Here is a 72,089-nt window from a genome sequence, read left to right as displayed (position 1 = left end):
CATCTTGTTGGTCGGAAAGTACACCCAATAGTTGTGAGGTGTATCAGTGTACCCCACAAATATCCCCAACTCTGTTGTCGGCTCAAGCTTCTTTCATGCATCTTTGGTCACATGGCAATATACCAATGACCCAAAAATCCTGAAGTGACCAACATTTGGCCTCTTACTGGAATAAGCCTCCTCTGGTGTCTTCATCTCAAGTATCTAATGTGGGCTACGATTCTGAACACAACCGTTTTGTTGCATGCCTCAGCCCACAAGTGTAGTGGTAGCCCCTGATCATGCAACATCGCCCTCGCTGCCCCCATTATGCTTTTGTTCTTCCTCTCGGCCACCCCATTCTACTTAGGGTTATGGGGTGTTGTCAACTCCGGTTTAATCCCTTCTGTTAAATAGAATTTCTTAAACTCGTTTGAGACATGCTCACCACCATTATCACTCCATAGAGCTTTAACCTTCTTTCCCGACTCTTCCTGCACCAATGCTTTAAACTCACGAAACTTTGTGAAGGTTTGATCATTTTTCTACATGAAAACTATCCAAGATTTTTGAGAAAAATCATCAACAAATATAACATAATACTTGTGTTTGGTCGTGGATGTTGTCGAAAATGGTCCACACACATCTAAATGAACTCGCTCTAGAATAGACTCTGCTCGGTTGTCTTTGTTGTGAAAGGAAGACTTGGTGTATTTTCCCAAAGTACATACCTTGCATGTATCAACTTGCTCAAGCGTACCTTTGGGAAGACTGGTAGAGATCTACTACAATATCTTCAAAGCCCCATGATGCAAGTGGCCCAATCGCATGTGCCACAACTCACCAATGTCTCATCTTTGCACCCTTTCTGCTTTTGTGCTCAAAGTAGCACACTCCTCTACCTCCAGCTTATAGAGATTCTTCACTTGAATCCCTATCTTCTTTACTTAACCCATGACTATGTTGAAGGAACACCTTTCCTTTTGAGAAGATTACATAATAGTCTCTATCCTCAAGCATGGCAACAGATACCAAGTTCTTCTTCAACCTGGGCACATACATAACATTCTTCAAGGTGAGTGGAGCCCCATGCTCCCTCTAAAAAGTAATCGTGCCCAATCCAGTAACACTATACTTTCCGTCATCACCCATCTCGATATGCATCTAGAGATCTTTCTCCTTCAGGTCACTGAATAACTCTTTGTCGACAGTCATGCGGAAAGAAGCTCCATTGTCTAAGTACCATACACTTCCCGTCATTGATGGCACCATGCATGCAATGAGGGAAAATTCCAATTAGAATTGAGAGGCCAAAGCCTCACCCACCGCTCCTCTTGAGGACTTCTTCTTGGACTTCTTGAGTGGACAATTTGTAGCAAAATGTCCCAACTCATGACAATGAAAACACTTAACTTTCATCATGTCTTTCTTCTTACCTCCATGATAAGAATCTGATTTGGAATGGGAAGCTTTCCCTTTCCCTTCTTCGTCGTAATCGCTAAGACACAGTTCTCTTCATCATCAGTCTTTGATGAAGAGCCATCCCTGGTGTTCCTCCTGATCTCCTCTTGCATCAAATCCGACCACAGTCATTCCCAATCTAGCAGCTTCTCCCGACCATTGACAGAGACTTGATAATTATGCCAACTCTTTGGAATTCCTAGAAAAGAAAGACTCACCATATTATCCTCAGCAACCGTGATTCCAACACTTCCAAGTTCATCACGACATTGAGTGAACTTGGTAAAGTATTTTGGAATCATCTCGCCTTTCTCCATTTTGACTTTTTGAAGTTTGTCTTTCAGTGCCAATTTCCTTTGGTCATTGTTGTTCTGATACAAATCCATCAATTTTTTCCACATAGCATATAGAGTTTCCTTGCCATGGAGACTCGAGATGATGTGGTCTCGAACTCCCTCAAGGATTATCTACCTCGCCTTTGCCACACACTTCTTCCATTTGGCCAAATTTTGCGCATACGATGTTATTGGCTTAGGAATTTCTTGATAAACAAATTCCTTCAAGCCATTATCCTCTAGCATAGCATCCATTCTGTCCCTCCAGGCTATAAAATTTGAATTGCCTTCCAAGGCATACTCGAGCCGCAAACCGTAAAACGCCATCTGCTAATCCTGAAGTATGTATTGCAAATTCAAATTTCACCTATAACCCAAAACTCAAAACATTGAAATCTCCTCTAATACATTGTTCTTAGCTTTGATAGCATGTAGAAAATTTCTACAAATCTAGGTATGATACCATGTAGAATTTCCTGTAGATTCACAAGCTCATACAATTTACTAAAACAAAAGGCAAAAATCTACTTCTACTTTCAACTAGCGGAAGCCAATAGATCAATGAAAACAATATGAACAAGAAGAAGATAAATCAATGGCACATAACACAAGATGTATCTGCGGAAAGCCACTACTCAAAACCCTGCTATCTATATTGCATATATCAAAAATATGAGTGAAGATACAAAGCTTGTTTTCACTAGAACAATTCCGCACAAGTATGCTCAACTATCTCAACTCATAAGCAAGCTCTTGGCAAACACTTAACCAATTTTGCAGCTCTCCAAGCCCCTATTTCCTTGCGCAATTCCTAGGATGAATAGCGCACGTATTTAAAGTGAATTCATGCTTCCAAAACTGCGCAATCCAAACATAGGTCCTCTAATTGCATGCATGATATTTACAACTCAGTAAATCATACAACTAATAGTACATTGTCCCTGCGCTTTAGTCTCAACTAGGTCTTTCTCATAATCGACATGCATGAGTTTCTGATGAGGGAATCTTCAGTTAACTAGAGTGACACTTGTGGATGCACTAGTGCACCAACTAACTGTTAACTCTCTATTAGTTCCACAGCCATTTAGAACTAATTTAACTGAGTTATTTAATTACAGCTCATAAATAAACTCATCCTAGACCCCTAAAACTTAGGGATCACACTTACATGACTTCATATAGACTTCCAACTCGAAATTCCTAAGTTAACTAAGTCAACTTAACTTAGTTAACTATTACAAGTTTCTATGAGAAAAGAATTTGATTTTAATTCACAGTTTAAATTCAAGGACAAATTTAAACTCAAATTTCTTGTTGCCATTCCTCAAAATTTATATTGATGGCTTCCCTTTCCTTTCAACTTTGAAAATGAATTATATTATAATGTTTATCCATAACAAGTACAAAAATTATCATTAAATTAAAGAAAGTAAAGTGCACTGGTGAATTGTATAATAATTTTTGAAGTTGAAATATGGAATCACATTGTGCCCATTCACTGTCCCATTTTCATGATGGCAAAAGTTTGATATGACAGAAACTGAAGAAAAATATGGAAAGGGCCAATTAGGTACGATTTTTATTATTTTTTAAACCTGGACTACTAAGGCTTCCCTTTTTTGATCCTCTTTTGCTTTCAATGGAGGCCTAAAGAGGCAAGCTTAGCAGGAATTATTTTCCAGCAGGGACAGAGCTCCACTGAAGGTAGATTCAATCCTTTATTCAAGGGACCCATGTCAAGGAAACAACACCGAAAGCATGGCAGAGGCTTCCCCCTTGTGGAGCATTGTTGCATATTCTGTGGAGGAACGTTGTGGTGCATTGAACAAAGCTCATTAAAGGATAAGTGTTATCATTTATGTTAGCGCCTGGAGCCTGTTATTGTTGGAAGAGGCATTTGGGTGTCGTTAATTGTGTCTTTTATTTTAAGTTTTTTTTGGATGGATGTAGATTATGGAAAAAGATAGTTATTTGGGCTTTGAAGATTGGGGGAAAAGATAGTTTTTGGATGGATGTAGATTACGGAAAAAGATAGTTATTCAAGGGACCCATGTCAAGGAAACAACACCGAAAGTGTGGCAGAGGCTTCCCCCTTGTGGAGCATTGTTGCATATTTTGTGGAGGAACGTTATGGTGCATTGAACATACCTCGTTAAAGGATAATACATATACATTACACCCGACAATCAGAGAGAAGACTCTAAAAAACGCATGTAATGTGGATCACAACATAACTCAAATATTGACACAACTTGCCTCTTTCTTTGCAATTCCTCCAAAATGAAAGGACAAACTTTACACTAATTCCTTGGACATTTTTTAAATACAGATTTGCCTAATAAATCATGTGGAAGCCAACAAATCCCCGTTTGAGAAATATCTCTCAACTTGTAGAAATTCACAATGGCTTCCTAATGAATCAAAACTAAAAGGTATAGGTATTTCAAAATTTGTCCTTTATTCTTTGAACAAATAACACCGTGGCCAATCAAGTGGTAATCATATTTTACAACCAGTGTCTTAACCAGAGATAATTTCTCTCCTTTGATAATATATTTTGTAACATTACTTTAGCCCCAGACTATTGCTATATTCACATTGCATTGTATCAATTTTCCATGGTGCTCAACACAACTGCGGCTCATAATGATAGTTTCCATATAGATTATGGGCATATATCTTATAGGATATGGCCCCTTTGATCACCTTAGTATGCTTACATGCCAATCAGAGAAGCGGTTGCCCAAGAAAAGTTCTCGTTCACAAGTAGAGAATCCCTATTTGACCACATTACCACATAAATATGAACCAACTTTGTACATAGGTATTAAAATCCCAGTAACACAACACTTCAACCATTTCCCATAAGACTTTACAAACTTTTCTCCATAGAATAATTGCATGTAGCACATTGTTGGAACCACACATGCAAGAAACAAATGTGCTATGGTTTCTAATATGGTTTTAACTATGTTGTCATGAATAATTGTATCAGCATATGGTATGGGACTGCAAAATGGAAGATCCTACTAGTAATGATACATCAGACTGAATCTTCCCAAACAAAACATTGCCAACACATATTTGTTTTCTTCGGCAGCTGTAAAAATACTTGAAAAACTTCAAAACACTCAAATACCCAAATTCATCTTTACTGTAGAATTCACTAGAGCATAGATAATCTGAATTAACAACTACAATTCCTTTGTAGTCTTCTGATTTATCTAAAGCTTCATACTCTGATACACCTCCAGGTAATTCAACGCTATCAAATAGAGTTGCACTTGCTTCGAAAGTGGATAAATGGTTATCCAAAGTAGTTGTAACTTCAAACTTGACTCCTTAGTGCTTGAATAACATTCTAGAGGATTGAAATTAAACCATAATTAGCTTTTTCATAGCCTTTTCACTACAAACAACAACAAATTCGAGGGCCAAAAACTCCAACCTCATATTCAATGTGCATCCACCATTCGAGGAACAATAGACCACTGGATCCACGACATGAGATTTGACATCCTATACATAGAGATTTGATAGTTCAAGAAGGATTATGCCTGGCCCAACATATAAAGTTTTTGGATGGGTAGATGTGATATACCTTAATAGACCCCTTTAAGTACCAAACAACTTCTTCACTACAAAGAGATATCTAGATAAGTGATCAATATTTGAACCTATGATAGAATATCGTCCAAGTAATCCACTAGCTAGTGGTCATACTCCATAGTTTTTAGATTTGAATATTAAACCATAATAACAAAAGTTAGAATCTCATCTTCCCTTCTACAAAAAAAAATTACTAATTGTTCTTTTCTCTTTTTTTATCCACATTATATTTATATTCTCCACTTTTCTTATCTTACATTCATATGACCACACTCATATGACTTTAATTAGATACTTTGTACATACATAATTATATTCCATGTTAAAAATAAAGCATTATAAATACTATAAACTTTCTTTTGAACCCAACCCATTTACAATCTATCCAACTTTCTTATTAAAAAATTTCAAAATTTAAATAACAAAGATTTAGATAACAATCATAAGAATAATTAAAACTTAACAATTAAAATAAAATTTAGAGAAAAAAACACTAATAACTAAAATATATATATTGTTATAATACCTTTTTCTTATTTTATTTATTTAATTAAATTAAATATTTTTATTTTTGAATTAATAATAAATATCTGACTAAAAAACATTTAACATAGATTTAATATTTTATATATTGAGTTGTGCATTATTAAATATGAATAATTTTAAATCCCATCACATACACTTCAATAGCAATACATCATGGTGCTCATTGCCAACTTCTTTGTATTTTCTCCACTTTCTATGTTTCACCTTTACATTGTCATGTCATTGAACCTTACATTGATATTTCCCCACTTACAGCTATGTCATGGATTTAATTGGACTCTAGATGGAGTTCCTTTTTCCCACAGAATCATGTTCCAAGTAGATAAATAAAGCATTGTAAACACTAACTAGAAAAATAAAGCATGGTAACCACAGCGTTATCCTGAATCCCAGGCCAATTATACAATCCATCCGGCTTTATTATAGAAGAACAGGGTGCGATATGAATCAAGTGAAAGAAAAATTGAGCACAGGAGCACAAGTTTTTGCTTCTCACAGGTTGGGAGACTGATTTGTGCAACTTTGCAATTGAAATTTGTGAGTAGAGGGGGAAAGGTTTGTGTTTCTACAACTTTGCAATTGAAGTTTGTAATTATAATATCTATTGAGAGAAGGATCCACTAGTGGATATTGGGAATTTTGTGTTTATCATACGTTGGGAGATTTGTTTGTGCAGCTTTGCAATTGTAATCACAATTTTGGAGGAGGGGCAGAGTGTCTGTTTATCAGAGGTAAGGTATTGTATTTTGAAATGGGTATCTTCACATATTGGCAAGGAAGTATATACATGATGATGCAGTTGTTAATGATGAATCTGGTTGTTTGGATGGGATGGCTATCTGCAATTGCTTTAGCACAAGTGGAATTAAGTGAAAGAGTCACAGGAACTGTTAATTTGACTAATGTGGGAATTGCTTGCTTAGGCAATCTAGATCTTTTTTTCACAAGTTTGGTGAAGTGAAGGCTTTATTTGGAGATTGCCGCGAGGGATGCTCTGGCGATCATAACAGGCCCCAAACTAGAGGACATTGATGAATTTGGACTAACAACCCTACATGGTGGGAAAAGAAAATATCGAGATGCTTCTGTTGTAATGCTCTCAAACCATACGTCCAACTCTTCTATTAGGGAATTCATGAAATATATCTGCAATGCCCATGATGTGTACTCCATCTTACTCAATTGTCCTTTAAAGTCTGCACCATTTGCAACAGTCACTGGAGAGATCTGCAAATGCAACTGTGAATCTTTGTCAGGCAATGCAGAGATTATTGCTGAATGTAGCCGCATTGTATTCCAGACAGTGGAAGATATCACAAGCATGCTCGATGGTAGGATGCCCGAAACCCCTGATTCCCTTTGCCTACTTCCTTCTCTGCAGTGCCAGAAAACTGGCTGCCATGGCTGCAACCAAAACGTGTTGGGTGAGAGAACTGAGAATGAGCCGAGAATGCCATTGCCAGAGGGTGATTCCATGGTGAAATCCCCTGTGAAATTTATGGGGCTCTTGATTTTAAATTTGCATCACCCATCCAAGAAAAGTTGTTGTATACCTCCCCTCCATGCGGCCGCCTCTCTGCTCTGCACATCTTCCATGGATTCCAGGATTCAATGACTATACTTAGAAAATCCATGAAGCCATAATAATTAACTGTATGCATAAGGTGTAATATTATAGAGCAGTGCATAGGTAGCAGTAAGAGATGTCCAGAGCAGCTATTGGAATCTGGTGGCGTTGAGCAATCTCTACTGCGCGTGCGTCTGCTACCAAGCAGACACTTGCATCATTATCTTCCTCTTTGATTTGGTGAATGAGGTTGTCGAGAAATGGGACAATCACGTTTTCTGTAACATCACAGAGCTTGGCAATGTCAGTGCGAGTATCAGTGGGAGGAAGGCCATCCGGGACGACCTCAGAGCAGATCATCCTTTGGTTACTCAAACTGTTCTTGTCAGCCTCTGCTATCCGAGAGTGGTTGTATTCTGTACTGTTTACAAAACTGATAAGGAATCCCTCCTCTGCAAGCTTCAAGGCCACTTGCGTCATGGGATTTATGTGGCCTTGAGAAAGAAAAGGAACGAAAACTTCACGGTCTCTGCAACTCATATTCATCGTCGATTTGGTATATTCTTTTTAGAACGACAAATCTGCCACAGTGTTTGTGGAAGAACCTCATAATATAACGTTTTTTTGGCGTAACCAAATAACACACGAGAAGAGAAAGATATGGTTTATCCAGCTTAAAGAGATAGAGAGATTTGTGCGTCATTGTCTTAGGTTCAGGAGTATAGTAACAGTCCCACCAATTCAATTTCAGGTCTCCAAAGTGGCAAACAGCAGATCTTACAAACTCTAATTTAAATATTAAAAAAATAAAAATAGATATATCAAACCCATGATAACCCAATGCAAAAGAGAGACTACGCAGGTATGTGAGATGGCGACAGAGTCCAAGCCACAAAAAAACTACAAATGTATGTCAAACCAGCTGTGAGATTGTGCCCCAGATTGATATTTTTTTTACAATACATAGATTGGGGTTACCTGATGGAGATGAAACCCTACCTAAACGAATAAGTTTATAACTCATAGGTCTATAGATTGATATCTAACAAAGCATTTGACATTACACTAAAACTTGGAATTAGATTAATATATTAAAGTCCATCTTCTTGGCAACAGAGGAAAAGACTATAATGTAGATTAAACTCTTTTGATAAGAGGCAAAGACTCAATTAAACACTTTTGATAACTGCTATAAAATCAAACTGGAGTAGTGATCAATTCTCAATATTCTTTAAAGAACGGAGCATTGAAATTAAAGAACGGAGCTTTGAAATTATTCTGGGTAGTTTCTCTATTAAAGAATGTGTTTTTGCAAAGATCACAATTATCCAATATCTTTAGCAATTTGCCTCAAACTCGAACAAACAGTAACCCATATTCAATGCCTCTTAATTACAGAATCTTTAAATTGTTTTTGGTAGTTAGTCAGACCAATTGCATTATAAATTGATCATTAACCAATACATGAAGCTTTAAAATTGATCTTGGTAATTAATCAGCTCAATTGCAGTGATCATTAAACAATACACCAATGCATTAATTTATCAAATCACCCCATTTTTCAGACAGCTTGTTTACTCCACAAAGGATCATTTTCAGTGCTCGCAAATAAGCAAATTGTGGAGCAGCAGGTAATCACTGGGAGAGATTTCCAGGACATGGAAATGTAACTTTCCGTCTAATTCCATATGTTCGAGATTAAAAGGCATATGCAGATAATGCAATTTACAAGTGAAAATCATAATCAAATTATTAAACCTAATAAAACATTGCCCTATATGGATTCAAATTTATCAAGAAAATGTAGAAGAAGAAAAAGGGACTACATATGTGAAGCAAACTTGCCTCTTTAAGTAGATTTCAGTCCTGGGTTTGTGTTGATGCCCCGAAATTCGTTGCAACAACATCGGGGAAACCACCTGGTCCGGACCTTAGTGCAGCTCCTTTTCCGTTTGGGATAGTGGCTCCGACTGGGGATAATGGGACCAGTTTCCCAAGAATTATAAGTAAACGGGATGGATGAATGATTTACGATATAAGGTGGTAATAAGTGAACAACTAAACTATAAGAGAAATATAATAACTATAGTCTAATCCCGGGACTTATCGATTTGTAGAGTGCAGCGTTTGATAATCTGTGCTTAATGGCATGACTCTAACACTAAAGCATAGATGTTTAAATCATTTAAGATTGCTCTGCATAATTAGTTATGCAGAGCGATGATAGCGAATTACTACACTTAGTCATTTATATCATTGCTACACGCATGAGTAAAAGAGATAACAAATCACAAAACATTCAATAGTGATATGAAATGAAGATTTGCTGTTATATTGCATACATGTATTCAACAATAGCAAAGATAATAACACAGCAATTCATATAATAGAAAAGAGCACAGATACAGATAATAGTACCATGTAAGCTGTTTGATCAATCCAGTATATTAATCACTATGTCGCGGTCCTTCCTTCAAACCAGAAAGCATTCCAAACAAGTGACAGTAGTGCACAATTGCATAAAACAACCTTCTAAGCAAAATTAAGAACCATCGGTCGAGTTTCACAAAAGGATATAGACTGAAGCACAATAGTGCAAACTTCAGCCTTTAAGTCTTTTACAAAATTTTACGACCCTTTCCAAAACAATGAAAGGATCTATAAATACTATGCTAATCTAAATATCTAAATATCTAAAAACTGAAAAGCTACTAAATTGGCATTAACAAATATCATCTTCTTTTCTGGCGATCTGGCAGTCGGCGGCGATGCTTCATTCAGAGGTCTCTTTGCCTTTACTCCTTCGCTGACATATCGCCAGCATTGGCTCTACTTCTGGTGGAGTGTTGAGACGCGAAGTTAGCTGGGCATCATATGTGGCATCCTGAATGTCGGAAATCAGGTATCGGAGGGCATCTGTTAAACAGTTAAGAGCCGACCTTTGAGAATGTGGTTTAATCAGAAAGAGCCAGTATGCGTCGGCGGTTAAAGTATTTACTCCGGCGATTAACCGTCCTTGTTTCTCCAGATCAGGGTAATTTCTCTGCTCCAGCATGTTTGCTGTTGTTATGCTTCCAGGTGTGCACTGGGAAATCATGTTTGCCAGATAGAGTGTGTCGTTGACTAGATTGATCATGTTGCTGGCAATCATTTTACATCTTGAGGCCGCCCTTTCCGCTTTCATTACCTGAGTGTTCCATTCCATGAAGAGTATGTCCTTGTACGTTACATGGATTCGGGACAAATTTGCCGCTTTCCCTTCTGGAGTGTCTTGCCACTCAATATATTCAGATATGTCATCTTCGGCCTGATCTAGCTTATTCTTGGCCTTTTCTATTTGTTCACACACTACTGTAGATGTTTCACATAATGACTCAGCGTCAGCAAGTTGTCGGCACAAGAGTCTGATCTCAGATATTAATGCGCCATTTATTCGAGTTGCCTCTGCTCTGAAATCGTCAATACTTTGGGCGTCCTTGATACCTTCGAGCTGTGTCGATAGCTGAGCTATTTTCTCGTCTTTAGATTTTATCATCAGCTCATTTGATGCTTTTAACTGGGACAATGCCTCTGATAATTCTTTTGCCTTTTGAACCTCACTTTGGTTTATCCTCTGTTTTTCAATTTGCAGCTGCTGGGTTAACAAATTGTTTTCTTGCTGTTGAGCCAGCAACTGCTCTTCTACCTGTGCTGCCTTATTTTTCGCCTCAATTACTTCTGCCTGCAATGCATATATTTCATGATCTTTAGTCTTCAACAGAAGACTTACCTCTGATGCTTTGTCAATAGTCGCTGCCGAATAAGCTCCCGCAAATTGCGACAGCTTAGTCAGATCTTCGGAGGGGTCCAATTCCCCCTTCCAGACCACATTGCCCGTGACTGTTTGCTCAGGAGAAATAGAAGGTTGATCAAGCCTTCGTCTTTTCCTAGAGCGCCTAACAACGGCTCTATGCTTTGGGCTGTAGAAAATATATAGGGGAGGAATTTCTTCCACCTAGAGATCAATTTGATCGGACGGGTCTTGAGTGATTACCTCGACATTCTGTAAAATGGGTGGGCCGCTGGTTCCTTCTAGAACCTGAGAAGAAGTAGTATCGGGAGCATTACTTGTTTTAGAGGTGTCTGAGTCTTTGGAGGCTTCCTTACCACTGATAATGGAATCGAATTGGTTCCATTCCTTAATCAATTCAGGATCGGTGGAGGTTTGCTCATGTTGCTCTGTGTGGGCTTTGCTCTGTTCTTTTTCTTGTTCAATCCTCTGCTGTTCCTCAAATGCCTTCCGCTGCTGCTCCTCCAATTCCCTTTTCTGCCTATCTTCCAGTTCTTTCTTTGCTTTCTCTTCTTCTTCCTTCTTCCTCTGTTCCTCTATCTCTTTCTGTTTTCTTTGCTCTTGATCCTTTTGTGCCTTTTGCTGCCTTTCTATCTGCTCCCTTTTATGCTTCTCTGCCTGCAGCTTGTTTTGCCTTTCCTCCTGTTGTTTATCATACTCTTTAATTGTAACAGGAGGTGGATGTATCTGCTGCTGACCAGGCTCGCTTGAGGAAGATGCTGGGGTTGTGGATAATAAATCTAGAGGCAAAGTTTGCAACCTTTGCTTTCTAAGTTTATTAAATTCAGTTAACTCCACATCTTCGTATCTCATTGCAGCAAGCTGTTTGGTTTGGCTTATTGAATCGACACCTGCGAACAGGTCATCAAACTGATCTTCTTGATGGAAAATCTTTGACAGTTTTGCCTGTTCCAGGGCAATGAAAGCAGTCTTGTTTGGATCATAGAGTCTGTTTGGGATAATGGCCAGGGATATCATTTGGAGTTTTGTTGCTTCTTTTTCTGCATGCTTGTAATTCTGTAGCGTATAAACTCCAATTCTTAAAGGAAAAGAGGGCCATCCTCTCTTTTTCTCATCTTTGAGAGTTTGTGTGACACCCTCGGACATAATCTGGTAGGAGATTTCCCGGGCTAACAATTTGTCTGGGATGTATAGAGGGAGAACGTGTGGCCTAGCTTTGCTTCCAAAAACTCTAATATAGGTAAAATGCTCTTCCCCCAACCAATGCGCTACGGCTGGTAGGTCAAAAGAAGCTTCATAGGAAATTCTTGGGATGGGTCTGTCGAAAATAGAATAGTGAATGGGCACCATGAAACCATTGCAAATTTGATACAAATGGTCCTTGTAAGAGGGCTTCCACAATTTCCGATGGTACAAATGAATGGGTGTTGGATCATGGGTGGTCCATCTCCAACCAAGGACAGGAAACTCAGAATTAAAACACAGGGTATCCATAATGTAAGCAGAGTAATAAAATGGTGGGATTTTCCTTTCGGTGACTCTGGTTTTGGCTCTAAATTCACGAACAGCTATGACCAACTTATCAGACAGAATAGTGGCCCAATCCATAATTGTACTATTGACAGCTGCTTCCATTAAGGGAACCATGTCAATATGGATATTAGCAGAGTCATGTAATCCCCACAATCTACACATCATAATCCCAGCATAGCAATAGGGAGAAGCCAAAGAAGCATTGGAGTACTTACCCGAACTTTCATGCTTGTGTTTGGCTGGGTTCTGCCTCCAATCTCGGAGGGGTTCGGATGGTGATTCATTCTCGTTCGCGAACTTCTCCACGAAGGTTCTGTTATAGACTAGCTCAGGTTCAGGCAAATGATACATCCGCCTCAGGTCATCAGGCTTGAAGGACCCGAAAATCCTTCCATCCCTTGTATGAAAAGTTCTATCAGTGAGGGTAATTTCCTCAATTGCCCAGCGTACCACATCAGTGTAAGGTAGGACCTGCTCTCTGGCTGCTATTCTGTGCAAAAAGGAGTCGGCCAAGTCTTTGAGAGTTGCCTCGGACTTCCTTTGTTCATCCACACTAGCCTCAGTCACTGTCTTTTCCGGTTGCTCGGCCTCTAACAGATTATATGTACCCTGCCATGTAGTGCTAGGAAGACCAGTGCATGTAGTATCTGAGATTAGGCCTTTCTTCGAAACTATAGCAGCTTGACCTGCGACAGGTGTTACAGTAGAACCTGCAGCCTTCTTGAATTTCTTTCCCATCATGTTCAGGCTTCTCTCGACAACTGAATTCTACACAAATGCAAGAGAAATCGTAACAAGGAAATAACAACGACAATCCATAAGGGGATAGATATATTACTTGAAGCGTGGCGATTAATTCTAAAAGTGGCTGCGGATCTAATGATTTGAGAAGGCACCGTAGATGCAATGATGGTGATTTTACAACCTGCAGCTCCATAAATGACCATTACTTCGTTATTAAACCGAATGACCCCTTAAAGTGTGCAACAGATTTTTTCAAAGGTCTAATCGTAAGTGTTCGTTAAATCGAAGGGGCAAAGTTTTAAATACGCATGCATTACCTTATCCCTGCATTTAACGGCATTTTGAAATCTGTGCTTTTGTCAATCGGATTCAAATATAACTTTAAAGCTTTGAAACAATCACCTTTTAGGAATTCTAGTCATCGTTAAGCGTCATCACATCGCATCGGGGGTGTGAGTGATACTATCGTTTGGGAGAGATCTTGGCGAATGCCGATTGCGACATCGCATCGTATTAGCACGCGAACACATTCCTAGATGTATATCAAATGATTTGCCGACTACCGATAGCGATATCACATCGCATCGGGGAAAAGATCTGAGCGTCTTATGAAAATGTATGGGATTCCGCCGACTACCGATAGCGATATCGCATCGGGTCGGGGCTTAAAGCGTTTTTTACAAGAGGCAGCGCCGATAGCCGATCGCCGATATTACGTCGCATCGGGGTGTAAGATATGTGCTCTTTTTGTGTGTGCATTGAATACCGCCGATCGCCGATAGCGATATCGCATCGGAAAGGACCAAGGTGACATGCGATCTTGCGATTGCTTTTTCGGACTTAACCAAAAATTGCTTGTTATTTATTCAAAAAGGCTTTTATTCACAAATTCATTTGATTATCATACCTTTTTCGAACAAATTCATTAATGCCAATTAAAATTTTAAAAGGGACCCATTTCATATGTTAATTGTTTGTGATTAAAAATGTTATGAAATGGGGGGTTGTTGTAGGGCACAACAATTGGCGATTCGTTGGTAGAACCAGTTATCTCTGGACTGATAAACATACTTAAACTTTTTCAAATAGAATCTTTATAAGGGAAAGGAAATTTCTAATATAACTAGATGTCTATTGATTCTGAATAAAGCAGAATTCTTCTGTTGACTTCCTCTTTTTATAAAGAAAATAAATGCATTTTAAGTTTTAAAACAGGTCTTTAATGGTTCATAAAGGTAAAACAGAAAACTTTTCCAAATCAGCTTTTAAAGTAAACTCCTCTGTCATAGGTAGAGCCTCTGCTGCCAGCAAACGTTTATAGTCTCGGCAGGGTTACCTTTTAACCATGCTGTTGTCCATTGTTCCATTCACTTAAGAGTGTGACTAAACAGAATGAATTCAAAACATATTTTCACATTTTTGAATTTCATTTTCTTTTCTTCTTTGCTTAAGATAAAAGCCATTGTCCTGGTTTGGTGGCCAGATAATGACAATGCCACTCACGGGTAGTAATCAAACTGAACAAGTTGGCTCGTGATGAGACCCCTTGTCTTGAAATTTCAAGCCATTACCCTGTTTGATATGCAGTTTTGGTAATGTCAGTTAAATTATTTTCCTATGAACATGGTAAGCAGGCTTGTAATAAGACCTCTTATCTTTAATCTTTTATATTTTAGAATTACACTCTGAGTAATCATAAAATTTTGGTGAATGGGATGAACAACTGTCTCCTTAAGAGTAAATGGATGACAGGTTGAGAGTTAAAGATGCTGAAGATGGATTAGCTCCTATTTTAATATAGATAACCTTTGGAGACCAGTTTTGAAAATCGAACATGACTCATAGAACTACGTTTAGAGAGAAGTTTACAAAAGTTAGACTGCGATCTCAGAATAGAAAGATATCTAATTTCCTAGAAATGATCTCTCTTGGTTTAAGACTCTATTATCCAAAAGCAAATATTGATAGTGCCCCAGCGAGACAACTTTTAACTACAACAAAAGGTCAATGGAAGATATCCCACATCCTTATTTTCTACAAATCCTACAAACTATAAAAACTATCAAACTATAAAGAGAAGGGGTTACCTCCTCAATTAAAGAATTTCTTCAAGATTAGACCATTGACAGGGAGAGAATCTCTCACCCCTGATAGATTTTGCAGTATAAAAGTGGAATGGCCTATTTTTTCACAGATCTGAAATGGTCTAAGCCACAGTTTCTGAAACTTGGAGTGTTTACCTTTGTCTTCATGCGCTTTGTCCCATTTCAGAACTAAATCTCCGACTTGGAATTGTTTAGGACTAGACGAGGCTAGATCAAAAGCTGCTTTAATGACTTGCTGATGTTTGGCGTGTGTAACCTTGGCCTTTTCCCTTTCCTCCTCAAGTTTGAGAATTTGATCATATCTGAACTGGATAGAGGAAGAAGGAGTTTCCTCAATAAATTGCACTAGGGCTAGAGATGGAAGAAGAAGATTGGTTGGTACAATCGCTTCTTTTCCATAGACAAGATTAAACGGAGAGGTTCCTATGGAGGCTTTCTGTGTTATCCTATCGGCCCATAATGCAAATACTAAGGATTTGTGCCAGTTCTTATGATTCTCTTCGATTGTTCGCTTAATAATTTTGATTAGATTTTGATTAGTTGATTCTGCTAGGCCATTACCATGAGGATAGTAATTAGCAGAATACTTTAATTTAAATCCTCTTTTGATAGCGAAATCAATCATTGCATTACCTGAGAAATAAGAAGCATTATCAAAGACAAGAGCGTTTGGAACACCAAACCTGGTAATGATGAGCTGATCTATAAATTCAATGATCGCCTCAGAGTTTGCTGTCTTTAACGGAACTGCTTCTACCCACTTTGTAAAGTAATCGGTGGCTGTAAGGATATATTTGTGCTGCCTGGAAGAAGGTGGATTAATTTCTCCAATGATGTCCAATCCCCATTGTTCGAAAGGCTGTTCAATGTTGACTGGTTGCAAAGGGAAAGCTGGTTTTTGTTGTCTTCCACTGGAAGTTTGGCATTTGAGACATTTCCTTACATACTCGTGAGCATCCTTAAACAAAGTAGGCCAATAGTATCCAGCATGAATAACTTTATGAGCTGTTGTATAAGCTCCAAAATGTCCTCCTGCTGGTCCGTCATGTAGCTCCTGCAAAACCTTTTGAGCCTCAGGTTTCTCAAGGCATCTTAATAGAACAGAATCATAATTTCTTTTGAAAAGCACATCATTGATAATCGAAAAACTCTTAGCTTTTAATCTAATGGCCCTTTTGTTCTTGTAGGACAAATTCGTAGGTGCATAACCATTCTTTAAATAAAAGATCAAATCTGCATATTGAGATTCGGAATCGGGAACACTTAGCTGATTAACTTCTTGAGTTTGCTTGTATCGCTTGATTCCGGGATGTTAGATGCTCCTGCCAATATCCTGCAAAAACCTTGACCTTTAACAATCTTTGCTGGCTTTATTTCTAGGTCATATTCTTGGAGAGCCGCGACCCAATTTGCCCTTTTTTCGCCCAATTCTTTTTGAATTAATAGTTGCCTAACTGCCGAGAAAGGAACTATCACTTTAGTATGGGTTTTTAAAAGAAAGGGTCGATAATGTTTGACTGCTTTAAACACAGCAAAATCTTGTTTCTCAACATCGGAATAGTTCAATTCGGCTCCTTGAAAGTTTGAACTAAAGAACGAGATGGGCGCTTCCAAATTGTCATCATTCAACTGGGTGAGCACTGCTGCGTAAGATAAGTCGGATGCAATGGTATATAATGTAAAATGATTAGAAAGATTTGGAGTATTCAGAGCTGGGGCATTGATTATTGATTTCTTAATGTCATTAAAAGCTTGCTTTTCTTCTAATCCCCACCTGAAGGTTGAATTCTTTTTAATCATCGTTTGCAGTGATAGTACAATCTTTGAAAAATCTGGAACAAATCGTTTAACGAAATTAATCTGGCCTAAAAACGACTGCATCGATTTTTTATTGTGTGGAAAAGGAATTTTAGAAATTTCCTTAATTCGATCAGGATCTACATAAATGCCATCCTTAGATACAATAAAACCTAAAAGCTTACCCTGATTAAGAGCAAAGAAAGACTTTTTCGGGTTAAGAGAGATACCATGTGTTTTGCATCGCTGAAAAATCTGATTTAAATCATGCAAGTGATTATATCTCTTTTTAGAATATACAGTAATATCATCAAGGTAGATGACTACTGTTCGATTAATTAACCCTCTAAAGGCTGTATCCATAGCTCTCTGGAATGTCGCTCCTGCATTTATGAGTCCAAAAGGCATTTTTTGATATGCATAAGTCCCCCATTTTGTTCTGAATGTGGTTTTAAGTTGGTCATCAGGATGAACTAGCACTTGGTTATATCCTGAGAATCCATCGAGAAAGGACATCAATTCAGATCCTGCTACCGATTGGAGGATCTGCTCCATAGTAGGCAATGGGAAGTTATCTTTCAAGCTTGCCTTATTCAAGTTTCTGAAATCGATACAAATTCGGATGTCACCGTTTTTCTTCCTGACTGGTACCATATTAGAGACCCAGTTTGAGTTTCGGACAGGGAAGATAATCTTAGCTTTTAAAAGCTTATTAAGTTCCGACTTTATCTGGCTCTCCAAATTCGGGTGTATTTTCCTTAACTTCTGCTGGATCGGCTTCTGATTGGGAAGCATAGGAATAGTATGTTGTATGATAGATGTATCATATGTCTTGAGGTCGTCATACTTCCAAGCAAAAACTTGTTTGTTTTTCTTTAAGAGTTTGATAAATGCTTCCTTTTCTTCTACAGAAAGTCCTAATCCTAAGTTGATATTTTGAGGAGCTTGATCTGTTCCCAAATTAATCAATTCAAACCTAAGAGTAGAGCTTTGGAGTTTTGTATTAATTACAGGTTTAAACCTGTCTTTAATGTCATAAAGGTCTTCGAGCTTTACTACAGGCTTAGGAATCGCGTTATCTTGAGATGTTCTTTTCATTTGAGAATCATGCTCATCTTCTTCAATGATTTGATTGTCATAGGACTTTTCAGAGGTTAAGAATTGCAAGATATCCTCGTCATGGTTGAAAACCCTCCAGTTAGTGATATTATCAGGAACTGAAGGTCTAAACATTAGTTCTATAGAAAATCTATCAAGGCTATAGTCTTCAGAAGGTAGAAGTTTGGAAGCTACGTTGGCTAGTAAATCGGCTACTGAGTTCTGTGATCTAGTAATTGAGGAAATGTTGAATGCTGAGAAATGTGAAGTAAGATCTTGCACTAGCGATTGATAATGCTTAAGGTGGCTTGAAAGGCAATGAATTGCATTTCTTACCTGCTTAACAATGATCTCACTATCGCCGAATACTTTAATATATTGGACTTTAAGGTCGATTGCCTTATATAATCCCTGCACTAGAGCTTCATATTCGGCCGTGTTATTAGTGCACTCAAATTCTAATCTACAGGACAGCATTGTCTTTTCGCCTTGCGGACTAACCAAAATGCAACCTGCTCCTGAGCCCTCGCTGGACTTAGAGCCATCAAAATACAAAGACCAAAATAAAGGAGAATTAACAAAAATATTTACATCCTTTTGATTTTCATTAAAACATTTGGATAAATTGGTTTGTGAAAAATTTTCTACTTGAGATGTACAATGGTTAACTGAAAAAGGAGAGGGTTGGGCAACAAAGTTGCCAAAGAATGATTCTGAGGAATAATTCCCCAAAATGTTGTTGTTGAAGGCCACAGGCTGGTTTTCTTGTTCGAAATCGGTTACTGTGTGGGTCATGTGTTTCTCACGGTCGATCCTTATTTGATTTGGCTTACCCTTGTAGGGGAGCCACATATGTGACCAATCAGTGGAAATGTATCCATGCAGTTTTTCGGACCAATCTCTGCTCAAAATTAAACCGTAGAATTCAGGTATGTCAGCAATCAAAATATCTATTCTCTGTACAATTCTGGGATCAGCAGACAACCTGATAGTCACGGAATTAATTTCTCCTACAACCTGTACTTTGGTTCTGTCTAACTGTACAATGTGAATAGCGGACTTCTGGGGTTCTATGTTCAGTTTAGAACAAACTGAAGCTGGCATAATATTAGATGAATCCCCTGAATCAATTAAACAGTTATGCAGATTTCGATTATAGATTTCATAGGTCAGCAAGAAAGGTGGAGTATGAGAATTGGATCTATCTCCGATCAAAACTGAATCGGTAGCTTCAACCATACCTGGAGGGGGTTGTCCTGAATCATTAGCAGCTTTTGAACTGGGAAGAGGAGAAGAGGGGACAGCGTTCAACTCTCTTAGAAGCAATTTCTGCTGATGTTTTAACTTACTAAGTTCAAACATGGTTATGTTTGCCTTAGTCTTTTTCATATCATCAACAATATTATACTCCATGGAGTCAGATACCACTAGTGTCTTAGATGTCGAAGGAGAATTAGAAGTTGAAGGCTGGTTTTGGGGAGCTGCTACAGGCGACTTCTTTGGGAGAACTTTTTCCTTTGGTGTGGCAGCACCTGCGCTCCTTTTCTTTGTAGTTGTCTGGGTAGGTTCAGAAGCGATTTTACTTCTTGTAGTAACAGGAAAGGCTTCTTCTTGATTCTCGGTGTCAGAGTTTGGGAGTATAAAATCCCACATGCCGTGGCATTCAACTACTTCTTCTTCATCATCTGTTTGGGAGGTTGTTTCCTCTTCCTCTTCTTCCTGTTCTGAGTCTGCATTAGATATAACATTGGGTGGCTTTGCTTCAGTTTTCTTGAAAGTCCTAAATGGTCTTTTGTTTGAAGTCTCGGCCACCTGTTTTTTAATCTCAACCATTTCATTAGACAATGTTTTAAGGACTTTTTGTAAACCTTCCATGTCATACGGGTCCTTTGGGGTTTTCTTCTTAGAATCCTCTTTAAATGAGACTTTTTTAGCTTTTCTATCCTCCAAGGCAGCTTTCTTTTCTAGAGCGTTGATGCGCTTCTCAACAGCAAGTGCTTCCTTCATATTTTCGGCTAAGGTAGGTTTGCCAGCCCTGTCAACAAAAATAGCTATGTTGGAAGGGAGGGCGGTAATATACCATTCGCTTCTAATTTGTTCACTTGGTTTTGAAGCGGTAGGGATTTTATTTAGGAGTTTATTAAATCGGGCATTAAACTCCTTTATTGGTTCCCTATGCTCTATTCTCAAATTGGAGAGGTCATTTATTAAAGTGGCTAGAGACCTGTCATCTCCATATTTGGTAAGGAACTGCTCTTGGCATGTGGCCCAGCTGGTAATAGAACCAGAAGGTAAGGAAAAGTACCAGGATCCTGCCGATCCTTGTAAGGTATAAGGGAAAAGCCTGACAACAACATCTTGCTCTGTCACTCCTTTTAAGTTAACTGCTAACATAAAATTGTTAATATGTTCTTCAGCTTGTGTTCCGTTATCTGGGTTAAATTTAGGCAACCATTTTTCGGGAGCATCAGGTAGATCATGCAATGGTCCGGGCATGTTGACTGCACCTGGCGTAGTCCATGGATCTGCCATTATGCTAGCGACAATAGTTGTCACTACTGTTGGGATTCCAGATGACTGAGGAGAAGAGATTGTTGAAGAGTGAGTAGTTTGAGATGCTGTAGTACCTAGTCCCTGATGAACAACAGTGTGTAACGGAGGAGTGGATGGTTGACTTCGCAGATTAGGAGATGAGATGGAGGATATGGAAGAAAGGTCTTCACTATCAGATCCTTCAGTAATCTTTTTAGCCTTTTTCCTTTTCGGTAAAGGGAACTCAGTAGGTTCAATACCGAGTTTTTCGCTCTGAAGTCTGGTAAGTGGATGGGATAAGTTGAACTGCGAGGTCGCACTGCTTTGTGATACTTCAGATTTCTGAGGCGAAATCGAGAAGCTCTGAAGTTTATGGATAAGAGACTGGACTTCAGGGGATTCAAGACTTAATTGTTCTGAAATATGATGGGTGTGAGCAGTGGTGGTTGATTCCTCTTTTTCTCGATTGTGTGCCGGAGAACCAGCATGTGATTGAGAAGGAGGAGAGGATTTGGAGGGAGAATTACTCTTAGAGTGGCTTGCAGATTTGGGCCTGCTTGCCATTCACAGTCGATGCCCTCCTTCTAGCGCCAAAAATGTTGATGCCCCGAAATTCGTTGCAACAACATCGGGGAAACCACCCGGTCCGGACCTTAGTGCAGCTCCTTTTCCGTTTGGGATAGTGGCTCCGACTGGGGATAATGGGACCAGTTTCCCAAGAATTATAAGTAAACGGGATGGATGAATGATTTACGATATAAGGTGGTAATAAGTGAACAACTAAACTATAAGAGAAATATAATAACTATAATCTAATCCCGGGACTTATCGATTTGTAGAGTGCAGCGTTTGATAATCTGTGCTTAATGGCAGGCATATAGATGACTCTAACACTAAAGCATAGATGTTTAAATCATTTAAGATTGCTCTGCATAATTAGTTATGCAGAGCGATGATAGCGAATTACTACACTTAGTCATTTATATCATTGCTACACGCATGAGTAAAAGAGATAACAAATCACAAAACATTCAATAGTGATATGAAATGAAGATTTGCTGTTATATTGCATACATGTATTCAACAATAGCAAAGATAATAACACAACAATTCATATAATAGAAAAGAGCACAGATACAGATAATAGTACCATGTAAGCCGTTTGATCAATTCAGTATATTAATCACTATGTCGCGGTCCTTCCTTCAAACCAGAAAGCATTCCAAACAAGTGACAGTAGTGCACAATTGCATAAAACAGCCTTCTAAGAAAAATTAAGAACCATCGGTCGAGTTTCACAAAAGGATATAGACTGAAGCACAATAGTGCAAACTTCAGCCTTTAAGTCTTTTACAAAATTTTACGACCCTTTCCAAAACAATGAAAGGATATATAAATACTATGCTAATATAAATATCTAAATATCTAAAAACTGAAAAGCTACTAAATTGGCATTAACAAATATCATCTTCTTTTCTGGCGATCTGGCAGTCGGCGGCGATGCTTCATTCAGAGGTCTCTTTGCCTTTACTCCTTCGCTGACATATCGCCAGCATTGGCTCTACTTCTGGTCGAGTGTTGAGACGCGAAGTTAGCTAGGCATCATATGTGGCATCCTGAATGTCGGAAATCAGGTATCGGAGGGCATCTGTTAAACAGTTAAGAGCCGACCTTTGAGAATGTGGTTTAATCAGAAAGAGCCAGTATGCGTCGGCAGTTAAAGTATTTACTCCGGCGATTAACCGTCCTTGTTTCTCCAGATCAGGGTAATTTCTCTGCTCCAGCATGTTTGCTGTTGTTATGCTTCCAGGTGTGCACTGGGAAATCATGTTTGCCAGATAGAGTGTGTCGTTGACTAGATTGATCATGTTGCTGGAAATCATTTTACATCTTGAGGCCGCCCTTTCCGCTTTCATTACCTGAGTGTTCCATTCCTTGAAGAGTATGTCCTTGTACGTTACATGGATTCGGGAAAAATTTGCCGCTTTCCCTTCTGGAGTGTCTTGCCACTCAATATATTCAGATATGTCATCTTCGGCCTGATCTAGCTTATTCTTGGCCTTTTCTATTTGTTCACACACTACTGTAGATGTTTCACATAATGACTCAGCGTCAGCAAGTTGTCGGCACAAGAGTCTGATCTGAGATATTAATGCGCCATTTATTCGAGTTGCCTTTGCTCCGAAATCGTCAATACTCTGGGCGTCCTTGATACCTTCGAGCTGTGTCGATAGCTGAGCTATTTGCTCGTCTTTAGATTTTATCATCAGCTCATTTGATGCTTTTAACTGGGACAATGCCTCTGATAATTCTTTTGCCTTCTGAACCTCACTTTGGTCTATCCTCTGTTTTTCAATTTGCAGCTGCTGGGTTAACAAATTGTTTTCTTGCTGTTGAGCCAGCAACTGCTCTTCTACCTGTGCTGCCTTATTTTTCGCCTCAATTACTTCTGCCTGCAATGCATATATTTCATGATCTTTAGTCTTCAACAGAAGACTTACCTCTGATGCTTTGTCAATAGTCGCTGCCGAATAAGCTCCCGCAAATTGCGACAGCTTAGTCAGATCTTCGGAGGGGTCCAATTCCCCCTTCCAGACCACATTTCCCGTGATTGTTTGCTCAGGAGAAATAGAAGGTTGATCAAGCCTTCGTCTTTTCCTAGAGCGCCTAACAACGGCTCTATGCTTTGGGCTGTAGAAAATATCTAGGGGAGGAATTTCTTCCACCTGGAGATCAATTTGATCGGACGGGTCTTGAGTGATTACCTCGACATTCTGTAAAATGGGTGGGCCGCTGGTTCCTTCTAGAACCTGAGAAGAAGTAGTATCGGGAGCATTACTTGTTTTAGAGGTGTCTGAGTCTTTGGAGGCTTCCTTACCACTGATAATGGAATCGAATTGGTTCCATTCCTTAATCAATTCAGGATCGGTGGAGGTTTGCTCATGTTGCTCTGTGTGGGCTTTGCTCTGTTCTTTTTCTTGTTCAATCCTCTGCTGTTCCTCAAATGCCTTCCGCTGCTGCTCCTCCTGTGCTCTCCGCTGCTGCTCCTCCAATTCCCTTTTCTGCCTATCTTCCAGTTCTTTCTTTGCTTTCTCTTCTTCTTCCTTCTTCCTCTGTTCCTCTATCTCTTTCTGTTTTCTTTGCTCTTGATCCTTTTGTGCCTTTTGCTGCCTTTCTATCTGCTCCCTTTTATGCTTCTCTGCCTGCAGCTTGTTTTGCCTTTCCTCCTGTTGTTTATCATACTCTTTAATTGTAACAGGAGGTGGATGTATCTGCTGCTGACCAGGCTCGCTTGAGGAAGATGCTGGGGTTGTGGATAATAAATCTAGAGGCAAAGTTTGCAACCTTTGCTTTCTAAGTTTATTAAATTCAGTTAACTCCACATCTTCGTATCTCATTGCAGCAAGCTGTTTGGTTTGGCTTATTGAATCGGCACCTGCGAACAGGTCATCAAACTGATCTTCTTGATGGACAATCTTTGACAGTTTGGCCTGTTCCAGGGCAATGAAAGCAGTCTTGTTTGGATCATAGAGTCTGTTTGGGATAGTGGCCAGGGATATCATTTGGAGTTTTGTTGCTTCTTTTTCTGCATGCTTGTAATTCTGCAGCGTATAAACTCCAATTCTTAAAGGAAAAGAGGGCCATCCTCTCTTTTTCTCATCTTTGAGAGTTTGTGTGACACCCTCGGACATAATCTGGTAGGAGATTTCCCGGGCTAACAATTTGTCTGGGATGTATAGAGGGAGAACGTGTGGCCTAGCTTTGCTTCCAAAAACTCTAATATAGGTAAAATGCTCTTCCCCGAACCAATGCGCTACGGCTGGTAGGTCAAAAGAAGCTTCATAGGAAATTCTTGGGATGGGTCTGTCGAAAATAGAATAGTGAATGGGCACCATGAAACCATTGCAAATTTGATACAAATGGTCCTTGTAAGAGGGCTTCCACAATTTCCGATGGTACAAATGAATGGGTGTTGGATCATGGGTGGTCCATCTCCAACCAAGGACAGGAAACTCAGAATTAAAACACAGGGTATCCATAATGTAAGCAGAGTAATAAAATGGTGGGATTTTCCTTTCGGTGACTCTGGTTTTGGCTCTAAATTCACGAACAGCTATGACCAACTTATCAGACAGAATAGTGGCCCAATCCATAATTGTACTATTGACAGCCGCTTCCATTAAGGGAACCATGTCAATATGGATATTAGCAGAGTCATGTAATCCCCACAATCTACACATCATAATCCCAGCATAGCAATAGGGAGAAGCCAAAGAAGCATTGGAGTACTTACCCGAACTTTCATGCTTGTGTTTGGCTGGATTCTGCCTCCAATCTCGGAGGGGTTCAGATGGTGATTCATTCTCGTTCGCGAACTTCTCCACGAAGGTTCTGTTATAGACTAACTCAGGTTCAGGCAAATGATACATCCGCCTCAGGTCATCAGGCTTGAAGGACCCGAAAATCCTTCCATCCCTTGTATGAAAAGTTCTATCAGTGAGGGTAATTTCCTCAATTGCCCAGCGTACCACATCAGTGTAAGGTAGGACCTGCTCTCTGGCTGCTATTCTGTGCAAAAAGGAGTCGGCCAAGTCTTTGAGAGTTGCCTCGGACTTCCTTTGTTCATCCACACTAGCCTCAGTCACTGTCTTTTCCGGTTGCTCGGCCTCTAACAGATTATATGTACCCTGCCATGTAGTGCTAGGAAGACCAGTGCATGTAGTATCTGAGATTAGGCCTTTCTTCGAAACTATAGCAACTTGACCTGCGACAGGTGTTACAGTAGAACCTGCAGCCTTCTTAAATTTCTTTCCCATCATGTTCAGGCTTCTCTCGACAGCTGAATTCTACACAAATGCAAGAGAAATCGTAACAAGGAAATAACAACGACAATCCATAACGGGATAGATATATTACTTGAAGCGTGGCAAGATTAATTCTAAAAGTGGCTGCGGATCTAATGATTTGAGAAGGCACCGCAGATGCAATGATGGTGATTTTATAGCCTGCAGCTCCATAAATGACCATTACTTCGTTATTAAACCGAATGACCCCTTAAAGCGTGCAACAGATTTTTTCAAAGGTCTAATCGTAAGTGTTCGTTAAATCGAAGGGGCAAAGTTTTAAATACGCATGCATTACCTTATCCCTGCATTTAACGGCATTTTGAAATCTGTGCTTTTGTCAATCGGATTCAAATATAACTTTAAAGCTTTGAAACAATCACCTTTTAGGAATTCTGGTCATCGTTAAGCGTCATCGCATCGCATCGGGGGTGTGAGTGATACTATCATTTGGGAGAGATCTTGGCGAATGCCGATTGCGACATCGCATCGTATTAGCACGCGAACACATTCCTAGATGTATATCAAATGATTTGCCGACTACCGATAGCGATATCACATCGCATCGGGAAAAAGATCTGAGCGTCTTATGAAAATGTGTGGGATTCCGCCGACTACCGATAACGATATCGCATCGGGTCGGGGCTTAAAGCGTTTTTTACAAGAGGCAGCGCCGATAGCCGATCGCCGATATTACGTCGCATCGGGGTGTAAGATATGTGCTTTTTTTGTGTGTGCATTGAATACCGCTGATCGCCGATAGCGATATCGCATCGGAAAGGACCAAGGTGACATGCGATCTTGCGATTGCTTTTTCGGACTTAACCAACAATTTCTTGTTATTTTTTCAAAAAGGCTTTTATTCACAAATTCATTTGATTATCATACCTTTTTCGAACAAATTCATTAATGCTAATTAAAATTTTAAAAGGGACCCATTTCATATGTTAATTGTTTGTGATTAAAAATGTTATGAAATGGGGGGTTGTTGTAGGGCACAACAGTTTGTAACCTAAATTGACAAAAATACCAAAGGTTCATAATCAAATCCGTTAACTCACGACTTTATCTCAAGTATCTCAAATCCTTTACAAACTTGCCTCTTTTAAGTAGATTTCAGTCCTGGGTTTGTAACCTAAATTGACAAGCATACCAAATGTTCATAACCAAATCCGTTAACTCACGACTTTATCTCAAGTATATCAATTCCTTTACGTGGGAAAAACTCATATCACAACTCCTTAACTTTGAAAAGGAAGAAAGGAAACTGCAATTTGAAAAATACAACTCAAATATTTGATTGCATGTTCCTTCCACTTTTGTTAAGTTTCAAAGTCCAAGAATTCTCAATGAGTTACCCACTCTACTACAATGGATCGCTATTTTCACTCAACATATACGTTGGATCTTATGAATTTTAACTGCATGTCATTATCAAATTAATTGAGTCAAAAATATGATATACATCGCATGAAACAGATCTATCCTTAAAAAAGGTCTCAACATATTAACATATTATGAAACAGATCTATGCTTAAAAGGGGTCTCAACATAACTTGAACTTGTCAATTTGAATCTCCTCTGCTTTCTTTTCCTTTCCTTTCCTTTTGATAACCTATTTTCACAGATCTTTGTAGTAATATTAGCAGCAAACTTGACTTGCACTCGTAAATTTGAATCTCCTTCCAGTTCCTTTTGGCAACAACCCATTTTCATGTTGACAGTAGATTTGCACTTGTAAATTTGGATCTCTTCCCCCTCTTTTTGGCAAACCATTTCCATATACCTTTGAAGTAATATTAACATTAATGTTTGTGTCAGTGACCAGTACTCTGTTTATTCTATAAGTCATTCCAGAAGTAGTATTCCATTTGTTTTTGTCTTCCATCACTATATGATAACCATTTTTTTATGTGTTCATGACCACATATGTCTTCTATTTTTTTTTTGTTTTCCACCAATCTATGATGTATCTTTTTGTATGTCTTCATAGCAACATATGAATGTTGATGACTTAATGAAAAGCTTTGGAATTCCACCAAATATCTAGCTTTGGAATTCCCCCATATATCTCTTCTCTCTGGTTGAATTTGGCTAAAATCCATTTGCTTTTCTTTGTCATCTACCTTATCATACATCTCATTATTTAAAAAATTCATTACTTCTGTATCGCCAAGGCAGCAACACCATACCCGCCATTGTCACTTGCAGTGATGAGCATCCTTAGTGATAGGGAGAAGCTGTTCATGCAGAGCTCTGTATAAAACATTGTCAATATGAATTTAAATAGCACAAGAAGGCATAGACATAAGGAAAAACTTGTCAAGTGGATGTCTTTGTAAAATTTACCAGCATAGAGACTTTACACGTAGGTATTGCAGGGAGACTTACAGCCTGGGGTGGAAGCCAGGTTTTATCAATATGAGAAGAAGAAATAGCATGAATCTAATGTTTTTTAATCCTAATAGATGAAAAGCTAAAGTAGATAGCAATTTTTAATATTCATCAAACCTGGGTAGAAGACATATTTGTCTCTTCATATAACACTAATATAAATGTAATGGATATAACATTAATATGAATGTAATGAAAAACAATAATTAAAAATAAACAATTGTTTTGCCCCTTGGAAAACAATACAACAATATGGAGAAAGAAAACACACATACGATAGAGCAAATTTAGTCTGTGTTTTTTTTCGCTCTTCATATACCAGGATTAAGATAAATCTTTTAAATTAAAAAACGTACAGAATATTTACCTGATAAATTTGGAAGAATCAATTTGACTGCAGCACGTCATAGAAGGTTCCACTATCAACTCTATTGCTTTTATTATTATATTTTCAATCATTTTTTTTGGACAATATTGCAACACTGGAAGAGGAGAAGGGCATCCTTTGAAAGTGACTATCTGCAACATTCATCATTATTATTAGCAGCCGCGTTTGAAGATCACGAAAAGTTTTTTTTTGCATATTAATATTTGAGTTTGAAGATCCAGAAGTCTTTTTGCATATTAATATTTGCAATGCAGCAGATCAATTGGTCTGAGTGAGGTTGTGTTTTGAGTTCAAATATTATGAGAAGGGACTGAAGATAAAAGTTATTTTGGGAATTAAATTTATCTCAACAAATTTGAGTTTCACACATTAATCTAGATGATAACATCTATGGAAGTTGATTTTTCTTTTTTCATCCAATAAATGATTTAGGTTGGTTAGCCCCCCATAAATGATTTAGGCCCAACCTGGACTCAACCTAATTATATAATAATAATAATAATAAAAAATAGTTGCAATGCAACACCACACACTGACGAAGTGGAGGCATGAGGAGGAGATGGACGGTCGGCGGTCATGCAGCGTTAGATCCACTTCTTGGGTTTCAATTCTTAGACGAGAAGCGATGGTATTGCTATTAGGTTTGGCAAATTCAGAAGAAGAAGACATGACCTCCAAAAAGACACTTGGAGCAGTAAAAAGGTGGGTATTGTCTTTTGAAAAGATGAAACTGCCGTTGAGGGTTGTTTTTGCAAAAGAAAAACACAAATGATTCGCTCAATGGAAAACAACCTGGAGAAAGATAAAAAGATATACAATACCAAACCTAACCCTTATGCTTTTTAATCCCTTTTCGTAAGTTAAGATTAATAGATCTTTTAGATAAAAAACGTATTGAGTACTCACCTGATAAATTTGGAACAATCAATGGGACAGATGATACAAGGTTCCACCATCAACTCTGTTTCCTTTTTTTATCATACAGGGTAGCACAGATATTGTTTGCACGCTGGAAGAAGAGCAGGGCATCCCTTAAACTAACCATCATCTGAACAGGGCATCTCTTAAACTGACCATCATCTGCAACCTTGTTATTAGTAGTAGCATTTGGAGATCCAACAGAGACACCTTGCCTGACAACAACTGGAACACCAGAAGATGAGGAAGTGAAGAAATGAGTAGGTAATGGAGGCTTTGGGGATCATGCGGCGTTAGACCCACTTCTCGGATTTTAACTCTTAGAGGAGAAGCGTTGGCATTCTTAGCTTTACTATGGGCAGAAGCAGCCGGGACCTCTGAACAAGCATTCGGAGCAAGTAAAAATACGGGTAAAAACATCTAGATTTTTTTATTTTTCATAATTAGACTTTTTTATCGATAAAACAACATGGTGTATTATATATTAGCATATTCATATATGTTGGGTATACGTCCAAATAGTCCCACATTGACTAGAAGTGGGGAGGATCATGGATATATAAGGATGGACAAATATCTCCATTGGTATGAGGCCTTTTGGGGTAAGTCCAAAAGCAAATCCATGAGGGCTTAGGCCCAAAGTGGACAATATCATACCATTGTGGAGATATGTGGTGTCGAGAGTTCTTACAAGTGGTATCGGAGCCATGCCCCGAAGTTAGCCAAGTGGATGAATCCTCGGAATATTGAACGAAGGTGGTGGGCCCCGGTAATATCATGATGGGATTCGTGGATGAGCTCGGTTAGACAGGCGGTGTGCTCCGGATTCTTCATGGACGTGTCCTCGCCCCAACACGGTGAAGAGGAGTTGACCTGGGATAGAGCAAACTCTCGAGGCAGGTGGTGCTTCCATGTAAGGCGTGTGCTTCCAACGCATTGGAGCGGAGAACCCTGGTTGGTAGAGAGTGGATGGATGGATAATCGTTTGAGGGGAGGCTCAATGGTCCTTTGTTCGAGGGGAGGATTGTTGGGTATACGACCAAATAGTCCCACATTGACTAGAAGTGGGGAGGATCATGGATATATAAGGATGGACAAATATCTCCATTGGTATGAGGCCTTTTGGGGTAAGTCCAAAAGCAAATCCATGAGGGCTTAGGCCCAAAGTGGACAATATCATACCATTGTGGAGATATGTGGTGTCCAGAGTTCTTACAATATAAACTAGCATACCCCTCGAGCAAGGGAAGGGAATACTAAAGAGGAAGAGGTTAAATTTTGATTTTTCTTTTCAAAAAAAAAATCAAACGCTTTCTTTTTTGAAAAAAAAGAGTACATATGGCATGGTCCTCTCTTTAAAATCTCCATGATCCACTGTAGGCTCGTATGTGTTACAAAAACATCTAAATGCTCCTATTTTCCATAATAGGACATCCTCGTTGATCAAACATCATGGTGTATCTACATTACTATCCACTAGTGACACTTTACATGACATTACATATACCAATCTATCATACTTGGAAATTGTTCAGTGTGAAATTATCGTCAGAAAAAGTTGTATCAAAGACCATTAAAAACCACAAAAAAAAGCAATAAGAGTTTATAGAGAGCTTTTATATGATATTAATGCTTCCTGCATTGAACAAATAACCCTGGACAAAAGCAACAAAATAGATCACACCTGGCCCCTTTGCAACTCCTCTCTTTGACTATCTGTGACCCGGTTTTGTTCCCTATAAATGTGCCTAAAAGATACTTGTTGGAAATACTTCACCAAAGAATGAATGTGACACATCCAATTTGAGAGCAGATGGGGCTGAAATTGTTAGTGTCCATTGGCCCAATTAATGATGCCTTTTGAATCTCCATGCACATGTAAAACATCTATACCCAACCATTTAGCATAGATGAGTATGCCCCATAAAGCAATGATTTATACACAATTGTTGGAACCAATTCCCCCTCCCACCAAAAATGATAGTATATGCCCAGCTTTATAACAATGTAGGCACCACATCTGCACTTCCTTTGTGTACATGCACTGTCAAAGAATCTAAAAGGGAAGTTCCTCCATATGTCCATTTTGTTGTTCAATCTTTTGCTCTGTATATTTTTCCTTGATCCAATCTTTAAATAATATGCCACTATCTTAATCATGTTGCTCCTAACATCAGCCTCTTTTTGTTCAAAGATCTTGTAGTTCTTATTCCTCCAAATGCCCCATATAATGTAGAAGGGAAGAGTATAATGTTATTTTTGGGTTCCAAACCAATGTTGTAGATAGTCTTATAGTGAACTCTAAATCCAAAATGAAACAATGCTTAATGAGTGTAAAACCTTGTTCCATACCGTTGATGCAAAGGGGCAATTTTGAATAAATGCCTCACATCCTCAGCATCATTCATACACATAGAGCATAAACCAAGGTCGAAACCTCTATGTAAAAGATTCTTCTACGTAAGAATTTTGTTGTGCAAAAACAACTAGCTGAAACATTTTAATTTCTGTGGGATCTACCAAAACCGAGATTTTTGAAACCATGACCTATTTAATGGGACCTCTGATGTCAAAGAGAGTATATAATATATCTCCCTAGCCACAATCTGACCCTTTTTTAACCTAGCCATCCCATATCAACTTATCCTCCTGCTTGGAAATTGTGATATCCGCAACACATAGCTGAGTGATGTAATTTTCCCACTCTGCTGCTAAAACCCTTGTTAAGCAAATATCATCTGCTTTTAGCCAAGAATGAAAAATGGTGAAAAAAAATCAAACAATGGATATGTGATTAAGGAAGAAGATACCTCTTTCATGTAAATGGCAAAGAAGAGGAACTGATAGTGAATGGTTTCCCTCAAATCCTTTGATGGCATCCAAATCAACTTCAATGTGTGCACCTATCCCAATGTCCCATCATAAGCTCCTAAGAAGCCAGTGCTTGTTTTCAATCATACTGCGCCATATGAATGAACAACACTTCTTTTGTATCACTCCTTCTTTGATCCAAACATCAGATTGCTAGTAATTCATATATTTCCCACTAATAATTAGTTTCTAGATGTTGTTACCAAACAACACTTCCTATAGATTCTTAATTATCATAGCCCTGTTAAATGTTTTAGTGTCCAAGATGCCCCATCCACCTGCTTCAACCAGTCTAGCTATGGTTGACATATGAACCAAATGAATTTTCCCCAACTGATTGTGACCAAACCACAAAAATATAGCCATGACGACATTGATTTTGTGAATGATCTCCATTGGGAGCATATATAAATGCATCCAAAACTTCATGATACTTTGAAGAACAAACTTGATCAATATGAACTGCCCACCAAGAGATAGCCATATGTTTGACCATGACAACAACTTCTTGTCGAAATTACTTAACAACCACTCCCAGTCTGAGTTGCCATAATTGTTTGGCTTTAATTTGAATCCAAGGTATACAAAGCCTTCATCTATATGAATGGACGATGCCTGAAAAATGTTACATATCTCCTTGGTCACATTGTCCTCCCTGTTACTTGTGATCAACTTTGTTTTTCCTTTATTCATGAAGAGGTTAGATGCCTCCCCAAAGGATGTAAGGATCGAATGTATATGTGACCATTCTTCAATATTTGTCTCTCCACCGATCAGTAAATGTTGATATGCCTTGTCAACCATACTCCCTTTATAAGACTCTTGACCCTTGAGTCAGCCATCTTCCTACTTAATCCATCTATAATAAGCAGGAAAAGGAGGAGACACAACCCATAATTCATCCAATATTCTGATGTTCCAGCCCAATCTTATCGAGGATCAACCACAGGAATTCCCAGTCAACGTTGTTGTAAGCTTTGTTCAAATCGATCTTCATCAAGCATGCATTTTTATTTCTCACCTTTATGGAGTGTAAGCATTCCTTAGTGATTGGGACTGCATCATGTATTTGTCTCCCATCTAGGAACCCAAATTTCTCCGGTGAGATGTGCTTTGATTGTGTATTTTTCAGCCTGTAAGCAATTAATTTTGATATCATCTTGTAGACAGAATTACAAAGCAATATAGGCCTATAATCCGCAAAGGAAGATGGATTTTATTTCTTGGGAATTAATGATATGAATGTAGTGTTAATGGCCCCAGATATGTAGCAGTGAGTCTTAGACTCTTTTGCCATTGCCAAGAGACGAGGAATCAACAACTCCAAAAAATGAATGAAAAATTCAACCCCCCAACCATCTGGGTCAGGAATGTTTTCCTTGTCACATGCACATAATACCATTGTAAGCTCATCCTTTGTAAACAACCTCCCTAGCAGTTCATTTTCTTCTACAAAGAACATATGGGGCATATGATTGATGAACTCCATTGGGAAGAAAGATTTGATCTCTTTCTTTAAGATGATTCTTTGAAGTATCTAATAGCCACCTACTCTATATTATATTGTGAGGTGTTGTAATGACCATCATCATCCCAAATTCCCCATATGGTGTTTTCCTTCCTCCTTTTAGATGCATGATTGTGAAAAATAATTGTGTTCTTGTATCCCGCCACCACCCAAATAGCCTTGGTTTGCTTCCGCCATTCTTCTTCCTACATCAAGAATATTTGTCTTTTCCTTGCTTCCAAATCTAGAATTCTTGATTTGTATTGTTCAAAGAAGTATAAGGGGACACAAGGGTCATTCGTAGTATCCAAGGCTTCTTCAATGTCTACCAAAACCTGAACATTGATAGCCTTCTTTTTCTTCTCCCAGATATAGACCTCCTTCTTTAAATCTCTTAGTTTTTCACAAATGGATTCCATACAATTCTAGGTTGTGGTAGATAGTGGCTTGTTCCATAATTCTCTAACAATATCTTAGAAATATTTTAATTTTAGCCAGGAATGGTTGAATTTAAAAGGGTATGCCCTATGTCATGTTTCCCCCTCCCATGAAAAAATAATTAGAAAGTGATCATAGGAGAGAGAGGGAATGACTTATGATTTTAGATCGTTCAAGCTATCGGCCAGAGCCTCGTTGATGAAAAACTTTTCCATCTTTTTAGAGATGCCCTCAGACCCTGAACGACCATTTCTCCAAGTGGGGACAATCAGATGGGGACCAATATCTCTGAGTGAATATGAACTAAAGATCCCCTTGAAATATGCTTCCAAAGGATCTCGCTTGGTCTTTGCTCCCCAAATATCCTCTTGTCCCATCGTCATATTCAAAGCCCCAGCCATATGAGAGAATTCAATTCTAAAATCCCATTGTTATCGATGAGTTCCCAAAAACCCTTCCTACCAAAATATGGAGCATAAGTGTTGATAATGCGAAGCTGAGATGAAGTCCCTTTATATATTCGGACAAAATAATACTTGCAAGTGAGAGAAAGGCCTTAAAATTAATAACCAATGGGATCCACGCCGCTACCATCTTGTTAAAGAGACTCTATGCATTAGTTGCACAAACAAACCAACCAAGACATATATTAAGAATTATTTCCCATGCCCTTTCCTGAGGAATCATAATTTCCTGAAGAAGAACCACAGAGGGCTTATGCATCTTGATAAGCCCCCTAAAGGAGAAATATTTCAGGGCCTCACCCAACCCCCTAACATTTAGAGACAAAATATTCATAGGGGAATTTGTGAGCTAGCCAATTCCCCTCTAAGGATCCTGGAACTAGAAAAATCCATGATCATAATTTCTCCAAAGATATAGTGAGGATCAACGATTATGTGAGGCTCTAAATCTAACCCCAATAAGGAATGTTGTAAAGTCTAGTCAGATTGGATGCATGATGTAACCTTCTTATATTTAGCATTGTTATTTTTCTGAGTGGTCACATACTTCCACGGACTAGAGTTTTCTAAACCCTCCTTTTGTTGGAAAAATGGCCTCTTAATGGGCAGAGGTTGTATACTGACATACCCATATTGAGATAATACCCCCAGTTCCATGTCAAGAGATAATGGTGATTATTCTTTGCCCACAATAGACTGTAACTGAGGTTCCAGAGACAATGGATCATTAATAGGCATAGATACAAAATCCTCGCCCCCCTGTGGCATAGACAAAGTGACATAAGAGCATTGTGGGTCAGACCCCCTCACCCCCCAAAGAAGCATAATGACTGAATGGAATATGTGGAGAGGTTTGTAGCCCCATTTCCCAACATCATAAGTGAAAGATATGTAATTCAGATCAATGGACCCTAAAGTCGACTCTAACTGCCCCTTAAATTTTTCCTTTTTATGATATGGGTTATTCATCAAACGAACATCATGTGTAAACAGAGGAAAGTGATCAGAATTACCTAGAACCTTTGGATGGCATGCCATCCTCTTTTGGGAGTTTGCTGTTATTTGTGCCAATGTCGTAGGTCCATGATCAATATCGTCAGAGACTGGCCAATGGCCTGCATGCAACCTCAAAAGGCATGAAGCTAACAAGTGCCTCATCTTGTGACATACCAAACACCAAAACACTATCCCCCAAATATATACTCATCCTGAAATATAATAAGCCCCAAAATAGGTCTAATTCAGCTAATAAATTGTCACTCTAGTCTACTTCCACTAGAACCCATGCGATTATTTTGTCCATTTGCCCAAAACTCCCTTCATCCTAGTAGTGGAATTTGCTAATAGTGTTTGCAATGGCGACAATCACTAGATGGACCAAGCTCCAATGGAAGGCCTGATAATTTTTCCCAAATAATCTGCCGAAGGGGACTTTCCTTAAATGGATTAAATCCTACCCGCCATTTTTGAAGGGCTAAAAATCCTTGACCTTTTACCCATGGAGTCACCGAGACCTATTTTGCGTCTTCGTGGTTAATAAAGTGGAAGCAAGTCCATCCATTATGTAGCATACTTTTCTTTTACCAATACTTTAAAGTCGATGACCAAGTCTTCTCGGCTCGTGACTTAATCTGTTCCATGGACAACTTCATAAATTGCCAACGACCTATTCCTTTTGACACTATCTCAGTATGTCTCAATCCCGAGGGACAAAGTATGAGCTTTATCTACCAACTTCAAGGCTTTCTTCTGTTTTGCAACTGCACCTTTTTGTGGGGAAACATCAGACAGTCCACCTAGGAAAGTTGATGGAAACCCTTCAATACCCACCTCTAGCCCTATATCCATAGAACTACCTCGATGCAATAAATATTTTTCATGTTTCTCAGCTTCAACCATAATTTCTATTATGTCTCAGAGTCAAATAAGGAGGTTTCATGCATGTTCATCTTAGGTTGCAGAGACATAAGAATAATTGACACAATCTATTGCCACCATAGGACCAAGGGATACCTATCTCCACACATGGAAAGTGATTAGCACAAATGGAAAAGAAACGACATAGATGTGAAAGGCCCCCGTGTCAACTGGAAAATTCAAATTATTTCCATCCAGGACAACTAGTTGTCATAAAGAGAGGGTATTATGATAGCCAGAGAATGTTAGAAGGTCCCTTGGAAACCCAAAAGGCATGTCTGCCAACCACATATGAGAATTGAAAGATAAACGAAGACAAGATAGACCTCCTAACACATCACCAAAAGTACCTTTGTCCCCCAACACACAGTAAGAAGCATCATACAAAGATATGAAAAATTAATGAAAGCCTGAGGAGTATAAATTAAAGAGCCCTTAGCCTATTAATGATCGCATGGAGCCGTCCAGGAGCAAATGAAAAAAATCAACGCATGGAAACCATATTGGTGCATGATTGAGGCTAACCGATCTTAAAGTAATTGTGTTACCAACCTGCATTATCTCACATCACATCCTCTAACATCCTTAGATCAAAAGGGATTAATAGCCTTATCCCAAGAATCACGAAGGTCGACAAATTAAATGAGTTACTATGCAACGTCCACTTGCGAGGAAAAAACAAATTAAAAAATATACCCCTGTGTCTCATAGAATCGTAAATGTTACAGTGTTGGTCCATGACCTTCTACAGTCAACAAAAACACTACCTGACATAAGTGATAGATAACTAAAGTCATAAAACTAAAAAATCGAAAATCATCCACACATGGTGTTCTTGTATCCACAACGAAAAACTATTGGTCAAACTCGGAGATCCGCCAATGCATTGACTGCAACTATTCATCTCTTCCTATTTCCCCATGTAGTAGAGCCTGAGAGAAGTAGATAAATGGCCATTAATGGCAATATTTTAGTCATACCATCCAATGGGGAATCAACAATGTAAGCCAGTGTGGTCATCCCACAAAAAAACATTCCCCATATCACCTGCTCCCACTGATCCAACCTTATTTCTATGTTGTGTATATAAATTAGCAGCATATACTCCTCACTTCCTTTAACCAATCACCAACACCTGCAAGGAAACACATTAATAATGAAAAATGGAGACACTCCACCCTAAGTAATTTCAATAATGTTGGTAATGCAATGACCTCATGTACATGACACCTCCTCGCCACCAACAACTACAAAATCATTGACCACTAGAGACCTGGAAGTGCCCCTATATGTTGATATAATAGCCTGAACCACCCTACATCACCTGATAGAAAACAAAGTTATTAATGATAATGTATACTCTCCACTCTTATGGAAGTTGACATAAAATAATATGCTTCTGCCACATGTAAAAGTATTATCCACAACACTAGCACCAGTTGCACCAAAAACTACTGCACCACCACCAACAATAGCAACACCTTCAACCAACACTAGACCAAGACATGTGTAACCACCCCCTCCCACATTTACCCAATTTCACTGACCTTCCAAGGTAAACATGAGATGAAGAGTCACTATGACATGACCCGACCTCCAAGCTTCGGTTATTAAAGTGGGGTCGACAATTGACAACTCACAAACATTTGTCAAGGCTTACAGGACACTTAGGGGCTAAAGAACCACCCCAAGTGACCAAACCCTGAGCTAGGGATACTTTTCTCAGATTTAGCAGCCCAACTGCACACACAAGCCTGCAAGGGTGAGGTTATAGGGCTTCAACTACATGCATGATACTGCTTCCATGCGGTTATAGCCCAAAATTTCCAATTTGGAGGGTGTGGTCCTAAGATCTGAGCTACAGTTCCAGGCCAGCCTTCAAAACACTACCTAGGACTGTCTGAGACTTTCCATAATCATTATTGACATGAGGATAAATTTAAAAATCCATACTCGGACCAAGAACTTGACCTAGATTTCCTAGAACACACTAGACGTTTCGTCAAACACTTGTCAAACATGTAAGCTATAGGGCATGAATGCATATCTAATCATAATAGTCTGAGATTCATCTGAGAATCACAAAGAAGGCTCTATGCCTTCTCCACATAGATGCAACAACACTTGATAGTCCATATATTCATCAACCAATCAATAACTAAATTATTCATGACAAAAGTCATAGATTGTACACATAATATAACCAACATATAACCATAAAATAACCAATATAGAAACCATGGAAACACAACCATAATATCACCAATATAATACGATAAATGCTCAAGCATCAAAATAAGGAAATGTATCATATTAACATAGGAAAATACCAAACAAGTTGGGGAATTCCACGTACCAACCGACCATAGATTGGGTTGAACAAAATCTCTCTTTTAGCCAATCACCTGACACCATATTCCAAGCATGAATGTGGGATCTCATGGAATAAATCAAAACAAAATCATTTAGGGCTTCCAAAGGGCAACCTCCTCAACCGTCAACCAATGATTCCACCTCTATGGTCAGACATCACTAACACCAACTAGATCGGTCACCAACCAAGTTTTCCAAGGCTTCAAGGACTAGTAACTCAACCCATAGCCTTCCAAGGCTCTAGAGTGTATGTCCAACTTGGCTCTAGGGACTAGTAACTCAACCCACCAAGGGCTCTAGAGCATTTGTCCCAACCTAGGCTCCAAAACTAATAACTCAATCCAAGTTGTTCCAGGGCTTCCAAAGCATTTTTTCAGACCCACAACCATAAGGAATTATGAGCACCAATGATTTAGGCAGCTCCAGAAAGGCCCAAAAATAAAATTTATCATATTTCATCGAAATTAGGACCAAAATGTAGAGCTCGTCCTCCTTATTCCAACGGTGCAAACGTCACTCAAATTCGAGTTCGTATTCTCAAGATATTCATAGTCAAATTTTTGGTCCACTTGGACCCACTTGCTATATTTAGTTGAGCACCAAACTAAAATTGGAGGTATAACTAAATTTGGTGGCCATCGACTAAGCGACAATTTGGCACTGCATGATGCTCATAAATGGTGAAATTGTCACCTCTTTAATTTTGTTGGTGACCCCAGTGAAATCTGACGACGGTCAGTTTGTATTAAAATATGAAAAAATAAATTAAAAATGTGGTCGGCAGACCCGCCAACCAATTTGACCCCTGTTATATATATTATATGTTAATAATGGGCTGATGGGGTTTGAACCCGAGCTAGCTAGGTGGTGAGCCTGCCAACCAGAAACCCAAAATATATAAAACAACGATGTGTTAAGCCACAGTTTTGAACCCGGGTCACAACCATTACAACCCAGGACGTGTGCTAGCAAACCATGAGTTGGGCCTTTGAAAAGTCTGCTCGACATGGGCTATTTAAACCATCATTTTGCATTTTCTGAGCAATAGAGCTAATAGAGCCATGACTGAACTGACAAATGGAAAGCAGAACCCTGATGCAGAGGGAACCGTGCGTGGGCATGAATTTTGAGGAGAATAATCTAGGGGAATATTGTTATGCAGAATCATTGAGGAATCTTGGAGATTCCTTGGACCCCGAATTTTCAAAGTGTCATAAATGTTAGCCTCACTCTCATATGTTAAAACAATTCTAAGTCCAAATAATTAAATTAATTAAAATCATGAAAGTTAGGATTTAATCCTTCCTTTCTAGATTGAGTTTGTTCCTCATGGTTAGGAGTAAGTTTAGGCTTAGTTGGTTGAGAGATTCTCTCCAACTAGTTAGGCTCCTAGATTAGTGTGTTGTTGAGATATTTTCTCAACCATAGTGTCCAAGATAGACGTACTATCTTGAGACAAACTCCCTCATGTATTTATTTGTACTATTATCATTCTTTGTACATTAAGATCACATTACATTGAGAGTGTGAGGAATATAATACAGTGAGGCTCTCAGGCCTTTTCCGCCATGTCTGATTTGTATATTTCTGTTCTTTATTTTATGAGTGTTTTAATAGTTGTTTATTAGATTTCTTTATTTGGTATCAAAGCCATGGTGGAGAGACGATAAATTTGTGCAACAATGGAGAGTGAGCTTATCAGAACTGTCGAGTTTATATATTGATCTGTATGCTTTCTCAAATAAAAGGGGCAGTGTTACAGAGTTAAAAGCATCCATGGCCACCTACCATTGTCATCCCTGCTAAAAAATTGCCAAGAGTCACCAGCACTAACAATAATTTAATCTCAGCTTCATATTGTTGAAGGCACACTTGTAAAGGGGCATTGAGAATGTGAAAAGAGAGTAAGTGAAACAACAATATGAGGGTTTGATGGGTGCGATAGAGAGAGAATGTGATTTCGTAAATTTAAGCCAATGTTCTAGCTATTTTTAAGGATGCTATCTCAAGCTCTGAGAGACCATTGCTTGAATTTGTTATTGGAGGAGGATTTCGTTGAACAAGTTGGCGTGTTCTGTTGTTCTGTAATCCTTACATTTTTTTTGTCTGTCCTACATCGAAATTATTTGTCTAGAAGGTGGAGATGTTCATAGCCATTGCAAGAGTACATTAATCCATGGAGGGGTAGTTTTTTCTTTTCTTTTTTCATTTTCCCCCAAAACTATTTATGCCTCTATCAATGAACGAAAGGAATAGATTCAACTATGCTTCCACCTTAGTTCCATTTTGTTGATTGCAGAGTTCTGACCTAAGTTTTTTGGAAATGCGCATTGTTGACGATTTCTAAAGAAATAATGTAGGAAATTGCAACATGAAAGGGGAATTAAGGAGCAAAAGAATAGAGCAACCAACCAGTTAAGACGACGCAATGTAAGGAGCCATTCTGCGTCAGGAGAAAAGTTTGAAGTTGTGCTGGTTAGACCTGCAAATAGTTGGAGAACTCATTGCCGACTTACCTCTGGATGTCGTAACTATCTTCCCCTGACAAGAACAATTACAATATGGGTCAATCAAAGCATAAACTAGAACCATTGAGGTTCTGTGAACAATGTCGGGTGAACCCAGTATACCTTCTGTTTGTGCTACATGGATGTGGGGTTCTAATAGTGTTCCTTTAATTGTGCTGGCAGCATGAGAGACCATCCTCATCTTAGAGAAGCTTACATGTGGAGTAGCAGAGTTTATGGTGCGGTGAGCGTGAATTTCAAAGGTAAAATAGTTTATTACTCCAATGACAACAACCGAGAGGACATGAATGGTTACGTACACTCTCACTCATGGAATGGTGTATGGTTCTTTTACAAGCATAAACTATAAAATATAGAAGGCAACCTATCACTTTTAAGTGATTTCATAAATTTCATCAAATTCTTTTAATAATTTAAAAGGATGTATGTAAAAGAATTTTAAAAAGGCATCATAAAGTGAAAACTTTTGTAATGGAGTGATAAGGTGTATTCACACTGGCTAATTTGACGATGTTCACTGGCTGATTTGTTGATGATGCCCACTGGCTGATTTGAAGATGCCCACTACCTGATTTTGAAGATGTTGGCGAGACTTTTAGTCTGACAACCACCCTTAATTCCATTATCATTTCCCCACTTTGTCCGCTGAAAGGAGAGATAATTATTTTCAGATTAACTAGAATTTCACTAGGAGTCTAATGGCGTGATCGGTTTTCTGATCTAAGTAGAAAAATTTTCAGAAGAATAATGTTGAGGGCAAAACCATGAAGTTTTAACCTTGAAGCAAGAATCTACATGGAATCTAAAAGATTCCCTAGAGGCCAAAAATTGACAATTTCAAAACCAAGACAACTTTATACTCATTTGTCTCAATATTTTGCAAGGAACGCAATGGTGTGATCGATTTCTTCATTTGAGCGGCCTAATTTCAGTCAACCCACAAAAGAGAATCTTTGAGGAATCTTTGATATTCCCGAGGATCCCAGATTTGATAGAGCCAGAAAGGGGTCGCGTTTATAGTTAAATTTCATAGTTTTTCACAAGGAACACAATGGTGCAAGCAATTTCTTCTTTCAAATAGTTGATTTCTAGGTCGTCCCTAGACTTGGAGGTATAAGATGCATTGTTGACATGTCTTCATTTGATTTTGTTGAGATGATGATTCAATTATGTGATCCATGTATGCCACTTTGTGAGAGGATCTTTGTATGCCACATTATGTGGGAGACTATTATTTTTTCATGATGAAGGAGAGATTTTATAAGTGAGAGTTCTTATAGAAGAACGTCTCATGGAGAGACATGTCCCTCTAGTAAAAGGGGTTCATCCTTGTATTGACACAAAGAATGCATCATGTACTCATCATCTTCTTGCAACAACTAATGAAGAAGACTCCCCACTCTTGACACTGGGCTCGGAGACATAGTCCACACTAGAAGAATTTCGTTATTACATTGTTGAGTTATGGTTGTGCTTCCTGGTTATTGCTTCTTGTTTTCATATTGATGGTTCTCTGAAGTGTGTTTAGTAATTTACATTGCTCATGATTTCACATGTAAATAAGTGTCAGTAAATGGTCTTGTATAATGGGGATTTTTGTTTGAAAACACTCACGAAAAATTTCCTGGATCAAGTAGCATTAGATTGGTCTGAACTTTTTTCCAGGGATTGTGAATTAAGCATGCAAGAAGGGAAATTGAGAACAACAAATATCTCTACGAGACCTTCTACATAATGGAAAACATGGTAGATATATAGTTTGTAGTTTATGAGGAGAAAATGGAAAAAGAGGAAAAAGAGAAAGAGAGAGCAAAGGACGATGCTCCATCTCCATCCTTGGGTGAATGTTCTTCTTATTCATCTTCTTCTCATCATTCAAATGAGGAGATAAATCAGATCCTTCAAGCAGAGAATGTTCAATTGAAGAGACTTTTAGAAGCACAGATTGCAGCTTCAAGTACAAGCCATGGAAGAGGCCTTGGAAAAGTTGAAGTGTAATGATGGCTTAGTAAAGCCATCATGTTATGAAACCAGCTCAAGAAAAGATAGAAAATATAGATCAACGCCTTAGAATTCAGCCTCTTCGAGGGGGCAACCTCCTTTACATTACATAAATGAACAATTCTTGGATGATTCAAATGACAAAACCTCCTTTCTATATATAGGAGTCTAAGGAGTCACAATATAATCCAGCCGACCTAACAATAATAATATAAAGCCACAAAAATAACAATAGAGGGATTCTATGGGGCACAATAATAAAAATATGGGGGAAATAGGGGCACAACAATATTAATAAGGGGTATAACTACAATAGTAATGGGGTAATCACTAGTATTATAGGGACCCAACATGCCCCTCTCCTTCAAAAAAGTGTTGTCCTCAACGCTTGAGTAGTTCTGGATACTTCTGCATAAAATTCTCATCCTCCCATGTGGAATCTTCAACGGATAAGTTCTTCCACTTGATAAGATACTCTGAAATTGATCGATTTCGTAGCTGTCGAGTTCTTGTTTCTGTGACTGCTTCCGGTTCCAATATAATTTTTCCTTCCTCATCAAGTTCTGGCAATATTGTTTGAACTGGGAGCTTGTCGCCTATAACCTTCTTTAAACATGAAACATGGAAAACTGGGTGCAATCGAGAAGTTGCAGGAAGCTCCAATTTGTATGCCATAGTACCAATCTTTTGCAACACCTTGTACGGACCATAATACTTTGGTGATAATTTATTATCCTTCTTAGCTTGCTTGAGGGACATTTGCTTATATGGTTGTAGCCGTAGGAATACCCAATCACCTCCATCAAAACTTCTTTCACTGCGATGTTGATCTGCCTGTTGTTTCATTCTATTCTGTGCCAACACAAGGTTATCCTTTAAGAGTTGGAGGACTTGTTGTTGATGTTCGATGTGATGTTCCACTGCCTGAACCTTAGAATTTTCTCTTAAATATGATGTGATGGATGGTGGTTGATACCCATAAAGTGCCATAAATGGGGTCATTTTTGTTTCTGTATGGAAGGAAGTGTTATACCACCATTCAGCCAGAGGCAACCATTTGGCCCATTGTGTCTGTTTATCAGATACAAAGCAACGAAGATATCCTTCCAAACATTTGTTTACTATCTTAGTTTGCCCATCAGATTGAGGATGATAAGATGAGCTATGAGCTAACTGAGTACCAAGACAAGAAAATAATTTTGTCCAAAAATTTCCAGTGAAAATGGGATCTCTGTCACTTACAATAATCTTTGGGTTTCCATGTATCTTTTGAATTGTTTCCATAAATGCAGTAGAAACTGTACTGGCTTTAAATGGATGTGATAATGCACAAAAGTGTGCATACTTGGTAAGTCTGTCAACTACCACCATGATGACACTTTTTCCCTCAGACTTGGGTAAACCTGTGATAAAATCCATTGAAACCTCCTCCCAACGTTGGCTTGGAATGGATAAAGGTTGTAATAGACCCGGTGTCTTAATTGTTTCAACTTTATTTTGTTGGCAAACCAAACATTCCGCCACAAACTTTTGAATATCTGATTTAAGGCCATCCCAAAAAAATTCCTTCTTAACCCTGTGGTAAGTTTTTAAAAATCCTGAGTGCCCTCCTAAGGGAGAAGTGTGCAATTCCACAAGAATCTTTTGTTTTAGCTGGGAATTCTTACAGAGGTATAAGCGATCTTTGTACCATAACGAATCATTTTTCCAGCTAAATGTATCAGACGTACTGGAATCTTGTTGTAACTTTCGAATAAGTGCCCACACTTCTTCATCATTCTTCCATTCCTCCCTTGCTTCATTTATCCAATCTGGTTGGATAATAGAAATGGTGCACAACAATGCTTCCACATCCTCTTCCTTTCTTGAGAGTGCATCTGCCACCACATTTTGCTTCCTTTTTTTGTAGATGATTTCAAAGTCATAACCCAACATCTTTGTGACCCACTTTTGTTGCTCTTCAGAGGATACTCTTTGTTCTAAAAAGTATTTAAGGCTATCATGATCCGTTTTTACCTTGAAGTGTCTTCCCATTAGGTAGGGTCGCCATTTCTTAAGTGCATGGAGTATTGCCAACATTTCCTTCTCATAAATAGCTTTGCTTAAAAACTTTCCCTTGATTGGACGACTTTCAAAAGCAATGGGTCTTTCATCTTGCATTAGAACAACACCAATTCCATTTCCTGAAGCATCACATTCCACAATAAAGGTTTTTGTGAAGTCCGGTGTAGCTAAGACCGGTGCTTGGCACATTGCCTCTTTAAGATGTTCAAAGGCCTTTGTTGCTTCCAGAGTCCATGAAAATGCATCTTTCTTCAATAATGTTGTTAGAGGTGCTGCTATTCTCCCATAATTCTTAACAAACTTGCGATAATACCCTGTCAACCCGAGAAATCCTCGCAGATGCTTTATGGATGTCGGGATTTTCCATTCCTTAATGGCTTTAATTTTGCTAGGGTCTACCTTAACTCCTTCATGAGATACAATATGACCCAAATATTCCACCTCCTGGACTCCAAAGAAACATTTGGATCTTTTTGCATATAATTGTTTCTCCTCCAATAGTTGTAGCACCCTGTCAACATTTTCAACATGATCCTTCCAAGACTTGCTGTAGATTAGTATATCATCAAAAAATACTAACACAAATTTTCTAAGGAATGGTTTGAAAATTGAATTCATCAAACCTTGAAATGTTGAAGGTGCATTGGTAAGGCCAAAAGGCATGACCAAAAATTCATAATGACCCTCATGAGTTCTAAATGCTGTTTTCGGAATGTCTTCAGTCTTCATTCTGATTTGATGATATCCTGAACGAAGATCCAACTTGGTGAAGTAAATTGATCCATGCAATTCATCCAGTAATTCATCAATGACAGGAATGGGGAACTTATCTTTAATAGTGAGCTTGTTGAGCTCCCTATAATCCGGACACATGTGCCATGATCCATCCTTCTTGTGCACCAATACTACTGGAGCAGAGAAAGAACTTTGACTCGGTTGAATTATACCAGCCTCTAGCATTTCTGCAACCATCCGTTCAATTTCACTCTTTTGGACATAGGGATATCTGTACGGCCTGATGTTTGGAGGAACACTTCCTGGAATAAGATGAATAGCATGATCATGATCACGCATAGGTGGGAGACCTTTGGGAGTCTCAAATACCTTGGAATGCTTGTCCAGGACTTTTTGGAGATCTGGAGAAATAGATGATTCTGATGTGGAAACATCTAAGTGCAATTACACCTCTTTGCTCCTTTTTTAGAAGCTTTGTCATACCATTAGAGCTGATTATCTTTCTTGGTTTCCCTACAATACCCCTTAATTCAACTTCTTTTCCTTCCGAAGATCATATCTCCACAAATATAGCGTGAAAAGCTCTTAAATTCGGACCCAAGGTTTAGCGCGATTTCTTCTCAAATGGGTTTTTTTTGCGACTTCTGAAACATCATAGAAAAAAAGTTATAGTGAAAACGCCACGATGACCTGTTTGGAGCAGCGAAACCCTAGAATCCAAAGCTCTGATACCAAATGTTATCAAACCAGCTCAAGAAAAGATAGAAAAGATAGATCAACGCCTTAGAATTCAGCCTCTTCGAGGGGGCAACCTCCTTTACATTACATAAATGAACAATTCTTGGATGATTCAAATGACAAAACCTCCTTTCTATATATAGGAGTCTAAGGAGTCACAATATAATCCAGCCGACCTAACAATAATAATATAAAGCCACAAAATAACAATAGAGGTATTCTATGGGGCACAATAATAAAAATGTGGGGGCAATAGGGGCACAACAATAATAATAAGGGGTATAACTACAATAGTAATGGGGTAATCACTAGTATTATAGGGACCCAACACATCATCACCTGCCTCAGAAACAATAGCTGAGGTAAACAATGTTAGTGATTCATCAGTTTCATTTTCACATGATGTTATTTCTATTGGAAGCATTGAGGTACCCATTTCAGGAATTGACATGAGACTCCTTACCAAGATGGGGTATAAAAGAGGAGGAATTGGTGTTAATGTCCAAGGAATGAATAAACCACTGGAGGTTGTACAAAGGCCTCAATTTACAAGATGGGGGTTCATTGAAGGAGAGTGTTAAAAAAAAGTTGGAGCAAGAGGTTATTAACACAAAGAATACAATCCATTTCTAAAACCATCAAGGAAAGAGGATGATGGGAACACATCACAAACTTCCCATGATAGTGAATATTGCAGAAGAAGAGCTAAGGAAAGATCTCATCACCAGGATTGCACCAAAAACAACCAGTCAAGGTATAAGAGGCCTTGATATTCTAATGTTCCTTTTGATTACAAGAAAATTGATAATGATGAACAAAATTTATGGCACAAAAAACCATCTACTTTTTGTGGACTGTATAATCATGTTATTGCTAAGTGTTGGAAGAGAATGGCAGTGAGGAAAATAAAAAGACATGAAGGCCCTTCTTGATCCAGGTGGATATTGGTGGCCACCCACTAATTCCACTTGGATCACCACCAGTGCTTCTTTCAGTTTTTCAGTTTCCTTAATTATAGCACAATTTACTATTTTTAGCAGTTTTTTCGGGTCCTAAACTTTCGGAGCCGTTTTGAGGCCCTAAACGATGTCTTTTGGGAAATCTATTGCCTGTGATTTTGTATCAAAAATCGTCCCTTTTGTCGTAGTCCTCGGGGAGATCTTTCCAACGGGCTATCATGCGTGTCAAACGAAGATAATATGACCAATTCGCGACCCCGAGAAGTTGGCTGTCCAACTCACCCCAATGGGGCCCACAAAATCTTGGTGTTACATCTCCTCGAGTTAGGGTTTTGGTTGTTTAGGGTTTTCTCTTATTGTTCAATAATAAAAAAGTCCCTTGAGCCTCATTGTAAGACAGTTCAAAGGCATGTAGCCACCACATCTCTTCTCATAGATAAGCTACCATCGCCTTAGCTAGTTTATTTCCATTCCTGTTTATAAGCATATTTCAGTATTTTACATTAATGAAATGAAGTATTATTTCCGCTGCATCTCTGTGTTTATGGTTATCTCTATAATTTGTTGTGTTCCTGTTTAAATCCGGATCACTTCTCCACATCAGGAAAGGAAGAAGGTCAAGCATGTATGGAGGAATATGAATTTTTGCAGTCATTGCAACAAGAGTGGACATCAGAGAGCCATATGGTGGGAGCTCCATCCAGAGAAGTGATTGAAGGAGGACCAGAAAGAATCTATGAAGGAAGAAGGACCAGCCAATGAAGCTTTTCAACAAGATAATCAACTCCATGAAGATGACCCATGCACTTTGTTGAGTGAGAAATTGTGGTATTATGGGTAGTAGCTTGTCACGGCCACATTTTGTAAATCATATATTGCAAAATGATTATAAAAGTGATGAAGTGTTTGCCATCACTTATGAATACAACATAATGATCTTTTTGGCCTTTTAGTTGATGGCTTGGGGTTTGTTTTATGTTATGATTTTGATTTAAACATGTCCTTGCGTGTGTTATAAACTCTTGGAAGGTATGGGGTTTGATTGGGTCATGATTGGTCTTGTATTAAGAGCATGTATTTTGCAAAGAATGTACTACAGGTTTGCATAAAATGCAGGTGTTGGTTCATCCCTTATGGCTCTGAAGTACAAAGGTGAAGGAGAAGGAAGTGCAGCCTGACAGGACACTTGTTGTGCAGATGGGGGCATACAAGAAATTGCAGATAGTGTTCATGCTTTTGGAGGACCAAAATCTCCTTAGTGGGGAGGAATGATCTAGGTGGCTCCACAAAGGCCCAAAAATCAAATTTGTCAGATTTCATTGAAACTAGGGCCAGAATGTAGAGCTCGTCATCTTGATTCATATAATGCAAACGACACTCAAATCCGAGTTCATATGCCTAAGATATTCACAGCCATATTTTTGGTCAACTTGGCCCGACTGGTTATATTTAGCTAAGTGCCAACTAAATTTGGAGGTCTGCTAAAATTGGAGGTCCGCCTAAATTTGGTGAAAGCTGCTAAAATTGTTGGCCACTAACGAAGTGATAATTTGGCACTGTGTGGTGGTTGGAAATGGCGAAATTGTCACCTCTTTAATTTTGTTTATGCCCCCAGGAAAATCCAGCGACGGTTGGTTTGTTATTAAACAAACCATGCAATGGCACTTTGAAAAGTCTGCTTGACATGGGCTATTTAAACTAGTCTTTAAATTTGCATTCACCGAGCAATGGAGCCAATAGAGGCGTGACCAATTCGACGGAGGGAAAGTAGAACCTTGACGCAGAGGGAACTGTGCACGGGCACAAATTTCAAGGAGAATATTCCAGGGGAATATTCTTATTCAAAATCATTGAGGATTATTATTATTATTCTTATTCAAAGTGTCAGAAATATGCCAAGTTTATACTCAGATTAACCAAAAAATTTCCAGGAGTCTGACGGCATGATTAGTTTTCTGATCTAAGGAACAGATTTTTCAGAAGCAAAATGTTGAGGGTGGAACCAATAACATCCCTGGGTCAAAAGTTTCTTGTAATAAAAGATAATAAAGGAAAAATAAGACTAAGGTCATGGGACACTTATTCCAAGTTGAATTTTGGGAAAAATATCCTAGTGGGCATCAGTTGTTGTGTTTATGGCTAAGGGGAAACTGACAAAGGAAATGGCAAAGCCTTTGAAAAGGCAAAGAGGCATTAACTAGCATATTTTTTAATTAAACTAAAAGAAATTTGGAGAAAAGAGAGGTGAAAGGTCATAGGTTGCATGTGAGAAGGAAAATGAAGGAAAATAATGGGAAAGTGAAGAAATTAGAGGCATAAAGAATAAAAATACATTAGAGCATCAGTTGGGTGCCTTTTGTTAGTTCAATTTTGGAGTTAGTCTCAGAGAGCGGAAGAGAAAAAGAGCACCAAGAGGAGAAGGAAAGCAAGAAAGCAAAGGAAGGACAAGGAAATCAAAGGAAGGACAAAGAAGACAAAGGAAACAAGGATCATGCAAGGAAAGGTTAGATCAGGCAACTTCGGCAGGAATACTTGTAGGTAACAAATTTCATGTATGATTTCCTAGCTGGTTTTGGCATGCATGGTATATGCATGTGTGTATTTGGTTCATTTGTTTCCATTGGCATGGACTTTTCCAAGTTTTGACAATGGTTTTAGCCTTGCCTTACCATTTCTGGATAACCATGGTGTGATGGGATTATTTCTCTGTTGAGCTTTGGATTGCAGAATGTTTTGGATCTGGGTGAGGTGGTCTCAAGAAAAATACCAAGGGTTGGGGGTGGAGATGCTTTTCTCCGATAAGCCCTCAATAGGTGGGTGGAAATAGGAAAATTCCTTAAGGGATGGTGAAGGAATTCTGAGGCATTCAAGCTCAATTTGGTTTTGTGATCTTAGGGTCGGTTTAGGTGAGATCACAGTATGGTGAGGGTGGAGGTGGTTTAACCTCTAGATTCCCTTGGTTTTTTATGGATTGGTTTCCCATGAGATCCCACATTCATGCTTGGAATATGGAATAGGGGTGATTGGTTGAAAGAAATATTTGGTTCAGCCCAAACTATTGTCATGTGGTACGTGGAAGTCCCTGACTTGGTTGAATTTTGCATATGGTTAATAAGAGCTAAGTTCTTCTTTCTTTTGATAAGTAAATGTAATTGTTATTATGTGGATTTAATGGTTGTTCTATCACTATTATTTATATGGTTATATGTTGGTTATAAGCATGGTTAATTGACAGATCTAAGTATGGCTCTTATTACATTTCCATTAGTGAATGTATGGTTAATGAATGCATGACCTAATTGGTGTTATGATAGTTATAGTGAGAAGGAAATGGTCCTTCTTGTTTAACCTTAGATAAGTTTCAGATCCCTATGTTCAGGTTTTCATTCATGATCGTTGCATGTTTACCATGTGTTTGACGGAATGTTAGTCCCATTTGGGAGGGGTAAGGTCAAGTCTTGTTTCAAGTTTTGGTTTATAAGCTTTGTTTCTATGTCATTTATCATTTTTTGAAGTTTCATTGAGTTCTGGGCAGAGGCCCGAGTCCTGGCCTTGCAAAAGTGGCTCAAAATTTGGGGTCGCTAGCATAGAACTGATTAGAAAGTCCACAGTCGCTGGCAGGCAAGCCTATGGGAGCGATTGGAGGTTTGTGTTCACTTGCATGCCTTTGAAAGGGAGCAGTTGAGGCTCTATTTTAGTGCAAAAGAGATTTATCTCAGGGGTTGGACACCTGTTGGGGTTGGGTTTCTATTGGAGGTCCTGTAGCACCTGAGGGAAGTCAGTAAGGTCTTAAGTTGTCGACTTCATTTTCTTAAGGTCATATAGGAGGTTGAGTCTTATCATAACAACCCTCAGCTCTGTTTACCCTGGGAAAGTCGGTGAAAGTGGGTAAATGTGGGAGGAAGCGGTTACAGGGTGGTATGAGAGCGGGTTACTCTCTCTTTGGGTAAAGTCTGATGTTGTCATGGTTATAGTCATCATGCATGGGGCTATTGTGATCCAGGTGGATATTGGTGGCCACCTGCCAAGTCCACCTGGACCCCCACCATTGTTCCTCTCAGCAATTTCAGTTTCCTTAATTATAGCGCAGTTTACTATTTTTAGCAGTTTTTCGGGTCCTAAACTTCCGGAGCCGTTTTGAGGCCCTAAACGACGTTTTTTGGGAAATCTACCGCCAACAATTTTTCTTCCAAAAAATCAACTTTTCCGTGTAGTCCTTGGATAGATCTTTCCAACGGGCTATCATGCGCGTCAAACGGAGATAATACGACTAATTCGCGACCCCAGGAAGTTGGCTGTCCAACTCACCCCAAAATGGGGCCCACAATTTGGTGTTTCATCTTCTAGGGTTAGTTTTTGGGATGTGAAGGGTTTTTCATTGTTTCTCAATAATAAATAGGCCTTTGAGCCTCATTGTAACACAGTTCAGAACAGTTCAGAGGCATGTAGCCACCACATCTCTTCTCAGAGATAAGCTACCATTGCCGTAGCTGGTTCATTTCCATTATTGTCTGTAAGCATATTTCAGTATTTTATATTAATGAAAGGAAGTATTATTTCCACTGCATATCTGTGTTTATGGTTATCTCTATAATTTGTTGCGTTCCTGTTTAAATCCAGATCAGTGGTATCAAAGCGGTCTGCTTTTTCTCTGTTTTTCTTTGCATGTCCCCAACGAGGTCGGAATATAAGGAGTTAGGGCTTGAACTGGTCGAACCTTTGCAAGACCAGCCTCGCAAATCCCGACGGCCTCCCATGGCGGATGAGAAGAAAGACGAGGGTGTAGGAGATCCTATCAAAATCTTGCTCGAAGAAGCCCTCGAGCGACAACAAAACGCGATGATGGACAACTTTGCCCAGATCCTTTAGCGGCTACCCAGAAGCGACGCATCGGCTTCGAGCAGCTACTCTGGAAATGCCACGCCCTTTAAGGTACAAGTTAATTTTGAAATCCCCATATTCGAGGGTCAGATAGATGCCGGTGCCATAGATAAATGGTTAAATCTGCTAGAGGGTTATTTTTCTGTTCATGAATTTTCGAGTCGAGAAAAGATTGTTTTCGCTCTTCTCAAAGCAGCCCCCCACGTCAAGGACTGGTGGGAAACCTACTGCGAGCAGAAGGATGAAAATACCGACTCACTATTTTCAGCTGCACCCACCTGGACTTCATTCCGGGATGCCATCAAGGAGCAGTACTACCCTGTCGAAACCTATGAGGATGAATACATAAAGTGGACCACGCTGCGGCAGGGAAGGGACCAAGATGTGTCGAAGTTCATCAATCTTTCCCATACCCTTCGCACAAAGTTGGGTATCAAGGATACAGAGCAGCATTTGATACTCAAATACTGCGGCTGCCTGCACAAGTACATCTAAGAAGAAATAGAATTCCTAAACATCTACTCGCTCGGCACAACATATCGATATGCTGTCAAGGTCGAGCAGAAGTTTAAACAAAAGAAGCGAGACTTTGGATCTGCGAATCTGAAGCAAGGGAAAGCTTCCCTAAACCACAGAAAAAAGGACAAAGCCAAGGCGGGACAGCCCAAGACAACCCGCCAAAGCTGCAAGCAAAGAACAGCGCCGCAAAGCCAAAAAAGGACACGGGAAAATGGTGTGAGTTCCATAAGAGCTCCACTCACAACACAAGTGAGTGTCGAGCCAAGAAGTCACTGGTGGCCGAGCTAAAGGTTTCAGAATCAGATGCATGTTCCGACTCTGAGTTAGAACCTGAAAAAGGGAATGACAAAGGGAAGTAGATCATTGATGCGGATCCCAATGCGACTGTTGCTACTGCCAAGATCCAAAAAAATGAACCTGAAGATCCAGAGGAGGAGGAGCGTCTCTTCCACTCCCAGATGTGGGTAAAAGGCTCCCCGCTACAGTTCATTGTCGATAGCGGGAGCCAAAAGAACCTCATTTCGGCAGAGGTCGTGAAGCGGTTGGGCTTACCGACCACAGCACATCCACAACCATACACCATCGGGTGGCTTCACCAAGGACGAGATCTTCGCGTGAGCCAGCAGTGTCGCCTTCCATACAACATCAAGCCCTTCACGGATGAGGTATTGTGTGACATTGCTCCCCTTGAAGTTTGTGATGTATTATTAGGACAACCATACTTGTGGAAGCGACATGTTGTGTATGAATCAAGGCCCCGTGTTGTTATCATTACATTGGGAAATAAGTTGTACAAGATACCAGAGGTAGCACCGCCTACCGCCATCTCTTTGATCACTGCAAAACAATGCAGTAAGCTCATTTCCAAAACCGAGAAATTTGTTTTCCTGATGATACGCCCTCAAGGGAAGAAAAATATAGTGGCCACGACCTCCAGACAGGGCCCCTCTACACGACAGCTACAGATGGACAAGGTCGTGGCAGAGTATGAGGACATCTTCACCTCCCCTGCAGGGGTTCCTCTGCACTGTCAGGTCAAGCACTCCATCGATCTGACCCCAGGTGCGCCGCTACCCAATGGACCAATTTATTGGTGCTCCGTTCTGGAGAATGATGAAATCAAGAGGCAGATTCAGGAGCTGCTGCAGAAAGGTCACATCCGTTCGAGTTCATCGCCTTGTGGGAGCCCAATTGTGTTGGTACAGAAGAAGGATGGGACTTGGAGACTCTGTATTGACTACCGGGCGCTGAACAAGATCACTGTCTATAATAGGTACTCGATCCCACGGATTGATGACCTCCTGGACCAACTAAAGGGGGCAAAATATTTCAGCAAGATCGATCTGAAGTCAGGATATCACCAAGTACCAATTGAACCCTCTGATGTGTGGAAGACTACCTTCAAAGCCAAGGAGGGCCTTTTCGAATGGTTTGTGATTCCTTTCGGATTGACGAATGCTCCTGCAACCTTCATGAGGCTAATGGATGACATCTTGCGACCATTCACCAACTCATTTGTAGTGGTATACTTGGATGACATTCTGATCTTCAGCCAGAGTTGGGAAGAGAACCTCCACCACATCTGACAGGTACTCCAAACACTACGGCAACACAAGCTATGTGCCAATTTGGAGAAATGCACTTTTGGCATGACCCAGGTTCAATATCTGGGATACATTATTGATGAACAGGGGGTGCATGTGGATCCAGCCAAGATCCAAGTCATTCGGGATTGGCCATCTCCAACCACTCTGACAGAGCTCCGTAGCTTTCTAGGTCTTTCCAACTTTTACCGCAGATTTGTGTTGGGGTTTTCTCATATCACTTGGCCCTTGAGTCAAGTCACCAAGGGAGGAGCGAAAGTGAAATTTTTTTGGTCTGAATCTCAGAAGGCATTCATAGAGTTGAAAGATCGAATCTGCACAACACATTTGCTCGCGTGACCAGATTTACAACAACCATTTGAGGTCGAGACAGATGCCTCTGACTATGCTATTGGGGCAGTCCTTACTCAACACGGGCATCCAGTGGCATATCACAGTGAAGCACTTTCAGACACAGTCCGGAAGTATCCCACTTATGATAAAGAGATGTATTCCATTGTGCAGGCCTGTCGACAATGGAAGAATTACATTTTGGGGAAGGAAACGGTCATCCACATAGACCACCGACCCCTGCAGTTCATACAGACCCAAGGGAAATTGCAGAATGATCGCCATCAGAAGTGGTCTACATACCTGCAACAGTTCCATTTGAATATCAAGTATAAGAAGGGCAGCACCAATAACGTTGCAGATTGCCTCAGTCGACCACTGATCATGGCATTAACCATTGTGCTCAACTCTTGTGGGCACGAGACTTCTGATTGGCCACATCTCTACAAAAGTGACCCAGAATTCGGCCACACATACCAGACACTCTTGAAGGGCCGGCATGTTCCAGATTTTCACCTCCAGGATGCCTTGTTATGCCATCTGGGTCACCTTTGTGTTCCTTTAAGCGAGCGAGCCAAGATGATTTGGGAAGCACACTATAGTTGAGCTGCTGGGCATTTCGGGGTCGAGAAAACGCTGGCAGTGCTGCAAAAGTATTTCTATTGGCTGAATCTTCGACAGGATGTTGGGAAGTACATCAGATCATGTACTACTTGTGCCATTGCCAAACCGACCATCAAGAAGCAAGGCCTCTATACCCCGCTGCCTACCCCTAGCCAACCTTGGGAATCCATGTCCATGGATTACATGTCAGGCCTTCCTTCCACTAAGCATGGAAATGACTGTGTTTTTGTGGTCGTCCACAGGTTGTTGAAGATGGCCATCATGGCAGCTTGTAAGAAGAACATCACAGCAGAAGCCACTACTAAACTCTTCTTTGAACGAGTGTGGGTGCACTTTGGGATCCCACAGTCCATCATCTCAGATCGGTATAGTCGGTTCCTCAGTACATTTTGGTCCATTCTCTGGTCAATGCTGGACACCAAACTCACTAAGTCCACAGCCTTCCATCCTCAAACTGATGGCCAGACAGAGGTTGTCAATATGATGATTGTACACATTCTGCGCATGTACAACTCAAAGCATCCACGCACATGGGACGAGAGCCTCCCCTATGTTCAACACAACTACAACTGAGCTCTTCACAGCTCCAATGGCCACAACCCTTTTCAGGTGGGCTTGGGATTCCAGCCATTTTGCCCCATTGATGTGGCCATGCCATTTGCAGCTACTCACACAGATTCGGCTCATGTCCAGTCCGAAACAAATAAGGCGACCAGCTTCATTGAGCACATCCAACATATTCGCCAGCAGGTCCATGACATTCTGGAGAAATCAAATGCCAAGTTCAAGCAGCGACATGATCAACATCGAGTGCCACACAAGTTTCAGGTGGGTGACAAAGTCTGGTTGCATTTGCAAAAGGAACGCCTTACTGGAGCCTATCGGAAACTGAGACCACTCCGATATGGTCCCTACACCATTACTAAGGTTATGGGAGATAATGCATTTGAACTCAGCATTCCCCCATTCCTTGGCCTACACCCAGTGTTCAATGTGGACCACCTTCGGCCATACTTTCCACCATTGCTAGACACCTTTGACATTGCAGAACAACTCACACCCACATAATTAAATCTAGATTGCATGGAACAAGCTGCAACTGATCGAATCATGGACACACAGATCAAGAATACTCGCCAACAGAATATTCAACTATATCGAGTTGTCAAAGCAAGCCAACTCCTTCACAATGGCAAGTGGCTCACCAGGGACAAAGTTCAGCAAAAGTTTCCCCATCTCATGGAGGAACTCATCGCAATGGGGACCATTTCTTCCTAAGGGGGGAGGAATGATCCAAGTGGATATTGGTGGCCACCTGCCAAGTCCACCTGGACCCCCACCATTGTTCCTCTCAGCATTTTCAGTTTCCTTAATTATAGCGTAGTTTACTATTTTTAGCAGTTTTTCGGGTCCTAAACTTCCGGAGCCGTTTTGAGGCCCTAAACGACGTTTTTTGGGAAATCTACTGCTAATGAATTTTTTGTCAAAAAATTGTCTTTTCCGTTGTAGTCCTTGGATAGATCTTTCCAACGGGCTATCATGCACGTCAAACGGAGATAATACGACCAATTCGCGACCCCGGGAAGTTGGTTGTCCAACTCACCCCAAAACGGGGCCCACAAATTGATGTTTCATCTTCTAGGGTTAGGTTTTGGGATGTGAAGGGTTTTTCATTGTTTCTCAATAATAAATAGGCCTTCGAGCCTCATCATAACACAGTTCAGAATAGTTTAGAGGCATGTAGCCACCACATCTTTTCTCAGAGATAAGCTACCATTGCCCTAGCTGGTTCATTTCCATTATTGTCTGTAAGCATATTTCAGTATTTTATATTAATGAAATGAAGTATTATTTCCACTGCATATCTGTGTTTATGGTTATCTCTATAATTTGTTGCGTTCCTGTTTAAATCTGGATCATATGCTGTACAATTTTTATGGTCAAGCATGATGCTGTTATATTGATATGATTATAATTATACATGTATCACACTAATGTGGATTGATCTTGCTGATGAGATAAGCCTCTCCTGAACATCAATGAGGTACGGATTCGATTTTGATATCTATTTGGTTTATCTGACATGGTACACAAAAATAATACATCATGTAATCGTCATCTTCTTGCAGCAACTAATGAAGTGGTCTGCCCACTCATGACATCGAGCCCAAAGACGTAGTCCATAGTGGACAAGCTCTATTATCATATAGTTGAGTTATGGTTGTGCTTCCTGATTATTGCTTCTTGTTTTCATGTTGATGGTTCTTTGAAGTGTGTTTAATAATTCACATTGCTCATGATTTCACATGCAAATAAGCGTCAGTAAAAGGTCTTGTATAATGGGGATTTTTATTTGAAAGCACTCATGAAAATTTCCTAGATCAACTAATTAGAAAAAAATCATGTGGAAAAATCCACAACACCATGGTCATCCAGGAAATGGCAAGGTAAGGCTAAAACCACTGTCAATACAGGAAATCCTCCATGTCAATGACAACACATAACCAGAAAATCACATGCATATACCATGGATCCATAAATCAGCAAGGAATTCACACATGCAACCTGTTACCTGAAAAAGAAATCCAGTTTTAGTTGTTGATCCACCTGTTCCCTTGTGCTTTCCTGCTTTCCTTTTCTTTCTTTCTTCAATCCAAGTGAAAATAGAGTGCTCCAAGGGTGCTCCAAGAATGCTCTAATTTGCAAGAGTATGAGAGAATGAGAAAATAGAAGAGGGCTCCACCCAAAAACTGACAAAATCTAACAAAATCTAACAAAAAAGAAGTTGTGAATTGATCCTCATAAGCCTTTTTATCATTGATGCCTCTATTTTCTTCATTTTCATTCAATTTCCCTCTCATGCAAATCTATGACCCTTGGTCTCCCTCTTCTCCTATTTTCATTTATTTCATAAATAAAATGCCAATTAATGTCTCTTTTCCTTTTCCAATGCCTTTGCCAATTTCCATAACATTAATTAATCACCAGTGATACCCATCACTATGTTTTTCCCAAAATTCAACTTGGAATATGTTTCCCATGACCTTGGTCTTAATTTTTTTTTTTAATTTACATAGAAAATCAACCAGGGGTTGTTACAAACCCCTCCCCCTTGGCGGAACACCATCCTCGGTGTTCAATAACGCCTATAACCAACAAAACACATGTTGCCGATGGAGATTTATAGCATAACTCGATGCAACATTTACATCATATCATACTACTGAGACCATGACCATCATAACATGAACACCATACCTGTTATGAAACCATCTCAAAAAACTGAAGAAAAGATAGGTCAACGACGTGATAAATAACCTCTTCGAGGGGGAAACCTCCTTTACATCACACAAGTGAACAATTCGCTTATGATGCAAATGATTAGACCTCCCTGGTATATATAGGAGTCTAAGGGGTCACAATATAATCAGAGCGTACATAACAATAATAAGGTAAGGGCACAACAATAATAATAGTGGGTTTTTATGGGGCACAACAATAACAATATGAGGGATACATGGGTACAATAATAACAATATGGGGTTTTACTAACAATAAGAATAAGGGGGCTACACTAGTATTATAGGGGACTAACATGCCCCTATCCTTCAAAAAAATTTTGTCCTCAACGCTTAAGTAGTTATGGATGCTTCTATATAAAATTCTCATCCTCCCATGTGGAATCTTAAGTAGGTAAGTTCTTCCACTTAATGAGGTACTTTGAAATTAATCAATTCCGCAGTTGTCAGGTTCTTGTTTCCATGACTGCTTCAAGCTCAAATATGATTTTTCCTTCTTCGTCAAGTTCTAGCAATACTGTTTGAACTAAGAGCTTATCACCGATAATATTCTTTAAGCATGAAACATGGAAAACTAGGTGTACTGGGGATGATCTTTTGACACACATTGTAAGAACCATAGTACTTGGGTGATAATTTATTATCCTTATTAACTTTCTTGAGGGACATTAGTTTGTATGGTTGTAGCCCTAAAAATACCCAGTCGCCTACATCAAAACTTCTTTCACTGCGATATTTATCTTCCTGTTATTTTATTCACTTCTGTGCCACAATGAGGTTATCCTTTAAGAGTTGTAGAACTTGTTGTTGATGCTCGATGTGATCTTCCATTGCTTGAACCTTAGATATTTCTCTTAAATATGATGCGATGAATGGTGGATGATATCCATAAAGTACCATAAATGGGGTTGTTTTTGTTGTAGTATGGAACGAAGTGTTATACCACCATTAAGCCAGAGGTAACCGCTTGACCCATTGTGTTTGTTTATCATATACAAAGTAACGAATATATCCTTCTAAACATTGTTCAGTATCTCAGTTTTCCTGTTAGATTGAGGATGATAAGATGAGTTATGAACTAATTGAGTATCAAGATAAGAAAATAATTCTGTCCAAAAATTTCCAGTGAAAATGGGATCTCTGTCACTTATCATAATCTTTGGGTTTCCATGTAGCTTTTGAATTGTTCCCATAAATGCAGTAGCAACTGTATTGGCTTCAAAGGAAGAGATAATGCACAAAAGTGTGCATACTTGGTAAATTTATCAACTACCACCATGCTGACACTCTTTCCTTCAGACTTAGGTAAACCTGTGATAAAAACCATTGAGACCTCCTCCCAACGCTGATTTGGAATGGATAAAAGTTGTAAAAAACTCGGGGTCTTAATTGTCTCAACTTTATTTTGTTGGAAAACCATACATTCTACCACAAACTTCTGAATATCAGATTTAAGGCCATCCCAAAAAAAATCCTTCTTGACCTTGTGGTGAGTTTTTAAAAACCTTGAGTGCCCTCCTATGGGGGAGGTGTGCGATTCCAAAATAATTTTTTGTTTGAGTTGGGAATTCTTACAAATATATAAGCGATCATTGTACCATAACAAATCGTTTTTATAGATAAATGTATCAGATGTACTAGGATCTTGCTACAACTTTTGAATGAGTGCCCACACCTCTTCGTCATTCTTTCATTCATCCCTTGCTTCAATTATCCAATCAAGTTGGATAATAGAAATGGCACAAAGCAATGTTTCCACATCCTCATCCTTTCTTGAGAGTGCATCTACAACAACATTTTTCCTCCCTTTTTTGTAGACGATTTCAAAGTCATAACCCAACATCTTTGTGACCCATTTATGTTTCTCTTCTAAAGATAATCTTTGTTCCAAAAAGTATTTAAGACTATCATAATCTATTTTTACCTTGAAGTGTCTTCCTATTAGGTAAGGACGTCATTGCTTTAGTGCATGTAGTATTCCCAATATTTCCTTCTCATTAATAGGTTTGTGTAAATATTTTCCCTTGATTGGAAAAATTTCAAAAGAAATGGGTCTTGCTTCTTGAATTGGAACAACACCAATTCCATTTCCCGAGGCATCACATTCCACAATAAAGGTTTTTGTGAAGTCTTGCGTAGCTGAGACCGATGTTTGGCACATTGCCTATTTAAGATGTTCAAAGGCCTTAGTTTCTTTTGGAGTCCAAGAAAATGATATTTTTTCAACAATGTTGTTAAAGGTGTTGTCATTCTCCCATAATTATTAACAAACTTGCGATATTACCCTATCAACCCAAAAAATCCTTGAAGATGCTTTAGGGTTGTGGGTATTTTCCATTCCTTTGTGGCTTTAATTTTGTTAGGGTCTACCTTAACACCCTCATGAGATACAATATGACCCAAATATTCCACCTCATATACTCCAAAGAAACATTTGGAGGTTTTTTCATATAATTATTTATCCTCCAATAGTTTGAGTACCCTATCAACATGTTCAACATGATCCTTCCAAGACTTGTTGTAGATTAGTATATCATCAAAAAATACTAACACACATTTTCTAAGGGTGGGTTTGAAAATGGAATTCATCAAACCTTGAAATGTGGAGGTTGCATTAGTAAGGCCAAAATTCATGACCAAAAATTCATAATGACCTTCATGTGTTCTGTATGTTGTTTTCAGAATGTCTTCATTCTTAATTCTAATTTGATGATATCCCGAACGAAGATCTAACTTCGTGAAGTAAATGATCCATGTAATTCATCAATGATAGGAATTGGAAATTTATCTTTAATAGTGAGCTTATTGAGCTCCCTATAATCTGGACGCATACGCCATGATCCATCCTTTGTGTGCACCAATACTACTAGAGCAAAGAAAGAACTTTGACTAGGTTGAATTATACTGACCTCTAGCATCTATGCAACCATACATTCAATTTCACTCTTTTGGGAATAGGGTTATCTATAAGGCCTGATGTTTGGAGGAACAATTCCTGGAATCAAGTGAATAGCATGATCATGATCATGAATAGGTGGGTGGCCTTTGGGAGTCTCTAGTACCTTGGAATGAATTATCCAAGGCTTTTTGGAGATCTAGAGAAATAGATGATTTTTATGTTTGAACCTCTACTGAGCATAATTGTGAAATTGCCCTCGTTGTTCTTTCTTTAGAAGCTTTGTCATGCCATTAGAGTTGATTATCTTCCTTGGTTTCCCTGCGATACCCCTTAGTTCAACTTCCTTTCCTTCCCAAAAAAATTCAAGAAAAGTTCTTGAAAATGAAAATTTATTGTCCCCAAAGATTGTAACAATTGGACTCCTATTAGAACATCAACACCACCCATTGGAATGGAAAGCATTGGACTATTCCATACATATTCAGCTTGATATTATGACAATTTCCAGAGCGATTTGTAGTTCCTCCATTTGCAACCATCACTTGGTAGTCTGGTGTTGGATATAGAAATTAATTCAATTCCTTGGCTATCTTACAATGAATAAAATTATGGGTACTACCTAAATCAATCATCAATATTACCTTTTTCTTCTTGATATAACCTTCTATCTTGAGAGTTTGAGGAGTGGTAATTCCCGCCAATGCATTACAAGCGTTATTACAAGATATGGTCAGATTCTTTTCTTTATCTAGGGTTGGTTCTTGGTGTATATCCTCCTCTTTTGATGTTTCTTGTTCCTTTTCGTCCTCCTCTTCGCAATATATGTAAAATAATTTATTCTCGATGCACTTATGAACTTTAGTGTATTTTCTATCACAATTGTTACAAAGCCATTTTACTTTTTTTCCTCCAATTGTTGTGGTGTCAACCTTGTAGGTTGTGGAAGGCTAGGAGCAGCAACAATTCCATCTTTATAGTTGTGAGTCGTAGACTTCCTTGTTGCCATAATTTTTCTTTCAACTTTTCTTAGCACCCTAAATGCCTTCTCCAATAAATTAGGTTCCCAAAGGCGAACCTCATGTTGGATGTTATCCTTTAAGGTCCCTATGAAGACATCAATCCTATGCTCCTCTGGAATATCAGTTACCTTGATATTCAATTTTTGGAAGTCCTCAATGTGCTCCGCCATTGAACCCTTTTGTTTGGGATTTATCAATTGGATAAATAAGGTTTTTCTCTTTGTATCCTCATAATGTGCTATCATTTCCTCCATAAAAATTGACCAAGTAACAAGTGGTTTACGAGAACAAAGCCATTGATATTGTTAGTCCTTACAATCTCCTAGGCTAAAAAGGAAATCGATAAGGGTAACCTCAAACTACTTCAGCTCAGTAGCTAGCCCTACTGAGCATGAGAGGGATCTCTCTAAGTCTCTTATCAATGATATGAATTTAAAGAAAATGGATTTTAGACTAGATATGAGTATTTGTTTGTTTATGAAAATTTGGTTTTTAAGGATTCGCTGAACTTAGGGTTTGGAGCCACAAGTAGGTCTATGCTATTGGAATGCATGAGAAAACATAAGAAGGAGCTAGATATCAGAAGCCATGGTGTAATTTGGGTATTTTTTAGTGTAGTATAGAGGATATAGTGTGGAAGAAACTAATGAGCATAATTAAACATGATTTCGTTAGCTTAGGAAGACAAAACACATAACTATTAAAACCAGATAATAGAGCTTTAAAAACAAGAATTCTGAATATTTTATCACAAGGCATTCATAGAAAGAAGATATATAATGTAGATAAAGATGTTTAGACCATGAGAAAAAAAAAAAGGATGAATCACAAGCACCATTAACTCACTTGGCTAGAGTTCCTTGAAAATAGTTGCAACCTATATCTGTATTAGCTAAAAGATGATTACAATGCAAGCCTCCTTCACAAAAAGTTCAACCCTTTTCTCCTGAAGTGAAATGATACTTATAAACTCTCCTAGACCACTTGCCCACCTTCAGGAGTTGAATTCTTTGGTGGAGGAACTAACTCCAAGATTCTCTCAACCAACATGTGAGAGTGAGAAGGTGTAACTCAAACACTTCATGAAGAGTTTGTTTAGGAGTTTGCTTCTTTTACGAGGCCTAATAAACATAAAAAACAACCTATGATGTACATTTATTCATGCCTACATCACCTAGCCTATAACTAGTGCCATTACATAGAGAATCTTGACTTTGACGAAGTCAAATTGAAAACTAGAAATTTTACATAGTGAAATTTTCCAAATAGAAACACAGAAAGTGCAGAAGCGTAGCACCGACTTTGAGCTAATTTTTAGGTACCTTCCAGGGGTCAAAATGAAAATTTGAGAGAACGGTTAACTAGCCCTTCAAGTCTAGTTTCCAAAATAGTTTTAATTTTTGAATTTGGAGCATGGACAGACCTTCAAAAACCATTCTCCCAAGGTCACTTTAGAAGCGCAACGTCTGTCAAAAAATGGTCCAGAATGCTAGTTTTTTGCCACTTTTTTGCAATTTTCTCCAAAACTAAGCCACCTCTGCAAAATATGGGCAAATGGGATTTTAGAGGATGTCAAGACCTTTCCAAAAATGTAGACCTTTCCTCAAATGGAGGTTTTCTTGGCACTGTGCTTCTAGAGTAGCTAAATTTTTGAACTTAGACCAAAAATTCTCAAAAAACTCAAAATGCTCAGAATTTGCTCAAAATTGGAGGGAAGATGTAAAAATAGGTTTGTTATGGATTCATGGATGCTTCAGCAAGCATCTCCAAGTTTTTTACTTTTTTGGGCGAGAGAGCTTTATGGTAAAGAGTGAATAGGATATGAATGAATGAGTTATGGGGCTTTTTGAGTTTATATAGGAAAAATTTCCTCACTTTTTCAAAAGGAAAAGAAACCCACCCTCCTTTAGGAACTGATTTCACTTTATGAAGATAGATTTTACCTTTACCATTGCAAATGTCCTTTTGCTTTCCTGAGTGCTGGAGCTTCTTTTTCTAGAACCTTTGATATCATGAGAAGATGAGGAGTGTGTGGATAATCATGATCAATTCTTCAACAGTTGCTTTGTCATGTTTGACTTATTGCTGTTTTTTTCATGGAAATGATGGACCTTGGAGACCCTAGTGACCTAATGGATGACCTAAGACCAAATGGAATGATGATGATGACTGACCCATTTTCATTGTGAAACCTTCATAAAGTGTGATAGGTGACCAGCTTGAGTGAGACTTCAAACGATGACTTCATCTTTAGACAGACCATACAATGACCAAATTTGCTGTATAAACCTAGTAACAGAAAAATTTGATGGTGAAAGACTGAAAAAACATGGTAAAAGCATTTTTGATCAAAGTGATAGGCTAACAAGACTAACACTAACATTGGCTCCAACTGGGGATGGTAGATCCTTGCAGGTGTCAAGAACACCATAGACCAAGTAGCCTTATTCATTTGGGCAATGGAGTTGACATGCATAAAAACTAATTTTTGACTTGAGATTGATTGACCTTTTGACATGACAGAAAAGCTGAATAAAAAGAATGAAAACAATACTGACTCAAAGAGCCTTAGGGCCTTCACTTCGGGCTTCAAACTCTGATAACAACTATATAAAATGCTAGAAGTAAAATACACACCGGTATGTACAATGATGATGACCTTTCAGGATTTTAGACATAGTAGTGCTTGAGAAGCCTACCGTTGGTCGCCCCTCCCGAATAATATTTTCCATCCATTTCTTCCAACAAGATATCATTCTTTCCTCTGAAAGCATAAATTTTGTATGGTCCCTTCCATAAGTTCTCAAACTTACCATGTTTTCCTTTGTCTTTATTTCTATCATCCCACTGAAGGACTACATCTCCCAAATTGAAATTGTCTTCCTTGGTTTTGTAGTCATAAATCTTTTTAATCTTTTCTTGAAGTTTGGATGTATTCTGAAAAACTTCATCTCTTGTTTGTTGTAAATGAATCATGTAGTTTATTCTCCTTTGTATGTCATTAGTTTCACTATCCAATTCCTGTAGGATTTTCATTACTGGGACAACAAGAGATGAAGGAAATACTGTGTCAACTCCATATACCAGCTCGAAAGGAGACATACCTATTGAATTTTTGGTGCTGACCTTGTCTACCCACAAGGCATTGATGAGTTTTTTATGTCAATTCTTCTTGTTCACCTCCAGACCTTTTTGATGATGTTAACCAAATATTTGTTGGAATATTCAGCAAGGTTGTTCCCTTGTGGATGATAAGCAGTAGAATTTCATAGCACAATTTGATATTTGGCACAGAAATCCACCATTCTTTTTTAATTTAAAAGCAACAACGTTGTCTGTTATTATTTTATGTGGGCAGCCAAATCTAGACAAAATAGTAGACTCCAGAAATTGAACGATGACAAAATCAATAGCTTGCCTAGTTAGGATAGCTTCAATCCACTTTGTAAAGTAGTCGGTGGCTGTTAATATCCATTTGTGTTGTGCTGAAGATGAAGGATGGATTTCGCCAATGAAATCAAGACCCCATTGCTGGAAAGGAGCTGAAATCAAAATTGGTTGTAGTGGTAATGGCAGAAGTTTCCTCTTTCCTTGAAAAATATGACATTCATGGCAGCTCATGATTGTTTTCTATGTATCAGAAAAGAGGGTGGGCCAATAGAAACTAGCTCTTCAGATCTTGTTTGTTGTAGTTTTCCAAAAATGATGACTGCCACAATCTCCTTTATGAAATCCTTCATTATATCTTTAGCTTCATTTTCTATCAAACAATTTAGAAACACACCTCCAGGATCTTTCCAAAATAAAACACCATCAATAATACAATATTTTGAAGCTTTGAGTTTCAGTGATCTAACTTTACCTTTGGGGACTTCTGGAGGAGGATTCAAGTGTTGCAAGACATAGACAATGTTGGAGTACCAAGGTGAGGACATGAACATATCGGACACCTGCAGGAAAGGGTCATCTTCTTCTGGTTCTTCTGATAGTGCAGCCATCAAATTAATATCTAGTGCATGTAGATTTGATTCCGCCATAAGTTTAGCTAACCATTTTCCTTTTATGAACTTTGTAGGTTTGATCTCCAAGTCATATTCTAGCATGGCTGCATCCACTTTCCTTTTATACCTTCAGGATCTATTTGCACAAGCATTTCTTTTACTGCTACAGTAGGAACATAAGCAATGGTATGTGAATGTAAAATATAGACTCGGAAATCCTTGAGGGCGTTTACCAATGCCAATGCTTATTTCCCAATGATATTATATCTCAATGCTGCATCTCTTATAGTGCGACTGAAAAATGCTATGGGCTGCTCATTTTTCTGATCTTTTTTCTGCATTAGGACTGCTTTAATGTATGCTCAGAAGCAAAAGAAAAAATGATGAAATCTGAGGTATAATATGGGCTAATCAAAACAGGAGCAGTAGATAATGCAAATTTTACCGCACGAAATGATTTCTTAGCTTCCAAAGACCACTTTACTTCACTGTTATTTTTCAACATATTTGTCATTTCTTTCAAGTGTTCAGCTAAATTAGGAATAAATCTCCTCAAAAAAATAAATTTTCCATTAAATGATTGAATCTCTTTCTTGTTCCTAGGGAAGTTTGGTTGTTGAATGGCCTCCACTTTGGCAGGTTCAACGTGGATGCCATCTTTAGAGATGATGCGTCCTAGTAGCTTACCTTCTTCCATGGAGAACAAGCTCTTCTTTGGGTTAAGTGAGATGCCAATTTTTCTGCATTTCTGAAAAGTAATCCTTAACTGATGCAAGTGATATTCATCAGGTTTTGAAAATATTGTTAGATCATCTAGATAGATAACCATAAATACATCTTTTTCATTTGCAAATGCTATGTCCATAGCCGGTTGAAAGGTAGCTCCTGCATTCTTCAACCCAAAAGGAATTTTGGCATACATGAATGTACCCCATGGTGTTGTGAAGGTTGTCTTGGGCTGATCGTCTTTGTGTACTAGAATTTGATTGTACCCAGAGTATCCATCAAGCAGTGACATCCTAGAGGATCCGACCACCCTCTGCAGTATATGATTCATCTTAGGTAGGGGATAGTTGTCTTTCAGTGACACCTTATTGAGATTTCTGATCAATACATTGACGAATTTGCTCGCTCTTCTTCCTCACAGGTACTGGATTAGTCATCCATTCAGAAAACCGAATGGGAACTATTATTCCAGACTTATAAAGTATATTTACCTCTTTTTCAATTGATGGCAGCAACTTGGGATTGATTCTTCTCAATTTCTGGTGAAATGGCTTTTGATCGGGCTTTATAGGAATGATGTGCTGAATGATACTCTTGTCATAAAATTTTAGATTTGAGTAATCCCAAGCAAATGCATCAGCAAATTCCTTCATTAAAGACATGTACTTACCCTTTGTTTCAGGAGATAAAGACTTTGATAGTTTGACCAATTTAGGATTTTCAGTTATACCAATGTTTACATCTTCAACTCCCTTTTCTATAGGAACCATGGTGGGCTTCTTGGCGATATCATCCCTGTCAAATAACTCTTCCAAAGGCACCAAGCCTCTTGGAATGTTGTTGTCCTTGAGTTGTAATACTTCAGCGTTAGCTGAATGAATGTGGGGATCATCAAAGTTGTATGCATCATCAATGTGAGAATTATGAAATTCCCCCTCCAACTGCAGAAAATTGTTTATCTTCTTATCATCACCAAACACTTGCAAAAACCTCATGTTATCCAGGACAACTGGGCGATGCTTAACATGGATGGAGTACTTATGATTAGGATGAATAGGGATCTTCACCATACTTGCTGCAATGGCGAGTGAATTAGCTATGACATTCTGAGTTCTAGGAATAAGAGATAATGTATATTCTGAAATTTTTTGAGAATATCAAGTACAACATTGCGATAAGCTCTCATTCTTGGGTGTTTGGCCTGGTATTCCCCTTTGACTTACTTGATCACTAATTCGGAGTCGCCATAAACAAAAATCGTTTTTGCTCCCAACTTTTTTAGAATTTTGAGGCCATCAATCAATGCCTCATACTCCGCCTCATTGTTTGAACATTCAAAAGCCAACTTGTAAGAGCACATTCTCACATTTCGAGGGATTTTGTTTGATTGATGTAATGGACCATGTATCCAAACACCAATTCCTGCTCCTTCTCTTCCTGATGCACCATCGAACTCCATGGTCCAAAGACCATTTTCTTCATCTGGAAAAAGAATTTCTGAAGATTGATTTTTTTTTTATTTTTTGGGATTTTGAACGACTATCTCAAAACTTTCTGTTTTCTACATTATTCTCTGAATCTCCTCAATAGTATTTGCAGGCTGCCTACATTCCTCACCAACCTCTTTACCTTCTACTGTGATAGTTTCATGTATGCTGCCTATTAGGTTGGGAACTTCAGAAATTTCCACTAACTGACTTTCATCATCAACAGAATTCATATCACTAAATAGAATGAAAGAGTCAAGATCAGTATGAACAACATGTATAGGATGATTGACTGGCTTCTCCTTACTGTTGATCATAAATTTCATCTTATTTTCTCTATAAAGTTTCCGGAGCTGTCCAAAAATAGGGATAGTGGCATATGAAAAGTCAAGCTGCAGAGTGCCCTTTAATTTTTCTCCCCAAGACCTTGAAAGAAACATGTCAAATCTAGGAGGAATATAGGAAACTATGACATCCATAAGTACATTTTTGGCTGGGATTTGGTCCAAGGACACTACCAAGTATTTAATGAGGCCAAGGCATTTCACTCTTCCAGAATCAAAAGAATAAAGATCATGGTAAGGTCAGGTGATGCTCAGTCCTAGTTTATCCATGATGGCTTTAGGCATCAGATTATGAGAGGCACCAGAATCTAGCATAACATTATGAAGGATAAAGTCATGAAGTTCAAGGCTCAGATAAAAAGGAGGAATTTCACTATCTTCAAGAGCTCCTTCTAAAGCTGGACTAAAAAGGATTGCTGGCTCATCATCAGCTACATTAATTGTATCAGACATCTGATCAACCCTAAGCATTTTTGCAATCTGAAATTTATATTTGTCATTCCTTACCAATTCGGTGAGGGGAATAACTATTTTGAATTTAGAAATTTCATTTCCCAAACTAAAAAGATTAGATTGCTTTTCTACCTCTTTTGAAGCAATATCCTTCCTTTCTGTTTGGCCTTTAGCTTGAGGCTCCTTCCTTTGGATTTCAGTTTACAATTCTTTATCCTTCCTCACATTGCTAGTGGAGGCTTCATTGGTTCTATCCCGATTCAGTATGACAATATCTTTCTCGTTATTCTGGCCTGCAGGAGTGGTTTCTTTGTTTGGTGCGTCTTTTTGTCAATTTTGTCTTTTCTGAGTTAGAGTAACAGGTACATTTCTATTCCTTAAATTGTATTGCTTTTGGAGATGACTGAGGGCATTCTGATATCCTCTTTGGTACTCTTCAGTCCTATCATCCCATAGATCTTCGCTTACAGCATAAATTGCTGATCATTTGGTATGAGAGAGTCTTCGGAAAACTGATCTTCCTCTGTTAGGAAAGTAGGCAGTTCATCTTCTTGAAAGAAGTGATTCGCTTCTACAATTTCTTCTCCATCTTCTTCCTGATCTACAGTGTAGTTTTGTTGAAATGGAGCTCTTACTTGACTTTGATTATCTTGGTTTCACTGCTCTTTCTGTCAATTTCTGAACTGTTGTTGCCGCTGTCCGTGAAAGTTAGGATTCCTCATTGATGGTTCAACTTGCCGATCAGTTATGGATATTCTATCCATCATCCTCTCTATAGTTTTTATCGAACTGTTAAGCTTTGCATCAGAAGATGATGCAGGCTCTTCTTTGAAGACAACTTTCTTCTCCGCCCTCTCTGGCTTTGATTTTGACTTCTTAATGAGCAAATTGTCTTCAACACTGATTGATTTCCATTGCATCTCTTCAAGAGTAGTTGGGTCTCTTTCTCTGAGCTGGTAGGCCATAGCTGGATCGAAAGCATTAGGATAATGAAGAAGAACCAAACCAGGAGGAGGTTTCATATCATCAGGTATAGCATTGTACACTGTATTAAATCTTGATGTGAATTCTTAAACTGTTTCATTGGGGTTCCTTTTCATTGAATTATACTCAACCAATATCTGTAATGGATTTTTCTTCTCTTGCCAACGAGCTAGAAATAATTCAATCAATCTTTGAGAACTGTTAATAGAATTAGCAGCCATACTTCGAAACCATTTCTTAACATCTCCTGAGAAAATATTAGCGATAATCCTCATTTTGGCATTCTCCTCATCAATTTCTTCTAAATCAATGAAGTCTATTAACTTGTCAACATGATGTTGAGTTGTAATTTCTGCACTTCCATCAAACAAAGGAAGTCTTTGATCGTAGTTCTGAGGCAAAGCAGTAAGTTGAGCAGGCAATAAAAGAGGTGCAAATCTTGCCATGACTATTGGAGAAAGTGAGGGTGTTACAATGGATTGTGTAAGTAAGGGTGGTGATGCTGATGAGGATGATGGAACTACTAAAATGGGTTGTAGAGGCAAGGATGGAATGAACGGGGGAGGTAGGGAAGATGATGAAACTGAAGCTTTAGGAGATGTGGTAGATGAGCTTGGAGGTGAAAAAGAGGACGAAGTTATGGTTAGGTATTCAAGTTGGTATTGAACAAAAGCTTTTTCAGTA

Source organism: Pinus tabuliformis, chromosome 7 (assembly GCF_031772625.1).
Source record: "Pinus tabuliformis cultivar Carrire ecotype Pingquan chromosome 7, CPIR1, whole genome shotgun sequence".
Classification (NCBI taxonomy): domain Eukaryota; kingdom Viridiplantae; phylum Streptophyta; class Pinopsida; order Pinales; family Pinaceae; genus Pinus; species Pinus tabuliformis.
This window is presented reverse-complemented; position numbering follows the sequence as displayed.